The sequence below is a fragment of the Hemicordylus capensis genome, chromosome 2 (assembly GCF_027244095.1).
Source record: "Hemicordylus capensis ecotype Gifberg chromosome 2, rHemCap1.1.pri, whole genome shotgun sequence".
Lineage (NCBI taxonomy): Eukaryota > Metazoa > Chordata > Lepidosauria > Squamata > Cordylidae > Hemicordylus > Hemicordylus capensis.
This window is the reverse complement of record NC_069658.1, coordinates 230,335,529-230,399,007: the sequence shown is the minus strand read 5'-3', so window position 1 is coordinate 230,399,007 and position 63,479 is coordinate 230,335,529. Positions and strand designations below refer to the sequence as shown.

The 63,479-nt window shown below is 48.4% G+C and overlaps 1 protein-coding gene and 1 pseudogene across 1 annotated transcript; one reads left to right on the top strand and one right to left on the bottom strand.

Annotated features, from left to right (window-relative positions):
- Window positions 1-33,512: 33,512 nt before the first annotated feature.
- LOC128348395 (uncharacterized) lies at window positions 33,513-33,630 on the top strand (annotated as a pseudogene).
- A 13,727-nt stretch (window positions 33,631-47,357) lies between these two features.
- LOC128342324 (class I histocompatibility antigen, F10 alpha chain-like) lies at window positions 47,358-55,836 on the bottom strand. The gene is made up of 5 exons (XM_053289534.1): window positions 55,599-55,836; window positions 52,268-52,540; window positions 51,592-51,876; window positions 49,459-49,542; window positions 47,358-47,700 (listed from the first exon to the last, which is right to left on the bottom strand). Exons 1-5 carry the CDS (start codon window positions 55,801-55,803, stop codon window positions 47,645-47,647), a joined length of 903 nt encoding a protein of 300 aa, XP_053145509.1. The 5' UTR covers window positions 55,804-55,836; the 3' UTR covers window positions 47,358-47,644.
- Window positions 55,837-63,479: the final 7,643 nt, after the last annotated feature.

Genomic DNA, 63,479 nt, shown 5'->3' with positions numbered 1-63,479 from the left:
TGCTCTTCAGCGTGCTGGTGCACACTCACACAATCCGCACTGCTCCTGCCAGTGCGGATCACTGGAGTCCAGAAAAACGAGTCCTGGCCTCCAGAAATCCCATAATGCCCTGCACAGTGAGTGCAATCCATTGGCGGATTCTTCCATGAGTTGGGTGCTCTAGGCGCTCAACTCTTTGAGCTGCAATCCCGAACCTGGTGTTGAGGGCACACTTGTGCTCTCTAATTCTGGTTAAGGGGTGGAGTTAAAAGTCGGGCTAGCAGGTGTGGAAATGCTGGGTCAAGAGTGATCCCGGTGCTCCACATGCCCAGGTTGCCCTATCCTGGCTTGGGCTGCTTGTGTGAATAGCCCCAGTGTCTGTTTCATCTTGGGAGCTCCCACGGGCTAAACATGGGAACAAGGGTATGCTAGAAATTCCCCCTGATCGTCCAATTTTTGGACAAAAACAATTCAGGGGGCTTTTCCCAAACCTCTTCCTTTTGACTGCACCAGCCTTCCAAATTTGAGTAACAGAATCACTTATAGTATTGTAATATATTATAAATAACGATACAAATAATAAATAATATAATTGATATATTAAATCTATCTTTATGATATATGCTCTATAATAAAATGGTTAGGTGTAATCCCGTGTCTGCCCGTGTCTTTCTTGGCCGTTCTGGGCATGCGCAGAGCGCATGCCTAGAACGTCCGAGAAAGATACGGCCGCAGAGACACGGCAGCCACGTTGGCTCCCGTAAAGGGGGAAGGAGAAGCAGGAAGCAGGGACCGGGGAGGGCAGAGGCGGCAGCTGCGGGAACGGCCCTGCCGATGAACTGAGAAGGAGAAGCGGGGACATGGAGGGGGGAGGAGGCGGCGGGGGAAGCCCGCGCTGGTGCCTCGCCGCTCCTGCCTTTCCGGGACGCCGCCGCCTGCCCTCGGCCAGCGGCTCGCACCGGCGTGGCTGAGCCCGGCCGGCCATGGGGTTGCCCGCCGACCAGCCCCCGCCGCCACCGGTGGACCTTTATCGGGACACGTGGGTGCGCTACCTGGGTGAGTTGGCGGAGCGCGCCAGGCTGGGCAGGGCGCACGACCCCGGGCACGCTGGCGGCCGAGTGGGGCAGCTGGGAGCCATGGGGCTTCCTGCGGAGTAGGCACGTGGAGGCTGAACCCCCGGCTGGGAAACCCCACAGACTCGCGAGTCAGTGGCCTGCTGCTGGGCTCCGGGAATCCTGCTTGAGAGTACAACACGCGCGCACCCACGGGCACCTGCGCGCTCCTAAGCCGCTCCTTCGTGAGCAGCTCCGATTGCCCTCGGCGAGGCTTCTGGGACCAAATCCGCTTTAAGGTGGGCCCGCAGGGGTTGCCAACTGTTCCCTTGCTGCAGGGCTCCTGTGCCTCTAGCAGGAGCTGCCTGGCAGGCAGGAATTCAGCTTTCCTCTGGGTGATGCTTGCTGTTATGCCACTTTTAAACTGGTTGGGGAGGAGCGCCTCGGAGGAAGCCGGGCGAGGGGGAGAGGGCGGGCCGAGCGCGGGGATTGGAAAGACGGCGACAGAGGCCGCCCTACTAGCGCCCGTTATTTTAACGGGCTTGAAAATACTAGTTGAAATATATATATCTTAACTCATGAGATGGAATAGATCTGCCTGTTCTGGATGTGGTTATTCTCCCCCAGAAGGAATCGGTGGTACGCAGTTTGGCAGTACTTCGGGACCCAAACCTCTTCTCTGATACCTCAGGTTGAGACAGTGGCCAGAAGTGCTCTCTATCAGCTTTGGCCGATACTCCCAACTGCATCCTTCCCTGAGAGAGAGCTCACTTAAAGCAGTGGTGCAGATACTGGTACCCTCCAAGCTTAACTATTGCAATGCACTCCACACTGGGCTGCCTTGGTATGTAGTTTGGCAACTACACTTGGTGCAAAGCATGGCAGCCAGGTTGGACTCTGGAATATCCTGAAGGCATCACATTACTCCTGTTTGGAAAGAACCACACTGGCTGCCGATATATTGCAGGGCAAAATAAAAACTGCTGATTTTATTACCTATGAAGCCCTTACCGACTTGGGCCCACGGTATCAAAGATAATGCCTTCTTCATTGTGGACCCTGCTGCCTAATAAGATCATGCATGGAGATTCATCTGAGACTACTGGCTTTGTCTGGTGGTGACTCAGAGGTGCACCTTCTCCCAGGGTTATGGAATGTACTCCCTATCAGAATAAAAGCTGTACCATCTCTGATAGCCTTTAGAAAGGTATTGAAGACACAATTGTTCAGCCAGGCTTTTAGCTGAAGGTTTTTTGTTGTTTTTTTGTAATTTTATCATTTTTATTTGTTTTAAATTGAATCTGTTACTCGTTTTTAATTCACAAATTATTTTAATTTGACTGTGAACCACCTCGAGGTGCCAGTTACAGGCGGCTCATAAATTTGTCAAATAAATAAACCACCCCACCTTTTGATTAAGAATCCAGGGAGCAGCTAACAAAATGTGTTAAATTGGCTATAAAATTAGTAGAAATCAATTGAGACAAATAACAGCAGAGCAGCCACAGCTAATTGATGGGTGTGATGCACTGATCAGGAACAGGTAACTGAGTCTCAAGACCTACCACAAGCAGCCAGAAGTGTAAACTTTGTTTCTCCCCAAAGCTCTCTTGCATAAAGCTTCTTGAAATCTACCAGAGATGGAGCAGAGGGGACCTTCCTGGGATTGGAGTTGACCAACTCAGAGCCACTGCTGCAAAGACTCTGCCCCCAGGTATCTTAGACAGTAAGAGAAGATGGAGCAGCGTCCCCAAAGGATACCTTGGGTGGATTCATAAGGGAGAAAGCACACCTGGAAGTACACCGTTTTCTAATCCCTCTCTCCATTCCCGCTCTGGTCTTTTAGAGGCATGGACCAACAACAGGGGATACTGATTTGTTTGATGCAGAGAGTGCTCCATCAGACTCTAGACGTAGTCCGCTCTTCAGGTGGATTGTGGAAGAGGGTGATGGAGGGGCCACCTCATTGGGTAAGGAGCAAGGGTGTTTATTTAATCTTGGTCTCATTCATTCATTCATTCTTCATTTGTGTGTAGCTGAAATCTGTAGGCTGCTTTTTCATTTCCATTAAGACTGGGTGGGGTGGGGTGGGGTGGGAGTTGCTGTTCTGTAGCCTCTTCCTCTAATTTATGTTTATATTTTATTTGAAATGTCAGAAATATCTAATTCACAGATCATAGTATCAAAAAGAGTTCACACGGGTGTACAGAATTTTGCACTTTCTCATTCTGATATTGGACAAACAATATTCAGCTAGGCACAAATTTATCTATTGCATCCTCTTCCCTGGAATGTTTATAATATGTGAGGAAGATAATACACTTCCTCCAATTTAAAAATAAGCTGCAGCTTCAACACTTCAGGACTTTTCATATCCAATCCAGCCCTTTGAAGTGTGTTCAGTAATTGTTCTCTTCTTATTCAAGTGTGAGAAGCGATTGTTTTCACTGGAGTAAATGGAGGAAAGCAATGTGCATACTTTATTTTATTCTCCAGCTTGAATTTTTTTCCAACAAAACTCTCCAAAGAGAAACATGGAAGGGTGAAATTAGAGGTGGAGTCAGGAGTTAAAACAGGAAAAGCACACGTCTTAGCAAACCCAAAGATTTTCATTTGGGGACAGAAGCTGTCTAGGGAGGGAGCCATTCCCATTTTCCTGGGGAGGGCACTGCAAATAGGATCTGTAGGATAAAACCCTCCTCCAAACCCACTTAGGTCTAAGTGGGATCAATGGGGGATATGAAGCAAGTCCTCTCAAAGGGGACCTTTGTGAGGACGAATGAGGTACTAGTATACCTGACAACTTGTCCCTATTTTCCCATTCACCTGAATGGGAAAATAGGGACATGGCTGGCAACAGTGTTCCTTGTAACAGGGATTCTAAGCTGTTGTTGACTACAACTCCCATAATCCCCAGCCAGAGGCCTTTGCAGCTGGGGATGCTAGGAGTTGTCAGTATCTGGAAATCCCTGTTGTAGGGAACACTGATTGGCAGGTATGTACTAGTGGGCATAAGCCTCCTCTGAAGTATGCAGGTACCAGGCCATTCAAAGCTTTAAAGGATGTCAGTTCCAAGTAGTGATTTGTGCCTTTAAAACCCTAAAAGGAGTCTCCAACCTTTTTTAACAGATGTACCCCTTCTGTCGCAAACCTTCAACTCTGGTACCCCAAAGAAAAAGAGAGAGAGAGTGTGTGTGTGTATACATGCACAAATTTAAATGTTGCAGTTATGGGAAGGGCTATTCCAGTCACTGGTTTACTGTATGTCCAGATTAGGTTACTCGTGAGTGTCAAGTCAATTTCAACTCCTGGCGCCCACAGAGCCCTGTGGTTTTCTTTGGTAGAATACAGGAGGGAGTTACCATTGCCTCCTCCCGTGCAGTATGAGATGATGGCTTTTCAGCATGTTCCTATATCGATGCTGTCTGATATAGTACCAGTGGGGATTCGAACCTGCAACCTTCTGCTTGTTAGTCAAGCATTTCCCCGCTGCGCCACTTAAGGTGACCTTACTCATTAGTGATTTGATTGATTAAGTGCTGTCAACTCTTAGTGATCACATAGGTAGATTCTCTTCAGGATTATCTGTCTTCAACTTGGCCTTTAAGGTCTCTCAGTGGTGCATTCATTGCTGCTGTAATCGAGTCCATCCATCTTGCTGCTGGTCATCCTCTTCTCTTTCCTTCAACTTTTCCCAGCTTATCGACTTCTCAAGAGAGCTGGATCTTCACATAATGTGTCTGAAGTACGATAGTTTGAGCCTGGTCATTTGTGCCTCGAGTGAAAATTCTAGATTGCTTTGTTCTATGATCCATTTGTTTTCCTGGCTATCCATGGTATCCTCAAAAGTCTTCTCCAGCACCAAAGTTCAAAACTAAAGCATTAATGCTTTTTCTGTCATGCTTCTTCAAAGTCATGAGTATACCCATTGTCATGACTACACTCATGAATATACCCGTTGAAATTAATAGGACAAGTAACTTGTCCAATTAATTTTATTTAATGTAATTTAATATAATATAATTTAATCTAATTGCACTTCTATACTGCCACATACCAATGCCTCGTGGTGGTTTACAAAGTAAACAATAAAACCAGAATTAAAACCAAATTAAAATAGTTATTAAAAATTTAAAACAATGTAAAACAAAAACTTAAAAATTCCTTATGAGTAACTTTATCTAGATGTAAGCCAGCCAGTGACTGGAGTAGCCAATCTTTTAATTATAACATTTAAGTGTGTGTGTGTGTATATATATATATATATATAAAAACACAAATTCAAGTGCTACAGTTAGAGAGGAAGGCTGCTATAGCCACTGACTTGACATCTGCATAAAGTTACTCAGAAGCATTCTTTTTGAAATTATTAGGACAAGTTCACTTGTCCCATTAATTTCAGTGGGAGCATTCAGAGCCAATTTTCTGAAACCTGTCAGTCAGGCTGAGGCGAGGGTAGCCAGCCAATCAGGAGCAGAGGAGGAGGGTCTTTACCTGCTGCAGCAGACACATTGCAGAGAATGCATCCGCTTCAAACCAGTGATCCTCAGATAGGGAGCAAATAGTGCAGCTGCGGCATGGGTAAGCAGGAGGGCTCTGCAGACCTCCTGCGGACCCTTCTGGTACCCCTAGGTATGTTAGTACCTCCTGTTGGGAACCTCTGCCTTAAATGATCTGGGCCCAGGGTAACTGAAGGACCATCTGCCCCTGCGTGTCCCTGCCTGACCCTCTTCTTTGGAGGGTCTCCTCAAGTCCCCCACCCCCTTCTCAGCAGAGCCTTCTCATCTGTAGTATCCTATATTTGGAATTCATCGCACCTGCCCATTCCATCAAGAACCGATCCTGAATGTATTTCTGCCAAAGCTGAACATGTTTTTATTTTTGCTGGATTTTAATACCAGATTTTAATATTTGCACTGTGGGTCATTGAGTCTGTGCTTCATATCTGCTGCATTTTTATGCGATTCTAATCCATTTTAAAAATGTGTTGTTAGCAGAGGCGTAACTAGGGAAAACGGCGCCTAGGGCAAGCACTGAAATTGCGCCCACCCCCCGCCGCCGCCCCCTGCTGTCTGCTGCACAACCCCCATTCTGATGCTCAGATAATTCATCTAATATAATTCTAATGCATTATATCTAATAACATATGTTACAGTTAATAAACTCTTACATAGTTCAACCCTAAAACTCTAACTGCAGACTAGGTACTTTGGCGTTACCTGGCTTTCTGTTGTTTACATGGCTTATCTGGTGTACACACACACACACACACACGGCTTAGGAAGGAGCAGCAGCCCTCATCCATCCATCCAACAGTAAATAATAATGAAATAAAGAAGGAAGGCAACGGGGAAGCAGCGTGGAGGAAGGGGTGCGGGGAACCAACACACACACGACACGGCTCAGGAAGGAGCGCAGCCCTCTTCCACCCAACAGTAAATAATAGTAAAATAAAGAAGGAAGGCGACGGGGAAGCAGCGTAGAGGAAGGGGGGGACACCAACAAACATACACACGGCTCAGCAGCTCTCTAAGGAAGGCGCCCGGGGAAGCAGCGTGGGGGAAGCAGAGGAACGAACACACACACGTCTAAGGAAGGAGCACATCTTCAAGGAAGGTGCCTGGCCTGGAAAGCAGCGTGGGGGTAGCCGGGGGGGGGGGACAAACAAACTCACAGGGCTCAGGAACACAGAACTCCCAGCAGGCAGCTGCTTAGTCTCCCCGGCCACGTGGTTGTGTGCAGGGAGGCATGCGTTCGATTCAACAGTTCGGGGTCATGCTTTGCCGGCCAATGGGAGTGCCCGCCCACCGCTTGGAGATCTTGCAAGTGTGCTGTTCAGCTGCTGGGGGTGGCGTGGCGCTGGGACCGGGGGAGGGGGAGGGGAGAGCTCTTGGAAGTTGGCGGACTGCTGCAGTGCAAAAAAAAAAAAATCACACACAAAATTTTTTTCTGCAAAGGCAGGGGATTGGCGGGGGTACTTTTTGGCGCCCCCTAGCAAGTGGTGCCCAGGGCACGTGCCCTGCATGCCCCCCCTATCGTTACGCCCCTGGTTGTTAGCCATCTCAGGAGTATTTGTCTAAAAATCAGGGCAGAAAAATGTTAGTAGATACAATAAACAAACAAAAGTAAGGACAAGCACCTTGAATGGGGCCAGGCATCAAAAAAGATCTCCCTTGTCCTTTTCTGGTCTCCTTCCCAGGTGGCGAACTCACACTGGTTGTCCGTTCCAGGCCTTCTCCTCTTTCTGGTGATGGGGAAGCAGTCTTTCTGCAGCTGGACCAGGTAGGGGAAGGATCGCGCGGGAAAAGTGTCTGGCATAATCTGGGAGTTTCTGTCCTCCATGCATCTCTCTGCACCTAAAAGCCTTTGAAGGCCACTGGGGGAGGTTTAGATCCTGCAGGAGAACTTCCACCCTCCTCACCTTTACTCCTTTCCAGGATTGCTGCATTATCCCTAAGAAGAAAATGTTTCCTCCTTCTGTTAGGGTTTGGTGAAATTGGAGGAGGTGTCTGTTAATTTCTCGGAGGAGGAGTGGGCCCTGCTGGATCCAGGCCAAAGGGCTCTGCACAGAGAAGTCACGGAGGAAATCTGCGGGCATCTGGCCTCTCTGGGTAAGGCTCCCCCTTCCCTTCACGGCTATGGCTGGTCTGCTGCAGGGAACTGGAGAACTGCCATTGAGGATGTTGGTGGCTCTTCCGTGTTTTTGGACGCACAAGGCCACATATGCAGAATGCTAAAGGAAATGGGAAACAGTTCTGTGACCTGGGCCTGAAAGGTTGTGAAATTGTGAGGGTTCTCCCTTTTGTGTCACCTTTGGGACTAGTGTTGGCATATAAATGGCAGTTCTGGCCATTGAATGATTTCTGCAGCATCTATTTTCTCACTTTCATCTTTGCACTTTGTCTAAATAAGAAAGTCCCTAGCCCATTTCATGGTGGGAGGTGAATCCTCAGAAGTTTTAAAGACTGCAGATGTCTTTGCTAGAGTAATTACTAATACTAGCTGGCCCGGGTGCAGAGCATCTGTGCCTCTAGTTCTTCCCCGTCCTTCCCCTGCCCCTTGTTCTCGGCCCTCCCCCATCCCTCTTGGCTCTCCCCTCCTTCTCAGCCCCCCCCCCCTCATTCTCATCTCTCCCTTTCCCTCCCCTTCAGCTCTTCCCCTGTTTTCGGCCCATTGTGGCCACCACTTTCCCACCTCCCTTCTGCTTTCCCTCCGCCGCTTCCCCCACCATTACCTCCCCTGCCGCTTTCCCGCTCTTCCCACCTGCTGCCACTTTCCCACCTCCTCAGCCACCACTTTCCCCTGCACCACTTTCTCTCGGCTGGCCGGCCATTAGCCTGCCCATTCACTTTTTCTCTGGCAGCTCGTTCGCGAACTCTCATGAGAGCTGCCACACATGGAATTAGCAACGGGTACGTTTAAGAGAATTATATATATACTAGCTGAACCAGGTGCAGACCATCTGCGCCTCTAGTCCCCCTCACCGGCTTTCTCCCCCACCCCCAGCCCACCCGCCAGTCGCCGCTCTCTCCCCCTGCCAGCCGCCACTTTCTCCCACCCACCCTGGCTAATTTCTCCTGTCCACCTACCTGCCGCCGCTGCTTTTCTCTCTCCTCGTCTGCCTGCTGCCGCTTTTCTCTCCCCTCCATCCGCCCGCTGCTGCTTTTCTCCCCCCATCCGCCCGCCGCCACTTTTCTTCCCCCCCATCCGTGTGCCACCGCCGCCGCTTTTCTCTCCACCCATCTGCCCGCCTCTGCTGCTTTTCTCTCTGCCCCATCCATCCATCCACCCGCCGCCACTTTCTTCCCTCTCTCCTCCTCCCTCCTCACTCAGCCAGGCCTCTCTCCAGAACTCTCGCAGCGTGTCGCAAGAGTTCCGCCGCCAAATCCTGGGCACGCATGCCAGCTAAGGGAAATAAATATATAGGTTTCCATTCCGCCCCCCCACCACCATCACCCTTGCTGAAATGGAAGCAGCACTCCTCTGGTCAAATCTAATACAGGATGACTTTCTTTCATGCACAGGAATCCCAATATTCTCCTTTCTTCCCCTAGGATAACACAACCAATATGAACAGGCCAAATATTTACTTACCGCTTTTCAACAAAAGTTCCCAAAGCAGTTTACGTAGACATACATAAATAAATAAAACGGCTTTCCCTTTCTTTGAAGGGCTGGATTCCTCTTCTAATAGAAATCACTGCTACCAGAGGAGCCTTTTGGTTGTTCCTCTCAAATCCTTAATCTTAAAATTTCTCCCTTTCTGTTACATTTCTTAGTCCACCCTCCATTTATTAGATTCAGTAGTAGTTCTAGTATTCCCAGATCTGCCATTTCATTTGGTCATCCTGTTGTAAGCTGCTCAGAGAACAATTTAAGAACATAAGAACAGCCCTGCTGGATCAGGCCCAAGGCCCATCTAGTCCAGCATCCTGTTTTGCACAGTGGCCCACCAGATGCCGCTGGAAGCCTTCAGCAGGAATTGAGGGCATGCCCTCTCTCCTGCTGTTACTCCCCTGCAACTGGTACTCAGAGGCATCCTTGTTGTGGGGCAGCAACTTAATAAAATCACCATCATCATTATTGTTGTTATTATTAGTATTAGTATTGGTGCTATTTCTAGGAGTGACTTAAAATGACCTCACTTGTTTCAGGTCCCAACTGAGTTGTGCGAGCGTGGGCATGAACTCCCCTATGGATTTCCCATTCCGCTATGTTCCCATTGATATGTGAGGGAGATGTCCAGAAAAACAGCTAGGGAATATCTGATGGGAACTCTGTTAACAATTAGAGCGGGAGGATATAGTGATGGATCACTTGGATTCAGAGTATGGGAGGAAAATGTATGTAATAGCTGTTGGGGATACAGTCTGGCCTCCCATGGGGTGAGCCCAAGAAGAAGCCGCGTGGATGCGGATCTGCAAACGCAGCAACCATGGGGCAAGCCAGAGGAATGGAGTGGCTCTTGTTCTGTCTGCCACCAATTGGCTTGGGGATGGTGGTGGGGAGGGGCCAGGCACTGCTTGTGGGGGGTTGGGAGCAACAGGGCAAGTCCCTGGTGAAGTTGGAAGGAAGAGGAAGAGCGGGGAACAACTCTTGCAAAAGGAGGGAGGGAACCAAAAGGGTGCATTTATTTATTTATCTAAAATATTTATGCCCTGCCCCTCCAGTACAGTACCGCTCGGGGAGGGGCATAAATGGCTCACAACATTAATAAATCAGATACAATTTAGAATAAAAGACTAATAAAGTTAATCAAGTGAAAGACCAGGCTAAAACCACAATTAAAAATAACAGGTGTTTTTTTAAAAGTTTCAAATTAAACTTTATTTGAAATGGAGAATGATAAAAACTAAAGACCCTACCAGATATAATCAGCAGATTACACATTAAAAAGCCTCTTTTAAAAGATGTGATTTTAATGGGGTTTTTTAAACACTGAGCGAGGGAGCATGGCGAAGCTCTTTGGGGAGGGCTTATTTAGGTGGCAGGGTGCCAGGGATGTGTTGGTCAGTGAAGTGCAAGCAGTAGGGATGTGCACAAAACTCTTTTGCCTGATTCAATTCGAGTCCGAACCAGGCTCGAACCAAACCGGGCATGTTCGGTTTTGGCACCCCAAATGAGGGTGAATGAATTCAAGGCAGTTTGGCCCAGTTAGAGGGTGCCAAGGATGTTATTTTTTGGCGGGGGAGGCGGACTGACCACCTCCAGCGTCTTGTGGTCTCGTTCCCCCTCCCCCCATCAGCCTTCCCCCTGGTCTCCCATGAGCTGTTTTCGGGCCTTTTTGGCCCTCTCTGAGCTCATGACAGCCTCCAAAACAGAGGCTGCTGTGAGCTCAGAGAGGACCAAAATGGCCCATGAGAGACTGGGGGGAGATCTGGTGGGGGGAGGGGGAACAACCAGAGACCCTCTCCCCCGTGGCCACAGCAGCACCCCCCCCCAAGGCCTTGGAGTTGGTGAGTCTGCCCTTTTTAAAAAAAAAACCCTAACCGGTCCGGAGCTTCAGCTCGTCCTCGAGCCGAACAGGGCCCGCTCAGTGGCGAACCAGCTTGAGGTTGAGCCAGTTTTCACATCCCTTGCACATCCCTAGCAAGCAGAACTTACACACTTCCCATCTGCAGGAGAAGAAACTGGGTGACTTAGCCCCCACCCCACCAGCCTGCAGCACCAGGAGCCAAACAGAGGAGGGTGCAAGACATTAGGAAGTGACGTACCACCTCAGTTTCACAGAACTGAATAACAGATGAAGGTGCCATCAGTCCATTTTGCTCAGTTTTGTCTACTCTGACTAGCAACCCCCCTCCCAGCTGTAATGCAGTGGGGTCTTCCGTGCTTGTAGCGCATCCATAGATGTATAAACACAACAGTACCCAGGTTGCAACCTAGAGCCAATGAATAGAGGCCTTTTAGTACGTGGTGGAATTTGCCTCCCCACAAAGAAAGTTGTATTTGCACGATGGTTGATTGGGTGTCTTCCTTGATCTGAAGTGCCATTCCTCCCTCACTGAGAGGCTCTCTTTATTCCTGCAGGTGATGGAGGGGAGAGGGAAGAAGAGGGTGAGCCACTTCTTGAAACAGAAGATCAACGGGTGAAGAAAACTGCCACTTCTGAACACTCTGACGTCCATGAAATCCCAGTCCAGAAAAAGGATTGCAAAGGAAACCCAAGGCTTAGCATACATGAAGGAATTAATATATGTAAGAAAAAGTATCAGTGCTCAGAATGTGGAAAGAGCTATAGCACCCGCTCACACCTTACTTTACATCAAAGAACCCACACAGGTGAGAAGCCACATCAGTGCTCAGTGTGTGGAAAGACCTTCAGCCAGAAATCAGAGCTTACTTCCCATCAAAGAATCCACACAGGAGAGAAACCATATCAGTGTTCAGTGTGTGGAAAAAGCTTCGCTCAGGCATCACAGCTTACTGTCCATCAAAGAATCCACACAGGGGAGAAACCATATCAGTGCTTAATGTGTGGAAAGAGCTTCAGCCGTAGCTCAGACCGTACTCACCATCAAAGAATTCACACAGGAGAGAAACCGTATCAGTGTGCAGAATGTGGAAAGAGCTTCAGTCGCAGACAACTTCTTAATTCTCATAGAAGAATCCACACAGGGGAGAAACCATATGTATGCTCAGTTTGTGGAAAGAACTTTGCTTGGAGGCCACAACTTACTTGCCATGAAAGAATCCACACAGGAGAGAAACCATATCAATGCTCTGTGTGTGGAAAGAGCTTTAGTAGGAGTTCAGACCTTAATTCCCATCAAAGAGTTCACACAGGGGAGAAACCATATCAATGTTTTCTGTGTGAAAAGAGCTTCAACCGGCAGTCAAGCCTCAATGAACATCAAAGAATCCACACAGGAGAGAAACCATATGTATGTTCGGTATGTGGAAAGAGCTTCAACATGAGCTCACATCTCACTTCCCACCAAAGAATCCACACAGGAGAGAAACCGTATCAATGCTCGGTATGTGGAAAAAATTTCACTCAGACCTCACAGCTTACAGCCCATCAAAAAATCCACTCAGGGGAGAAACCATATCAGTGTTCAGTGTGTGGAAAGAGCTTCATCAAAAGCTCAGACCTTACTTCCCATCAAAGAATCCACACAAAGGAGAAACCGTATCAATGCTCAGAATGTGGAAAGAGCTTCAAACGTAGACAATTTCTTACTTACCACCAAAGAATCCACACAGGGGAGAAACCATGTATATGCTCAACGTGTGGGAAAAAATTCAGCCGGAGGGCAAGTCTTTATGAACATCAAAAAATCCATACAGGGGAGAAACAGCATCAGTGCTCAGAATGCGGAAAGAGCTTCAGGCAACGCTCAACTCTTATTTCTCATCAAAAAATCCACACCGGGGAGAAACCTTATCTGTGCCCAGAATGTGGAAAAAGCTTTAGCCGAAAGTCCCAACTTACTTCCCATCAAAAAATCCACACAGGGGAAAAGACTTATCAGTGTTCAGAATGTGGAAAGAGTTTCTATCACAGGCAAGTCCTTATTTCTCATCAAAAGATCCACTCTGGGGAGAAACCGTATACATGTTTGGTGTGTGAGAAGAGCTTCTGCCGGAGCTCAGATCTCACTTCCCATCAAAGAGTCCACACAGGAGAGAAACCATATCATTGTTTGCTGTGTGGAAAGAGTTTCAACCGGAGATCAAGACTTGATGAACATCAAAGAACCCACACAGGAGAGAAACCATATCAGTGCACGATATGTGGGAAGAGATTCAACCTGAAAGCACATCTCACTTCCCATCAAAGAATCCACACAGGAGAGAAACCATATCAGTGCTCAGTGTGTGGAAAGAGCTTTGCTCGGAACTCACAGCTTACTGTCCATCAAAGAATCCACTCAGGGGAGAAACCATATCAGTGCTCAGTGTGTGGAAAGGGCTTCAGCCGGAGCTCAGACCTTACTGTCCATCAAAGAATTCACACAAAGGAGAAACCATACCATTGTCTGCTGTGTGGAAAGAGTTTCAACTGGAGGTCAAGGCTTTATGAACATGAAAAAACCCACACAGAAGAGAAATAATTCTAACTAGCTGAACACGTGCAGAGCATCTGCGCACTAGTACTTTATTGCTGTTCTTGTCCCCCACCACAATCTCTGTGTGTTTTCTCAGTGTCATATATTTCTTCATAAACGCAGTAATAATTCTAATAGTCAATGTGCGGAAAGACCTTCAAGGTCTTCCAGTGCAAACCTAAATGAATATCAAGGAATCAACATATTTCTTTATTATTCCTCTGTGTAAACCACCCTGAGCCATTTTTGGTTAATTAAGAGAGTGCCTTCTTCTACATGATCCCCACCACACGTTAAGGTCATCTGAGGAGGTCCATCTCCAGTTACCACCAGTATGTCTGGGGGCAACTCAGAGGCGGCCTTCTCTGTAGCTGCTCCTGGGCTGTGGAATGCACTCGTTGCAGAAATCTGTAATCTGGATTTATTATAGGCCTTCAGGAGAGCCCTTAAGACCTATCTGTTCGGCCTGGTTTTCCAGGGTTTTAAAACTGTTTTAAATGTTTTAATTGTTTCTACTCAACATTGGGCTGAAGTGGGATGCATCCAGGTGGAAGGGAGCCAGCATAACGTAGTGGTTAGAGTGTTGTGCTAAGACCAGGAAGACACAAGTTCGAATTCTCATTCAACCATGAAACTCACTTGGCGACTCTGGGCCAGTCAGGGGGACTCAGGGCCAGGAGAGGAGAGCTTGTCTTGTGGTAGAAGCATGACTTTTCCCCTTAGCTAAGCAAGGTCCACCCTGGTTGTTTGTGACTGCTTGGTGGTGGATGAGGGATAACAAACTGAGACTGAATCCAGATAAGATGGAGGTACTCATTGTGCAGGGTCGAAACTCAGGAGATGAGTTTGATCTGCCTGTTCTGGACGGGGTCACACTTCCCCGGAAGGAACAGGTACGCAGCCTGGGAGTGCTTCTGGATCCGAGCCTCTCCCTGGTCTCCCAGGTTGAGGCAGTGGCCAGAAGTGCCTTCTGTCATCTTTGGCTGATATGCCAGCTGCATCCGTTTCTTGAGATAAATGACCTCAGAACAGTGGTACATATGCTGGTCACCTCCAGACTGGATTACTGCAATGCGCTCTATGTGGGGCTGCCCCTGTGTATAGCCCGGAAACTACAGCTGGTTCAGAATGCAGCAGCCAGGTTGGTCTCTGGGTCATCTTGGAGAGACCATATTACTCCCATATTGAAAGATCTACACTGGCTGCTGATAGGTTTCCAGGCATCTGCCCCTGCCCATCCTGCTGGACCATCTTTGAAGGGTCTCCTTGACTTCCCCTCTTTGCAGTGGGGCTGTCTTGGCTTGGCCATTTCAACTTAAGAATTTTAACAGTTGCATCAAGCACACATCCCGATCGCCCTTCCACAGGAACTGATTTGATTTCATTTTTATTCTTGCTGGCTTTTAATAGTGTCTGGTTTCATTTTTTGCACTGTGGCTGGTCGAATCTGTTCATTATTTTTCGGTACTTCTTATTTCTATTGGGGACGGGGGGGGCATTTTATTTATTTATATCTGTGTAAACCGCTTTGAAAACTTTTGTTGAAAAATGGTATATAAATATTTGTCATACTCATTGTCATATTCATCAGTAGCGCTGTTCCCAAGTGGAGGCTATATTGCTAGCTGGTTCACTATATCTACCAGGACTAATTCAACATATTCACCAGATCATATTATTCAGCGATAGATCCCATAATAGGAGAGAGAATCTCATGTTGCTAACTCAGAGGGAGCAGCTCTATGACTAAACACATCTTTAGTCATGTTTAGGAGAGGAGAGCTCTTTCTTGTGGTAGCAAGCATGGCTTGTCCCCCTAGCTAAGCAGGGTCTGCCCTGGTTGCATTTGAATGGGAGATCACATGTGAACCCTGTAAGATATTCCCCTCAGGGGATGGAGCCGCTCTGGGAAGAGCAGAAGGTTTCAAGTTCCCTCCCTGGCTTCTCCAAGATAGGGCTGAGAGAGATTCCTGCCTGCAACCTTGGAGAAGCCGCTGCCAGTCTGTGAAGACAATACTGAGCTAGATAGACCAATGGTCTGACTCAGTATATGGCAGTTTCCTATGTTTCCTATGTTACCCTTGCAGGAGCTGTGTTACATCGGGGATTCAAACTGGCAACCTCTGGCTTGCTAGTCTAGTCATTTCCCTGCTGCACCATTAGGTACCTTGCTTTAAATTTCCTTTGTTCTGTTGCAGGGGTTCCCAAGCTTGTAGTAGCAAGCATGACTTGTCCTCTTAGCTAAGCAGGGTCTGTCCTGGTGTCATATGAATGGGAAACTAGAAGTGTGAGCACTGTAAGATATTCCCCTCAGGGGATGGAGCCGCTCTGGGAAGAGCAGAAGGTTTCAAGTTCCCTCCCTGGCTTCTCCAAGATAGGGCTGAGAGAGATTCCTGCCTGCAACCTTGGAGAAGCTGCTGCCAGTCTGTGTAGAGTACTGAGCTAGATAGACTAAGGGTCTGACTTAGTATACAGCAGCTTCCTATGTCTCAGTCTCCAGCTAAGCCCACCCTGGTAGACATGCTGGCTCTAAGGTGAGTCCAGCCCCCTTTGCCAGGGCCAAGCAAGCAGCTTGTGGGTCTAGAGGGGCACAACCACTCCTGCCTGACCTCGAAGAGGGAGCAGTTCAGAGCAGCTGTGAAGCAGTTCCCTTTGGCCCATGGAGGACATAATGAAAGTGCCAGTGGAACTGAAGAGGCTGATTCTGCTTGCCCAGAGGTTTGCCAAATTTTACAGGCCTCTTCTCCTGTGTCTGTAACAGCTCAATGTGCAAACACGAGCAGGCAGTAATACTCCATGCTACAAAAAGATTGATTTGGGGACCCCTGCAATCCAAACTGCAGCGAAAGGCAAGGGACCAGATCAGGCAGCATTTATTCTGATCACTTGGCAACCCTGCTTACCCTGGGGAGAGTACTAGAGATCCTTGCTTGTAAATAATTTTGACCACCTTCACCACAGAGTATGCATTCGTTTCAATGCCAAATGTGGTTTTCTTTTATTAGAAATCAGTGGTGTTTACACCCAAGCAGATGTGCTTAGGAGGAGTCTTTTAAGGGCCTGATCCAGATTTATTCTGTTTAAGCTGGAATGTATGGCATGAATTAGGCCAAACACTTTTCCAAGGCAGCTCCGGAGACAGGGCATTGTAGACACATGTCTGCGTGCGGATATGGAGAAAATTATATATTCTATCACAATAAATCTGTTCGCTATTTAAAATGCCATAGGGCTTCTTTTGTTTTGTTTTATGTAATTTATGTAGTGGTGCTGTTAGGAAAGCAGTGCTCTGTTGTGTGGGGGAAGAAAGGCCTTTGCCAACTGTTACTGAACAAAACTGGGAAAACAGAAACAGTTACCCCCCATGCTGTACTACAGTGGTCTTTGGAACTCAGTGCCACCCTCTGTAGTTGTGGCCAAGAACAGAGGTGCGTTCTTCAGTGGAAGAGACAACGCCCATCCACTGATCTAGCAGACAATGGAAGGCGCTGGCGGGCAGCAGCCAGTTCAAAGTGATAAAAGGATTGATGAATCCAGGCCTACAAATAAGTATATCAAAGTGTGTTTCAAAGTATAATTCAAAGTAGTTTGGTTCAGCTCCCTAATAGAATATAAAGCCAGCAGGACTGAACAGAATTGAGAGGCCCCTCAGGTGACGTATGCCAAAGCCAAGAATGTGAGATTGCCCCCCCCCCAAACAGGTACCAGAACCTGTCAAGTACAGGCCATTAGCCAAATTCCTCAGTCAGCAGAAAAGAGGATTTTGCTGGTACCAGGAGATACGATAGGATTAAAGTTGTCAGAAAGGCCAGGCAGTAACTGATCTCTCCAGGCTCTAGGGGGCACCTCTGGAATATGTATAATAACAAATGATGTGTATTGCTTTCTTGATATGCTTGCATGTTGGAAACCTATATAAGCTAGTCAACTGTATGGCTGCGGCGCGCAGTATTAGCCAGATATTCTCTGACTGTACTCGTGCCTTTCATGACATGAAATAAAAGCTTATTTTGAGCACTGCACCCTTGTTGTTTGAATTTCATTCAGTCAGGCAACAAGCAAAATTGTGGGAACTCTGTCTAATCCTCTTTGGTTCTGGCAAGATGCCCCATTCTCTATCCATGTGATAGAAGGATGAACCCAAGGGGCTGAATCAAACAAGAAGGCAGTGTCCCAGAGGAGTTTCCTCCGGCAACAAAAGATTGCAACCCGGTGGCAGAGATGACACTTCAAATGCTAATCTCAGCTCTAGGGGGGTGCGAGGTAATTTCTGGGTGGTTCGGTTCAAATTCACCGGACTGGTTCTAATGATCTGTTTCACAGACTGGCGGTTCAGTTTGTGCAGTCGAAACAGTTTGGCCTAGTTTGAGGGGTTCTGCTTGTAAAGAGGAATCCTGTAGGTAACCGGGCTGAACTAGTTTGAACTCAGAAATGGGGGCTGGTTCGGTTCAAAGTCAAACCGATTGAACCAGGCTGGTTCAGTTCGAACTGGTTCTGCACCCCCCTATTTGGTTGCTCGGGATCCATTTCAGGAACTGTCTCAAAGTCTCATGTCTCTGCTTCTCCTCCTCAATTTCTTCTGTAGCCTTCTTCCACTCTTGTTCCTAGCGTCGCTTGTTCCTAGCGTCTCTCTCTCTCACCATCAACCAGTGCCAGATTTAGGCACAAGCCAAGTCTTAGGGCCTCACATTATGAGTGGCCTCTGATTTATTTATTTTTTAATGACTAAATGTCAAGTTTTATGTAATGCATTTTCATTTCAAGCTTTATTTTTACTTAGCAAAGAAGCAACGAAAATAATAATCTAACCAAAACTGTTATCTTGCAGTAAGCCTTTTTAAATTAAAGTACATTATTTTTACTTGGCAAAAATGCAACAAAAAACGTATGAAGCTTTATTTCCATTTCTGTTGTCCTTTTTAGATTTTATTTTAATTTTTGGTAATGCTGTGTGGGGACTTTTAAGCTTGATATAGCTGAGTGCTTCAAGGTGTCATAATCCGACCTGCCAACCGCCCCAGCAACAATCCAGCTGCTCCTCTTGGTTACCTAGGTGACCTGCCTCCTCGCCCCCTACTGCCTTCTCCTAGGCATTGCATGCTAGGCTACAGTGCAGTCTGTTGACACAGGCTCTTGGCCTCTTTGCCCTGCCCCTGCCAAAGCAAGAGTGCAGGGCAGACTCCTAAACTGCTGCTGGAGGAGGGGAAAAGAGGGCCCTGGGCAGAGCCCTCAGGGCTTCACAGGTCCTCCTTAGGAGGCCCACTGTCCTTTCTCCTGAGGGGATGTCTCTCTTTCCACCTCCCCCAGCACACACTGCTAAAGGTGGTGGTAATATGAGAACAATGTTGCAGAAAAACAAATCAAGGGATTGCCTAGTTTTCCGTTTCTGATCATATGCCAAATCTAACAGTGCTGTGTTTAGAAAACCAAAGAAACTCCATGTTTGCCCAGAATACCTCATTCTAACTTAAAGTAACCCCAGCCCAGCTCAGGGACATCACTGCCTCTCATGATCAACATCATTTATCTCTCTCCACTAAATTGTATCTATGAAACTTGGTTCTCACAAGGTTCTCACTGTTCTTCGCTGACAGTTAAGAAAACAGGATATAACCAAATAAGGAGTAATCACCAGATGAACAATGAATCATTCGCATGCATACTAGATACTTAGACCACCATTTTATTGCCACGTATACTATGTCTAGGGGGTCAGCATCATTCAGATTGTTTGTATAAATGTAAGATGCACCTATAACCAAACTGTAATCAGTTTGAGAGCATAAGCCCAGTGATTACCTATTGCTAAAATGCAGTAGCAATAAAAGCCTCTAAATGATTCCCACTGAGTCTGTTTGATTGACTAAAAGGCGGACCCAGGGACGAACCGAATACACATCAATAGTACAAATCGTGTACCAGTGTCCTTCAGTATCTTGCAAGGATCTGCAGACCCCTTCACCATCCACTGCTGGCAATGAGCAAAAGATGGAAGTGGAATAGCAGTGGTGAGGTGGATGCCTTATCCTGAACATCCAAAGGTCTAGTAGTGTAAAATTATCTTTGGATGTCACCTCCAGTGAGTGATTTTGAGCCAGTCACATATCCCTCAGCCTGGCCTACCTCACAGGGTTGTTGTGAGGATAAAAACACCTATGTTCGCTATCGCTACCCTGTGCTCCTTGGGGGAAGAGTGTGAAAGAAATGCAAATTATTAAAAGGGGCAGGATGGGATGGGGTAGCAACGGTCCATATTCCAAGGTGCAATTCTTCTGAATTTTGGGGTGGAAGTGCTCCAAGTTTTTATGGTCCCACCTTGTGTTTCTGCAACTAATGCTGCTGCTTATCATGACCTGAATAAAAAGGGATTGGAGGCTATCATAGAATAAAACTTTCCAGCTGGTAGGGACATGGAAGGTCTTATAATGCAGGAATTGCTATGGGAACCCTGAGAGATGGCTGCCCAGAGTTTGTTTGGAAACCTTTAGAACAGGCTCACACAATTTCAGCCCTCCAGGTGTTTTTGGACTCCAACTCCCATAATCCGCAGCCTTAGTGACCGCTAATCAAGGATTAACAGCTCTTACAGCTACAGTTGGGAAATCCCTCTTAATGTCTAACTCAAATCTACTTTCTAATTTCTACCCCTCAGAGAAAAAGTCTGCAACAGAGAACAAGTCTGCTCCAATGCCTGGCCGGGTGCTTCATGGAGTGGAACAGGGTCCAAATACAGGGAGGTCTCCTTGGAGGAGAGCTGGTCTTATGGTAAAGGGCACCATTGAGTCAGTGTTGACTCCCGGCAGCCACAGAGCCTTGTGGATCTTGTGGTGTATGTGTGTGCCATCAAGTTGATTTTGACTCCTGGCACCCAGATAAATGTCTCCTTTGCTAAGTAGGGTACACCCTGGTTTGCATTTGAATGGGAGACTACACATTTGAGCACTGTAAAACATTCCCCTTAGGGGATGGGGCCGCTCTGGGAAGAGCACCTGCATGCTTGCATTTAGAACAGACCAAGTTTCCACCCTGGCTTCTCCAAGATAGGGTTGAGAGCGACTCCTGCCTGCAACCTTGGCCAAGCAGCTGCCAGTCTGTGTAGACAATACTGAGCTAGATGGTCTGATGGTCTGACTCAGTATATGGCAGCTTCATATGTTCCTGAACCCTCTGTGTTTGGAGTTTACATGCCTCACGCTGCACCAGAGCCTGGTAGAGCATGTAAACCCCAAACACAGAGGACTTAAGCTCCCTGTGTCTGGAGCCAGCTCCATTCTCCGATGCCCTTGGCCAGGCCAGCCATGCAGCTCATTAGCTAGCATTCTGTGGCCCACCGGTTGCAGGACGTGTATGGGATATTAATGGGAAAAATAAACGAATAGGCCATGATGCAAGTAAAGAAAAGGGTGGGATAGGGCGGGGAGAGGAGCTACAGCCTGCCTTCCAAAGTGGCAGACTCAGACTGAATCGCATATTAGTGAGTCAGTAAGTTGGTTCCTTAGATCGGTCTTCCTTCCAGTCCAAGCCCTCTGCTCAGTGCAGGGATCTCTTTCAGCGTTTTTTACAGGCGGACATCCCCGGAGGAGAAGCAGCGAAGCCCTGGCGGCGGAGGCATTCTCCCCCGCTCGCCTCCGCCTCCTGTCCTTCTTCACCTCCTCCTGCAGAAGCCTCGAAGTCTGCGCGCTGCCCTCCCGCTTTGGAGGGAAGAGGCAGGCTGAGGGTTAAAGAGAGCGAGTGCAGATTCCTAGAGAGGCCCTGGAGGCCCTGTGCTCAGGGAGTCTCCCCTCCACCCTCTTCATTCGTCCGCCGGAAAGGAGCTGCGGATGACCCCACCTGCGGCTTTGGCGCGGTCCAGGGATCTGGTGCGTGTAAAGGGCAAATGAGGTGTAACGGGGAGCGGAAGGCAGCGCCGTGCCAGGAAGAAGGGGGGCTGGGAAGCACCCTGTGTGGGGGGCAGGGCCGGCGGGAGTGGGGGGCATCTCCCCTTCCCCCTGCTCGGCCCTTGCATTGGGGGAGCTGCTTCTTTTATTCCCCCTCTCTGCCCCCTGGAACTCTCTGGGGAGAGGCAGGCAAATGCAGGGTGTGATCAGGATGGTCCCCACGTGCAACGCGAGGTTCTGGGCCCAGAGGGGCCCGGCTGCGGGTCGGGGGTCTGCTTCTTCCCTTGGGCAGATTCAATCTAAGGCACCCCTGCCGTCGGCTCCCCAGCTGTTGTTGAACTACAACTCCCGTCATCTCCCCAGCCACCATGGGGATGAGGATGACAGAAGTCGGAGTTCATCCAGAGCTGGAGAGCCAAGGCTACCTACCCCTGGTCTAAGAGGTATACAGGAAAGATTGTGCCATCGAGTCAGTGTTGACTCCTGGTGACCACAGAGCCCTGTGGTTGTCTCTGGTAGAATACAGGAGTGGTTTACCATTGCCTCCTCCCACGCAGTATGAGATGATGCCTTTAAGCACCTTCCCATATTGCTGTGGCCTGATGTAGGAGTTTCCTATATTCTGGGAAACATACCAGCGGGGATTTGAACCAACAGCATCATGCTCTCTAGGCAGGTTGCTTCCCCGCTGCGCCATTAGGTGGCTCTAATAGGTATAGCTGGAGGGAAATAAAGAGAGAAGAGAGTCCAGCAACAGAGAGGAGCACTTGCAAGAGGAAAGGACTGTGCCCTGGGGTGGCCCCTTCTTGCTCACCCTTGGATTTTCCCGTCCATCTCAGATCTGTGGAGAGCAAAGGGCTCTCCCTGGATCCCTGTATTGATAGGATTTTCCTACCTGGGGTAGCCAACATGAGAAGGTTCAAGAAGGAGGATTTATAATTGGATTAGGAGGCAGTCCACTGTTCAGATGGTGCACTGAACCAGAGGGGTGTTCTTGTGCCACATCAAGCCTGCCTTAATTGCATTTCACAATGCTGTTCCCAGTCTCTCAGGACCCTGTTCACTCCAAAATGGAAATTCAGCTTTATTCTGAATTTACCTTCCAAGCTGCTTTGCCTTTCCAGGTTGCTTATGCCAGTTCAGATTGTATGAACTGGATTGTGGAAAGCTGGTCTTGCCGCTTGCCTTGGTATGCATTTGGATGGGTGACTACGTGTGAGCACTGTCTTGTTGGACTACAACTCCCGTCATCCCCAGCCACCATGTGGATGGCTGTCAGACATTCCCCATAGGAGATGGGGCTATAGCTCAGTGGTCGAGTGTCTCTAGGCTGCAAAGTCCTGCCTGCAGTCTTGGAGAGCCACTGCCAGTCAGCATAGAAAACTGTCTGTGTAGATTGTCATCTATCTCTATATAAGGTAGCTTCCTATGTTTGTGACTCCTATTATATAAATCCAAATGGAAACTTCCTTCTCTCATAGCATCACAAGCTCATATCTGCACCAATCTTGCTTAGGGGGTCTAAGCTAAATTCCAAGAAGGTGAGGGCGGCTGTATTGTAACAAATTGTGCAAAGTGGGCAGAGTGGGGCTGGGAAGAGAAAGCAAGAGATCTGAATATGAATATGACGGATATTTTATATGTTCAATAGATTTATTTATATATTCAACAAAAGTTCCCAAAGCGTTTTACCTAGCTACATAGATAGATAGATTAAATAAATAAAATGGCCCTCTGTCTCCAAAGGGCTCACAATCTAAAAGACAGACACCAGCAACAGACCCTGGAAGGATGCTGTGCTGGGGATGGGTATGGCCAGTTGCTCTTCCCCTCTTAAATAAAGAGAACTACCATTTCAAAAAGGCACCTCTTTGCTCAGCAGGGATCTGTACACACCCACACACACTTCATCCTTGGTCATCCACAGCAGGAGGTCCTGACAGCAGATTCTGGTGGAAAGAAATCCAAACAGAGCTCTGTGAATGCCCTGAAAGTTGTTCCAAATTTATGCTTATAGAATAGTAGAGAGGAGGTGTGGCTGAGGAACATTGCGGGAGGAGAGCTGGTCTTGTGGGAGCAAGCATGACTTGTCCCCTTAGCTAAGCAGGGTCCACCCTGGTTGCATATGCATGGGAAACTTGATGTGTGAGCACTGTAAGATATTCCCCTCAGGGGATGGAGCCACTCTGGGAAGAGCATCTAGGTTCCAAGTTCCCTCCCTAGCATCTCCAAGAGAGGGTTGGGAGGGTCTCCTGCCTGCAACCTTGGAGAAGCTGCTGCCAGTCTGTGAAGACAATACAATGGTCTGACTCAGTATATGGCAGCTTCCTATCTTCCTATGAAAAGGTGAATCAGACTGAGAGGGGAGCTCCAGGTAGGCAGGGAGTGTTAAAGGGGGAGCTCTTAGTTACATAACAGCCCACTGGCCAGAGTGCTGTGTGGAGTTTTGGCCAGTACTCATCAAGTGAAAGATCCTTCACGTGTCAACAAGCATGTGGATAAAGGTGATCTGGTTGACATAGTATACTTGGACTTCCAAAAAGCTTTTGACAAAGTCCCCCACCAAAGGCTCTTTACTCAAAGGCTCTTGAGTAAACATAGCAATCATGGGATAAGGGGACAGGTTCATGTGTGAATCGGTAACTGGTTAAAGGACAGGAAACAAAGGGTAAGAATAAATGGACAGCTTTCACAATAGAGTGATGTGGAGTCCCCCAGGGGGACCAGCACTGGGACCAGTGCTCTTTAACTTGTGCATAAATGATCTAGAAGTTGGGGTAAGCAGTGAAAATTTGCAGATGACACTAAAACTATTTAGGGTAGTGAAATCCAAAACAGATTGGGAGGAGCTGCAAAAAGATTTTTCCAAACTGGGGGAGTGAGCAACAAAATGGCAAATGCAGTTCAATGTAAGCAAGTGTAAAGTGATGCATATTGGGGCAAAGAACCCCAACTTCTCATATACCCTGATGGGATCTGACCTGTCGGTGACTGACCATGAAAAAGATCTTGGGGTCGTGGTGGACAGCTTATGGAAAGTATTGATTCAGTGCACCGCACCTGTGAAAAAGGTTAATTTCATGTTAGGAGTCATTGGGCAGGGGGTTGAAAATAAAAATGCTAATATTATAATGCCGTTATACAAATCTATGGTGCGGCCGCATCTGGAGTACTGCATACAGCTTTGGTCACCGTATCTTAAAATGGATATTGTAGAACTAGAAAAGGTGCAGAAGAGGGCAACCAAGATGATCAGGGGCCTGGAGCACCTTCCTTATGGGCTAGGCTACAGCATCTGGGGCTCTTTAACTTGGTAAAGAGGCAACTAAGGGGAGATATGATTGAGGTGTATAAAATTATGGAGTGGAGAGGGTGGACAGAGAGAAACGTTTCTCTCTCACACACAACACTAGAACCATGAAACTGAAAGTCAGGAAATTTAGGACCTACAAAAGAAAGTACTTTTTCAAGCAGCAAATAATCTGTGGAATTCTTTGCCATGGGATATGGTGATGGCCACCAGCTTGGATGGCTTTAAAAGGGGCTTAGACAAATTCATGGAGGACAGGTCTATCAATGGCTACTACTCTGATGACTGTGGGCCACCTCCAGCTTAATGGCTACTAGTCTTGATGGCTATAGGCTACCTTCAGGCCCACAGGAAAGATGCCTCTAAATACCAGTTGCAGGGGAGCAACAGCGGGAGCGAGGGCATGCCCTCACCTCTTGCCTGTGGGCTCCCCAGAGGCATCTGGTGGGCCAATGTGTGAAACAGGGTGCTGGACTAGATAGGCCTTGGGCTTGATCCAGCAGGGCTGTTCTTATGTTATCCTTCACCTGTCTTGTCTCTGGATTCTTTGTGCGTCTTGCTGGTTGTCTGATTTGTCTTTTCTTTTCAGGGAGAAGCCAGGAGTCTTCATTCCTACCTATAATCACTTGGTTGTGCTTGTAAAATTCCTTCCAGCTGTGAGAATGTAATATTGCAGACTGAGTGAGGTGTTGGCTTCACAAGACGCAATAGCCTCATTTTTCTAGCCAGTCCTTGCTTTAAGAGAGAAACATACAGAAGAGTGGGGGGACCTTTCAGAATCCCTGGAAGCTGTCTTGGAGTATAGAGCAAAGATGGAAGAGGAACACTCAGCTAGCCCTGAAGCAGCAAGAGGCCCTCTTGCCATCCAGACTGGCAGCAGTGAGGAATTCTGGGAGAGAACTGTGCAGAAGATGCTGGATGAGGACACCACCAGCTCAGCAGCAAAGCGCCAGAGGCTCAGGCAGTTCTGCTACCAGGAGGCCGAGGGCCCCCGAGAGATTTGTAGCCGAATCCACAGCCTTTGCCGTCAGTGGTTGAAGCCAGAAAAGCACACAAAAGCTCAGATCCTGGACCTGGTGATCCTGGAGCAGTTCCTGACGGTCCTTCCCCCAGAGATGGAGAGCTGGGTCAGAGAATGTGGAGCAGAGACCAGTTCCCAGGCGGTGGCTCTGGCTGAAGGTTTCCTGCTGAGCCAGGCAGAGAAGAAGAAGCAGGAAGAGCAGCAGGTGAGAGTTTTTGTGGCATTCTGGTAGCTTGCAGGGGCTGAGAATGTGAAAGAGTCTTCTGATGTAGAAATCCCAACTGGTAGCCCAATTTTGGAGGGGGAAACATTTCAGGAAGGGCTATCCCAAGCTCCTTTTGTTAGTGTGAGCCTTATCTTCTTGGTGAATATTTGAGATGCTTATATCTCATCTTTTCATAAAAAATCCCGAGGGAAACTACAAAAAACATGTTAAATCAGCCGTAGGATTAGTTAGAAATCAATCAAGACAAATAAAAACCCAGCAGCCATAGCTAATTCAGCCACAAAAACTACCAACACAATTAGCCAGAAATTTATGGCCTCCCAGGCCTCTATTAAATAAAGTCGCCTTTGCCTTTTGCTGGGAAGCCAAGAGAGATGGAGCAGAGGGGACCTCCCTGGGACTGGAGTTGCCCCAGAGCCACTGCTAAGAAGGCCCTGTTCTGGGCACCTTATCCAATAAGAGTAGGTGGAGCAGCACCCCCAAAGAAGGTTTTATTGCATGGGGAGGTTGATATGGGAGAAAGCCAAGCTGTAAGCCACTTCTTAATCCCCCTCCCCGTTCCTCTCTGGTCCTTCAGGTGCAGAGGCTGTCCAAAGTGGAAACTGATTTCTCTGAGTCAGGGAAGACTTCATCGGACCCAAGAGATGGACCACTGTTCAGGTGGATCGTGCAAGCGGGTGATGAAGGTGCCACTTTGATGGGTAAGGAGCAATAGGGCATGTTTCATCTTGGGCCCTTTTCCTTGCATGTGGCTGAAATAGATGCACAAGGACAGTCCTGCTGGTTCAGGTCCAAGGCCTGTTTAGTCCACCATTCTGGCCCGCCAGATGCCTCTCAGAAGCTCACAGGCAAGAGGTGAGGGCATGCCCTCTCTCCCGCTGTTTCTCCCCTGCAACTGGTATTTAGAAGCATCTTGCCTGTGAGCCTGAAGGTAGCCTATAGCCATCAAGACTAGTAGCCATGGATAGACTTGTTCTCCATTAATTTGTCGAAGCCCCTTTTAAAATCATCCAAGCTGGTGGCCATCACCATGTCCCATGGCAGAGAATTCCATAGATTAATTATGCACTGTGTGGAAAAGTAGTTCATATTGTCAATCTTAAATTTCCCAAAGCCCCCTTAAGTGGCGCAATGGGGAAATGCTTGACTAATAAGCAGAAGGTTGCCGGTTCGAATCCCTGCTGGTGTGTTTCCCAAACTATGGGAAACACCTATATCGGGCAGCAGCGATAAAGGGAGATGCTGAAAGGCATCATCTCATACTGCACAGGAAGAGGTAAAGGTAAACCCATTCTGTATTCTACCAAAGACAACCACGGGGTTCTTTGGGCGCCAGGAGTCAAAATCGACTTGACAGCACACTTTACCTTTACATTTAAATTTCCTAGCCTTCAGTTTCATGGGATGACCTCTGGTTCTAGAACTGTGAGAGAGGGAGAACTTCTCTCTGTCTGCTCTCTCTACACCATGCATAGTTCTTTACATTTCTCTCAAGTCTCCCCTTAGGTGCCCTTAAAAGCCCCAAATGATGTAGCCTTCCCTCATATGGAAAGTGCTCTAGTCCCTTGATCATTTTGGTTGCCCTCTTCTGCACCTTTTCCAGTTCTGTAATATCCTTTTTGAGGTATGGTGACCAGAATTGTGCATAGTACTTCAAATGTGGCCACACCATAGATTTGTATAAAGGCATTATAATATTAGCAGTCTTATTTTCAGGCCTCTTCTTAATGATCCCTAGCATGGAACTTGCCTCTTTCACAGCTGCTGCGCATTGAGTTGACACTTCCAATGAGCTGTCCAACTCAACCGCAAGATTCCCTTCCTGGTCAGTCACCAACAAACAGCTCAGGCTTCATCAGCGTATTATGCAGTTGGGGGTGTTTTTTGCCCCAGTGTGCATCACTTTACACTTACTTACATTGAACCTCACCTGCCATTTTGTTTCCCACCCCACCAGTTTGGAGACATCCTTCTGGAGCTTCTCACAATCTGTTTTGGATTTCACTACCCTAAATAGTTTGATGTTATCTGCAGATTTGGCTACCTCACTGTTTACCTCAATTTGTAGAGTTCTTTTTCATTTCTCTTGAGGTTTTGTGGGGGTAGAAACTTATCTCCACCCCCTTCCTCTAGTGAAAAAATGAGTTTTAGCTTCAGGATTTCAGTACTTTTGAGATCCTATCCAGCACTTTGAATTGTGCACAAGATCCCATGTGGCGAGAGATTTTCACATAAGGAGATGAAATAAGCCCTCAGTGTAACACACCCAGATGTAATAATTAAGAGTAAAACTAGATATGGAGCCAGCAGGATATAAGGAAAGCAGTGAATACCTTAGTTGATACAAAGACTTTCACTTGGAAACCTGCAACAAAATGTTGCAGTATATCTCTGAGGTGAGAACAAAAATGGTGGATGTTGTGAGTTCGTGTGACTCTGTGTATGCATGTGTCCACACACACAGTGATTAGCAGATAAACAGATTCAGTGTTCAACTTCCCCCTCCTTTCCTCAGGAAAGTTCACATGCATATAGCTGTTGTTGTTGTTGTTGTTTTGGGGGGAACTTAAATGTGTTGAACCCCTTCCCCCACAGAAACGCAAAGGTGTGAAATAGCTGGTGAGAAAACTAAAGCTGTTTAGACACCTTTCCGCTCAGAAGCAGAAAGGGTTGTGACTGTCTTGAGGGAGTAATCTTTAAGCTGAGAAATTTCCTGCTCTTTTTCTTCAAGCCCTCCTTCCCCGGACACCAGTGAATAGATAAAAGATAATAATTAATAATAAAATATAAGGATAGGCTCCTTGAGTGGACCGAGGCAACAACAAGGTGTACTTTGTCCTTTCTTATTTTGGTCTCTTTCACAGGCAGGGAAATGGCACTGGAACCTCAGTCCAGGCCTTCTCTTTCTGACGGAGTGGAGACAGCCTCTGTGCAACTGGACCAGGTAAGGGAGGGATCGTGCAGGAAAAGAGTGGGGTCCAACCTGGAAGCTTCTGTCCCCCATTCATCTCCTGGGAGTCTCCTGGGAGACTCTGCCTTCCTCCCTTAGGCTGTGAATGCTGCTCACTTGGAGGGCTTCAAAGGCCTCCGGGCAGCTTTGGATCCACCTTTACGGTCTTCTTGGATTGCTCTAAGGAGAGAATGTTTCCTCCTCCTTTCTTCAGGGCCTGATAACCTTTGAGGAGGTGGCTGTGAATTTCTCAGATGAAGAGTGGGCTCTGTTGGATCCAGACCAAAGAGCTCTGCACCGAGAAGTCACGGAGGAAAATTGTGAGCATCTGGCTTCTCTAGGTAAGACTCAAGACTCCCTCCTTGCTTTTCTGGCTGCTGCTGGTTTGCGTCAGTGAACTGGAGGGCTTTGGTGGTTCTTCCAAGTTTTGAGGATGTACAAGAAACTAGGGGGTGATGGGAGTTGTAGTCTCATGGCATCTGGGGACCCAAAGTTTAAAAAACCTGCCTTAGGGGATGGGGGGCCACTCTGGGAAGAGCACCTGCCTCCTTGCATGCAGAAGGTTCCAAGTTATCTTCCTGGCACCTCCAAGATAGGGCTGAGACAGTCTCCTGCCTGCAACTTTGGAGCAGCCGCTGCCAGTCTGTGTACAATACTGAGCTAGTTGGTCTGACTTGATATAAGGCAGCTTCCTGTGTTCCTAAAACACTAAAGATCTCCTCAATCATTGATCTCCTGATCTCGGAACTGAACTAACTGAAGTAAAGAGACCCCTTTTAAAGTGGCGATTCTCTTATATTTAGCAGAGGGAGAGCAACTAGCCCTATCCAACCCCAGTACAGCATCCCTCTAGTGGCTGCTGGTGGTATCTGTCATGTTTCTTTTTAGATTGTAAACCTTTTGGGGACAGGGGGCCATCTTATTTATGTATTTATTTTTCTATATAAACTGCTTTGAGAACTTTGGTTGAAGAGTGGTATATAAATTTCCATAGCAGTAGTAATGGTGTAGTTTGTAATGATGCCATCCACCTCGATCCAAGATGGTGGACACATGAACATTTGAGGTGCAAGAGATCTAACTTGTAGACCTCGATTTGAACCAAATTTAGTCCAGTTGCAGAGACAGTGAAAGGAAAGTAGGCTGATAAGTTCTTACTAGAACAACTTGTTGGTTGTGTGGAAGCAAGGTAGGAGAAAAACCTGGGTAGAAGTGATTGTGTGGAAGCAAGGTAGGAAAAGCTACCCAGGTTTTCCTTTTACCTTCCTTCCACACAATCACTTCTACCCAGGTTTTTCTCCTACCTTGTTCCACGCAGCTGAAAACTGGGAGCACACACAACTCCCAATCCTGGGTAGAATGCAGTTTTTGATTGTGTGAATGATCTCTTGGTCTAGCATGCCTGCATTTGCCATTGCATTGCATCACCCAGGCTCATTGTATTGTAAGGATGCTATTTCTAAGAAATGACTCAGATGCAGGACTCCCCCTCTCCTCCCCTTTCCTGCCCTGATGCATTTGTTTTAGAGCCTGAATTAACTGTGCCAGCGTAGTCATTAGATTCATTCACACAACCACCAGCAGGGTAGGACAAGTGCCCAGACTGGGTAGGAGATGTGGTCTTGGTTTTCGGCTGTGTGCTTGTAAACATTAAGGTAGGAAGCAGGGAGGATGAATACATGCAAAGCAGCAAAGCACACCTTGCCCAGATTCTATCCCCAGCATTTTACCAAGGTGGGAGGAAAAGCTGCCTGACCTAACTGCCACCTCAAGCATGATTATCCCCGCCTTCCACCTTAATGTTTACAAACACATAGCCAAAAATCCAGAGTGCCCCCTGCTCTCCTGCCCAGGCTGGGCACCTCTCCTATCCTGCCAGCCAGTGTTCCCTCTAATGGATTTCCAGCTGTTGTTGACTACAACTCCCAGAATCCCCAGCTGCAATGGCTTTTGCTTGGGAATTTTGGGAATCGTGGTCAACAACATCTGGGAATCCCTCTTAGCGGGAACACTGCTACCAGCAGTAGTGTGAACAAGCCTACTAACTCATGAGTGGATTTCTCATGCCATATGATAGATGAGAAGTGTTTCAGGAGAAACAGTGCAGAATATCTGCTGTGGGCCTTGTTATCTGCGAAAGGGGAAGGTTGTATTGATGAATGATTTGGGCCTAGATAAGGGAGGGAAGTCCTAGGTTTCATAGAACTTCCTAGCCAGTGCCCAGTTTTGCCTATTCTGGATGATAACAGTCCTCTCAGATGTGCTGCAGAGGTCTTCCTCACTTGTGGCACCCACAGATTATATAGCAGCTGCCATCTAGAGTCAACATCAGTGTTCCCTGTAACCGGGACTCCCAGATGTTGACTACAACTCCCACAATCCCCAGCCAAAGGCCATTGCAGCTGGGGATGCTGGGAGTTGTAGTCAACAACATCTGGGAGTCCCTATTACAGGGAACACTGGTCAACATACAGACTTTTTAGAAGGCTTGTCCTCATGACTAGACTGTTGCGCAAGAGGAGCTTCCAGCCATGCTCCAAAACCTGTGTTTTGCTTTTGAGAAATGATTGTGTGTTAGCAAAAATCAAGAGAGGAGGAAGTGATTAGACTCATTCGCACCGCCATAGGAACACAGGAAGCTACCTCATACCATGGGTCCATCTAGCTCAGTCTTGTCTACACAGACTGGCAGTGGCTTCTCCATGGTTGCAGGCAGGAGTCTCCCTCAGCCCTATCTTGGAGATGCCAGGGAGGGAATCTGGGACCTTCTGCATGCAAGCATGTGGATTCTCTTCCCAGGGTGGCCCCATCCCCTAAGAGGAATATCTTACAGTGCTCACACAGGTCTCCCATTCAAATGCAAACCAGAGCAAACCCTGCTTAGCAAAGGGGACAATCTGTGCTTGCTACCAGAAGGCCAGCTCTCTTAGCCTATCTTAATGTTGGCAAGTACACAACCGCCGATCTGGAGTGCGCCTGGCTCTCCTACCCACACTGGCCATTTCTCCTACCCTGCTGGGGATCATGGGAATGAGCCTACTGTTTTCTTGCCGTGATCTGGGTAGGAGGGCAATAGCCAACCCACATAAGGTACCCAGCAATGAACTGAGGATGTAGGAAAAACACATCCCGCCCTGTCCTACCCAGATCTGGGCAAGCGCTGTATGGCTTCCCCCTCCTCCTACCTTGATTTTTGCTGACACCCAGCCGTTTCTCAGGAGTGTGCAGTGGGGACTTGGCGCCTGGCTGGACACTCCTCCTGCCTTGCTGCCAGTCGTGACAACAAGCCCACTGTGTGCAGGATCTGCCTCCCCATGAAGACTTTTGTACTGTTTTGTTCAGATGGCAGTAAATTCAGTTTGTTCTTTGATCTGAAGCCCCATTTCTCCCTCCTCAGGAGACTCTCTTTATTCTTGCAGGCGACGGAGAGGAGAGTGAGAAGGAGGGTGAACTGCAGAGAAGGATAACGGAAGCAGAATCTCAGTGGGTGAAGCAGTTTGCTGCTTCTGAGTGCTCTGACTTCCAAGAAATTCCATTCCATGAAAGTCCAGTCCGAAGGAAAGATTGCAAAGGAAACTCAAGCCTTGCGACCCAACCAAGAATTCATATAGTTGAGAAAAAGTATGAATGCTCAGAGTGTGGGAAGAGCTTCAGCCGCAGCTCACACCTTATACCCCATCAAAGAATCCACACAGGGGAGAAACCATATCAGTGTTCAGTGTGTGGAATGAGCTTCAGCCAGAACTCGCACCTTGCTGACCATCAAAGAATCCACACAGGGGAGAAACCATACCAGTGCTCGGTGTGTGGAAAGAGCTTCAACCGGATTTCAACCCGTACTCGGCATCAAAGAATCCACACAGGGGAGAAACCTTATCAGTGTTCGGAATGTGGAAAGAGCTTCCTTTACCGCAAGTCCCTTACTTCCCATCAAAGAATCCACACAGAGGAGGAACCGTATCAGTGCTCAGTGTGCGAAAAGACCTTCAGGCAGAGCTCAGACCTTGCTTCCCACCGAAGAACCCACATAGTGGAGAAACAATATCCCTGTTCGGTGTGTGGAAGGACCTTCAGGTCCACTGCAAATCTTACCGAACATCAAAAAGTCCACCTATGGGACAGACCATTTCAGTATTCTGAGGTTGTCAGCCTCTCACATGTGTGAGAATAAACATGCGTTCATTTCTAGGTAGGAGAGACATCTGCCTGAGAAACCATTCAAAGTCAAGTGTGGGACTTGCACCTGGTATTCAGTCACGACCACAGAAAAGGGATAGAGGAATCTTTGGCCTCTCAGTGGAAGGCGTCTCTTTATACACATGGCCCTCCCAGTCTGCCATTCCATAACCAGGATGTTGTGATGGTTAAATTTCTCTGCAAAGAGAAGCATGTCCCTGATTTTGCGTGAGAGATTGTGAATTCGTAAGTGGAGGGACTCTTTTTCAAGGCATGGATGCTACAGAGGCCGGGCTGGCCCTTGTGGGGAAGAGGTTGCTGAGTTAGATGGACTTTTAGGGTAGATCCGGCAAGGCCTCTTATGGTCTTGGCCTACAGCCACAGCACCCTGAATACACTCAATCCTGTCTGATCTCAGAAGTTAAGCAGGACTGGGCCTGGTTAGTATTTGGATGGGAGGCCATCGGGGAATTCTGGTGCTGTAGGTTTATGGTCTTGCTGCCACTGGAATTTGCAGACAGGGCAGAATAAAGTTGTGCTGCTGCCAGTTTTGGGCAGGCCTACCTCTTGGCTCGGACCCTGGGCTGCTCTGGCTCCTCCCAGATCCTGATGGCATCAGGATGGAAGTGGGGTATTGCTTGGGCCCCAAATAATAAAGCACATTAGCAGGACCAGGAGGTGGAACTCTGAGAATGGGATGGAAAGCAGAGTGCACTGGGGCAGCGGGGACAGAACCCACCTGCTCCTGGTGTTTTGGGGGCAGAGCCAGGTACAGGGATGTGGGGTGCACAGGAGATGAACCAGCCTTGCCCTGGCAGTCCTCTTTCTCCCAGCATGCCTCAAAAGCAGCACAAAATGGCCAGCCGTGTGTGTGTGTGTGTGTGAGAGAGAGAGATCCACTAACAAACCTAGGTGGAACTGGATTGTGGGAGGCAAGATGGGTCCTTTGCCAAAGCCAGTCAAGTGGCCCGAGGGGACATGGGTGGCACAATAATCTCTTCCTGGCCCTGAGAAAAGGGGGCTGTCCAGAGCAGCAGTGAAGCACCTCCCTTTGAAACATGGAGAACATAGTTGAAGTGGAATTGAAGAACCTCGTTCTTGTTGCCTGGAGGTTTGCCAGGTTTTTTTAACTGACCTGTAACAGCTTGATGGGCAGACATGAGCAGGTGAGAATGCTCCTCTCCATGCTGCAAAAAGCTTCACTTGCTGTCCTCAACATATCGACCATCTGCTAAAGGCAGAGAAGCAGATCGGGGAAGGGGTCTATCTGATCAGTGGACAAGCATTGTGGTGGTTTTCACTGCTTAGCATGTCTTTAATCTGATGGCTTTGATGTCAGATGTGGTTTTCTTGGGCTCAATGGAGCCTACATCCAAATAACTGTGCTTAGGTGGAGGCTGTCAGGGCCCAGTCCAGATCTAGTCTATGTAAACTTGGCTGTATAGCATTTATTGGCCGCCTTAATGTTTCTAAACGCTTCTCAAAAACAGTCCTGCATTGCAGTCATAATACGTCTGTGTATAGATGTAGACAGAGAGAGAGTTTCTGCCACAGTATATCTATGTGGTGTTTAAAATGCCACAGGGACTCCTTGTTTTGTATTTCTTACATATTTAATGCCTAATAAAGTGTAGTGGATTTCCTCAGTGAACAGCATTGTGTGGCAGTGGCGGGGAGCAGGGGAAGCTGGACTGAATGCTGACAAGCACACAGAAGAGAGAAACTGTTTCACACCCAGTATCTTTGGAACTCGCACGGTCTCTCTCTCTCTCTCCCCAGCTGCAGCACGAGGACACATACACACACACACACACCTCGCAAAAGGGCACTGACTTTGGGGTCCATGTGCATTATGGGAGGGGGAATAAAAATTTCCTTTGAGAGTTGGGGAGTCAGCTGTGTTGGGAAGGGATGACTAGTGTCTTGACCCTCTAGCCCTCTGACTCACTAGTCTGTCCTCCTATGTCATTGAGACAAGAGACAGTGCAAAGTCCTTCACTTCCAACAAGCTGTAGAAGTTAGAACCTCTCCCCCACCCCGCACGTGTGCAGGGAACCCAGAAAGTGCCTTTTTCAGAATTATTTAACTTTCTACACCTGTGGCAATTTTTATAAGATTGTTTTGAAATTAGAAACAATTGGTTATTTAATTAACATTAATTAATTAACATCAATTAACTAACATTAATTAACCAATACAAACACAAAATCTAAGCTTCTGACATGATGGCGGTGGATCTTATGGCTGCTGTTTCTGTATTTATCCTGGATGTTTTCTACTAATTTTAAAGCTGTCATAATCCATTTGTGAGCTAATTCCTGGATTTTTAAATGTAAAGGTGGGATATAATTTTTCAAAACCATCATCAAGGTATGGTGCAGTCAAAAGAAATGAACATCCCTCCCCCATACCCCTCACAGAAAAATTGGGCTATCAGGGCGCTTTCCTGATTACCCGCCGTTCAGCGGCAGTTTACTTCGGCTTGGCAGAATAGTTTGAAAATTGTTTTGAAAACATAAATAGAGGTCCTTGTGCAAAGCCACCAGCAGGGGGAGCAGTCTTTTCTAATTTGCCGAACCTCCCAGCAACAGGAAAATACAGCTGTTTTTATACAATGTTTTAGCGTGGTATCACAAAGATAAAACCCGAAAGGCGGCATCAGAAATGTGAACAGCACTTTGCTGACAGTGCAGGGACTGTGATGTAGAAACACAGGCAGTGCGGAAGGACACTTAACGGGCACGTAGTGACACTGTTGTAGTGTCCAATCTGGAAAGCGCCCTGGAGCGATTTCTAGGACAGCCCCATTCCCATTTCCAGCCACTGGAAACTACCATAGCGTTCCAGGATGAAATATATACTCTCACCTGCTGCTCTTCTTGCTTCCTGGCCTGTGCCTGGCTCAGGAGGAGACCTTCTGCCAGGGCCACTGCCTGGGAACTGGTCTCTGCTCCACATTCTCTGACCCAGTTCTCCATCTCTGGGGGCAGGATGGTTCAGGAACTGCTCCAGGATCACCAGGTCCAGCTTTGGTGTGTTTCTCCGGCTTCAGCCATTGACAACCAAGGTTGTGGAGCAGGGTGCAAGCCTTTCGGTGCCCCTTGCCCTTCTGGTAGCAAAATTGCCTAAAGTGCTGGCACTGTGCATCTGAGGAAATCATGGTGTCCTCCCCAAAGATGTGCTGCTCAGACCTTCCCCAGGATCTCCTAGTGGTTCCAGCCTCATTGACCTCATGGCCTCTGCCTGCTTCATGGCCAGCTGAGTCTTCCTCTGTACTCCAAGGCAGCTTCCAGGAACACTTCGGTATGGACTTCGCCTTTGGACTTCTGTAAACTTCTACTCGTGAAGGACTGCCCAGGCAGTCAGAGCTATTAAGTCCCATGAAGCCAACACAGCACTCAGTTTGCCGTATTCCTGTAGCTGGAAGGGTTTTTAGGAGCAAATGCAGGTGATTCCTGCATCGAAATCAGTCTTGCAGTGACTGAAGCTTCTCCCTGTAAGAAAGTCAGGATGGTATGACTCATACTGGGAAACCAAAGATTGACGGCAGGGGAGGATCCTTCATCTAATGGCCACTGGCTAAACCTATTTGCTTCTTATCACACAAGTGGTGGGTGCAGCCCACCCAGATCCATAAGCATCTCCTACATAATGGAAATATGACTTAACAGAGCCCGAAACAGCTCAGGGCCACCTAATAGTGCAGCAGGGAAATGACTTGATTAGCAAGCCAGAGGTTGCTGGTTCGAATCCCCAGTGGTATGTTTCCCAGACTATAGGAAACACCTATATCAGGCAGCAGCGATATAGGAAAGATGCTGAAAGGCAACATAGGAATATAGGAAACTGCCATATACTGAGTCAGACCATTGGTCCATCTAGCTCAGTATTGTCTTCACAGACTGGCAGCGGCTTCTCCAAGGTTGCAGGCAGGAATCTCTCTCAGCCCTATCTTGGAGAAGCCAGGGAGGGAACTTGGAACCTTCTGCTCTTCCCAGAGCGGCTTCATCCCCTGAGGGGAATATCTTGCAGTGCTCACACATCAAGTCTCCCATTCATATGCAACCAGGGCAGACCCTGCTTAGCTATGAGGACAAGTCATGCTTGCTACCACAAGACCAGCTCTCCTCTCCATCATCTCATACTGCACGGGAGATGGCAATGGTAAACTCCTTCTGTAGTCTATCAAAGACAACCACAGGGCTCTGTGGTTGCCAGGAGTTGACACCAACTCGACAGCACACTTTACCCTTAAACAGCTCAGGACCAGTCTCTATAAAGGAGTGATGTTCTTCTCATGATCCATGAGAAGAGCCTCTGTTGAGTCTGCAGCGAGAGCAGGCTTCGCCTGCTCTCCCCGCAGATGATCGAGCTTGTAGTCCTGGGTGGCTGCACAACTGCCGGCTCCATCATGGACCTGGAGGGGGCTGTGGGGATCGGGGGCCACGCGGCCCCCAGAAGTTCCAGAATACCCCGCGCAAGCATGAGGGGCATCCTGGAGAGACCCCCGACACCAGGAGGCTTGTTGCAACCTTCCAGCGGGGGTCTCCTCATGAGGCACGATGTGAAGTCGCGCTGCAGCATCTCACAATCAGGTAGACAGGGTTAGCGGAGCGTGCACTTCGCTAACCTCATTTAAGGGTGGTGGTGGTTATGGAGGTTAGCTGCCAGGAGCTGCGGGGCTGCCGTTGCAGCACACAATCGCCCCAAAGTGGGCTGGGCTCCTTGAGCCTGCTTTTGGGCGACCATGGGAAGAGCTTCACTGTCTTCTCCAATGTGTTCCTGCCTGTTCCTTAAGATCATCTTCGGAGGCTCTTCTCACTTCCCACAAAGTGTGATGGGAAGAGAGCCTTTTTGGTACTGGTTCCCCATCTGTGGAATGCCCTCCATAAGAAGACCTGCCAGATCTCTCTCTCTCTCTCTCACACACACACACACACACCAGAGGAGAGCTGGTCTTGTGGTAGCAAGCATGACTTGTCCCCATAGCCCTGGCTGCATATGAATGGGAGACTTGATGTGTGAGCACTGCAAGATATTCCCCTCAGGGGATGAAGCCGCTCTGGGATGAGCAGAAGGTTTCAAGTTCCCTCCCTGGCTTCTCCAAGGTAGGGCTGAGAGAGATTCCTGCCTGCAACCTTGGAGAAGCCGCTGCCAGTCTGTGAAGACAATACTGAGCTAGATAGACCAATGGTCTGACTCAGTATAAGGCAGTTTCCTATGTTCCTAAAGCTTTCTTGTTCCATTAGGCATTTGGCCTGTAATTCTGTCATATTGGTTCCTGCTGGTTCCTTACTGGTTTTTTATCGGGTTTTATGGTTTCTTAAGGTGTTTGCTTTTCAATTTGTATTATTATTTTAGAGTTCAATTTAATGTAGATTTTTGTTCTTGATTGTAAACCTCCTGAGGGCATTTTCAGTTGGGCAATTTAACAAACAAGTATGGCTCCACAACAAAATGTTGCAATATAACCTTGACATGCAAGAACCTGTTGCTGGGGGCGGCGTGGGAGAAGTTAGCAACAAAGAACTTGGCCTTTCTTCATATGCAGGTTTCCTTTTTTTCTGTTTTTGGGGTGTCTTTGTGGTGGTGGGGCACTGGTGCTCAGTCCCAGTCCCTTCCCCCTTAGAAACACAAAGCTGTGAAAGCTGCTGAGAAAACAAGAGTTTTCCACAACTCCCCCCATCAGAAGCAAAAGAGTTTGTGACTGTCCTGAGGGAGTGTTCTACAAGCTGAGAAATTTTCCCCTCTTTTGGCCCTCCCCCCCCCATCCTCCCAGAGTTCCATTTGCTGCACCCATGTGCTGCACTCTGAGCTCATGAATATTGGCTAACATGGGGGCACTGGGGGCCTTTTGAAGATATTTCCTTCAGGTTTTTGTTTTTTTTAATGTATCTGTGGGTCACCCCAAGTTTGCTGGTATCTCCCACTTGCCCACAGGCACTCCAGTTATCCGTCCATAAAAATCCCAAATTTCAGGACTTTTGGAAATACTGGAAGGAGAGAGAGAGAAAGAGAGAGAGAGACCTTCTTAGGGGAATTAGCCCTATTTTAGAGAGTCTCAAGTTCTTTGTTCTGTGCGGTGGAGGTGGGGGGAATAAATATTTCTCATAGGAACGTAGGAAGCTGCCTTCTACTGAGTCAGACTATTGGTCCATCCAACTCAGTATGGTCTACACAGGCTGGCAATGGCTTCTTTTACAGGTAGGCAGGAGTCTCTCTCAGCCCTATTTGAAGATGCCAGGGAGGGAACTTGGAACCTTCTACATGCAAGCCGGCAGGTGCTCTTCCCAGAGCAGCCCTATATCTTACAGTGTTCACATGTGGTCTCCCATTCAAATTCAAACCAGAGTGGACCCTGCTTAGCAAATTCATGCTTGCTACCACAAGACCAGCTCTCCTCCTAGGCCCTGCCTGTTTATAGTTTCCCAGGTCTCTATATAATTCAACAACTATTAATATAATTCAAAAACACATGTAAAAATATGAGCAATCGGTTTTTAGACTGACTAGTTAAGTTAGATTAAAAGAAAACTAGCAGGGCAATAATAAAGAGAGCGGGTAGTCAAAATAAATGGGGAATAATAAAGATATGTACATCAAAAGTAAAAGCACCCCAGAGTTTGCTATATTGACACTTGGATTATAACACTTGAAGCGTGATAGGATGACGCTTCTCTTGTGGCTGGTCTCAGATGTCCTCAGAGGCAGGAGGAAAGATCCATTTATCCTGCCTCCTCCTTATCTTCCTCTGCTTTCCTTCTCTCTATTCCTCCCTTTAATCTATTCCTCCCCTTCAGAGCGACTGTTGGTCTCCTAACTGCTACCAACTGCCCCCAGCCTGCCTCCAACTGGCTCTTGTCCCTTGGAACACAGCATTCTACACGTTTACTTCATTGGTTGCAGTCTCTTCCCTGTCCTTTTTTGCTCACAAGCCAGACACACTGGCTACAGCACACCCCTGGCTACAGATAAATGTTCACCGTTTGGGCACCTCTATACCCGAGCACTCAGCACACCCCCAGCCCCTCCCCTGCACCCCACATGTTCTTTACTCCCCACAGTTCCCAGGCCACTCTCTTCCCGAGGAACAAGAGACATAATTGTTGATGCCCGCTGGATGATTGAGAAAGCCAAAGAATATCAGAAAGAAGTCAATATGTGCTTTATTGGCTACAGAAAAACCTTCGACTGTGTGGACCATGTCAAGTTGTGGAATATCCTCAGGAAAATGGGCATCCCAGAACACCTCATTGTTCTCTTGAGAAACCCTATACACAGGAAAGGAAGCCACAGTCCAGGCGGAACATAGTGAAACAGACTGGTTCCAGATCGGAAAAGGAGTAAGACAAGGCTGTCTACTTTCTCCTTCTTTATTCAATTTATATGCTGAACATATACTGAGAGAAGCTGGATTGGAAGAAGACGAGCGTGATTTTAAAGGTGGAGGAAGAAACATCAATAACCTACGCTATGCTGATGACACCACTCTGATAGATGAGAATGCGGATGATCTGCAAGCTCTAGTAATGAAAATCAAGGAGCACAGTGAGAAAATGGGACTACAACTAAATGTAAAGAAGACTAAATTAATGGCAACGTGTACAGCAACCAGCCTCATAATTGACAATGAAGACATTAAAGTGGTGGATAGCTTCTGCCTTTTTGTCATGGCTCAGACTTCTGACTCAGAAGAGTCAGAGCAGGAGGATTCGCCTGCTAGTGAGGGCTCAGAGGCACAGCAACAGGATATGGCAGGGAGACCAGACTCTGGAGCTGAGGATTTGCAACAGCTGCCAGACATGATTTCTGATGGGATTTCACCTGTCTTGAGAAGGCGTCTCAAGAGGCAAGCTCAGTGGGAGCCACGCAGGTGCAGGAGATCACAAGAGAGGAAGCCGAATGCTGACTCAGGGAAGCCTGATTGGCTGCTGGTTCTCTTGAGCCATATATATTTAGCAGTCTCTCAGTTGCTCAGATGCTATTTGCAACTTTTGCTGGCTGCAGACAGTCTGCTATTTGAATTCCAAAGTTTTTCCAAGTTCCAGTTTGCCTTGTTTATGCTTTCCTGCTTTGTTCCATTAATTCCTTGTTCTGGTGTCCTTTGCTCATTTCATTCCTTGCTTTGTGTTTTCTTTTCACTTATTACTCAGTTATTGTTAGAGGGGGGTACCTAGTTCAGTTCAGGGGACTTAATTCATTTACTATTTTCTTTGTGAGCCTTTTCTTTTCCTTCTTGCAGTTTCGCTGCTGCTTTCTGTTATCTCACAGGGGGAGTGCTGAAGGGGGTTGTAAATCCTGTTGGGTTAGCCGAGCTAACAGATTTATGACACTTTTAGGATCGACCTTCAACAGTAAAGGATCCAGCAGTCAAGAAATATGCCGCAGACTAGCACTTGGTAGGGTTGCAATGAAGGCTTTGGAAAGGATATTTAGATGCTGTGATGTGTCTACACCTACAAAGATTAGAATCGTTCGGACTATGGTTTTTCCTGTGACACTCTATGGATGCGAATGCTGGACTTTGAAGAAGCAAGATAGAAAAGGCATTGATGCTTTTTTAACTTTGGTGTTGGAAAAGACTTTTGAGGATACCATGGAAAGCCAGGAAAACAAACAAATGGATCCTAGAACAAATCAATCCAGAATTTTCACGCGAGGCACAAATGACCAGGCTCAAACTATCATACTTCGGACACATTATGCAAAGACCCAGCTCCCTTGAAAAGTCCATAATGCTGGGGGAAGTTGAAGGAAAGAGAAGGGGACGAATAGCAGCAAGGTGGATAGACTCGATTACAACAGCAATGAATGAACCACTGCGAGACCTTAAAGGCCAAGTTGAAGACAGATCATCTTGGAAAGAATCTATCTACGTGGTCACTAAGAGTCGACACTGACTTGACGGCACTTAATCAATCACAAAGCCGTGGGCTCCTCCTGCACTGCCTGAAATCTTTCTCCTATGTGCATTCCCACAGTTTGTTTCAATTTTTTCCTCAAACCAATCACATCCCAGGAGGAGGCGCAATACGCTTCCTTTCAGTATTACTTTTTTTTAGTCTGACAGCCAGCCGGATGTCCGCAAAAGTGACAAATCAAAGCAACAGAACTTAACCCCAACCTGCAGTCTCCATTGTTAAGCTTCCAAACATCTGCATATCCAAACATCTGCATACAGTATGTAAGCTGTGTTGCTATAGTGACCGAACTTTGAAGACACACATTTTGCTTGTGCTTGCATTTAACTCAGGTATTCCCCCCTCCACTTCTGGACGGTAGAATTGCATCAATCTTCCATAACCCCTCCACCTGCCCTCAGCGCTTGCAATTGTAAATCACTCAAAGAACACACCAGACTGAACTGTCAAACTCTCCTTTGCTGACACCTGGGTGGATTGATGGAAATCCACCCAGTAGACATTAAAAAAACAAAACAAAACAAAAACCCAGGAAAGTGTGAGTAAGCTAAATTGTTGGCAATGGCCCCTTTGCACATCTAAGGAAAACACGGGGTTTTCTTCAAAAGCTGCTGGAAATACAGGATTTTAAAAAGCTGGACATACTTCGGGCTAAGCCAGAATGCCCAGCCTCGCTTCGGTGGGGGGAAACAGAGTCATGTCTGTCCTGGTTCCTGATATGTCACAACTAATATGTGGACTGGCAACCTCCAATCCAGAGTGGATTTGAATTAAAAGCCATGTGTGTAAAGCCTCCAGGCCACCGTAAGAAAAGCACCATTTTTTGCTTTAAAGAGACAGTGAGACTCCCAGAGAAGAAGAAATGTCTTGAAAGCGTAACCATTACAGCAGAAGGGCTCACGAGATGCACTATCAATTATATTAATTCTCCTGGGTGTGCCTTGGAATGTGCATCCTGATCTCTCTCCTGGTAAGTCACTGACAGCACAGATCCCATCAGCATATATGTGAAATGAGGGTCTTTTGCCCCCATATGCATCACTTTACACTTGCTTACTTTGAACCACATATGGCATTTTGTCGCCCTCTCCCCCAGTGTGGACAAATCGTTTGGAGCTCCTCACAATCAGTTTGGGATTTCATTACCATAAATAGTTTAGTGTCATCTGCAAATTTGGTCACTTTGATGCTCACCCCAAATTCTAATCATTTATGAACAAATCAAAGAGAACTGCTCCCAGGACCGATCCTTGGGGGACCTCACTTCTTACTTCCCTCCATTTAGAGAACTGTCCTTTTATTCCCACCCTCCATTTCCTGTCCTTCCACCAGTTCCCAATCCACACACGAACCTGTCCCATTATCCCATGACTGCTACGTATACTCAAGAGCCTTTTGGTGGGGAACTTAGTCAAAGGCTTTTTGGACGTCCAAGTATACAATGTCAATTGGATCGCTTTTATCCACATGCCTGTTGACATTCTCCAAGAACTCCAAAAGGTTAGTGAGGCAAGACTTGCCCTTGCAGAAGCCATGCTGGTTGTTCGTCAGCAAGGCTTGTTCATCTATGCAGAGGCGCTCTTACCCCCCGACCTTGGGGCCACAGCCCTTGGCCTCCAAGATCTGGGGAGGGACCTCCTGCCACCACCCTGCACCTGCTGCCTGGCCACAAGGCCAAAACACTGATTGCTTCAATAATTCTAGCCGCCGGAGGGTGGGGGTGAGCCGAGCAGGCCTCCCCAGCTGTCCCCCATGGTGGTAGCGGCCACTGGGCCTGACTGTGTGGCCCACTGATGCCTGGTAACTGCGAGGTACTCCAGCGTGCCTCCACAGTTGGAACAGAGTGCCACAACTTCCATTTTCTGAAGGAAGTCTTTGCCCCTTCTACAGCTTCCCTACTTGTTACTTAGCCATGCTGGCATCCTCCTGAACTTGGTGGTACCTTTCCTCCTTCTTGGTACACATGCCAACTGAGCTTCCATGATTGTAGTTTTGAAGAAGTTCCATGTATTGTGGAGTGATTTGGCCCTCATGACTATCCCTTTCAGCTTTCTTTTTACCAGTCCCCTCATTTTTGAGAAGTTTCCTTCTCAACGGCCATCAAGTATAAAAAAACTTTGAGAGCCACCACTTGAAGAGGTTCCTCTGTCCATTTAGCCTGGGTGACTGTCTCATTTGCAGGAGTCTTTGCTCCACTGACGTTTGTCACTTGTAGAAAGAGAAATGAAGAGATCAGTGCCTTTGGATTCCATTCATTTCTTTATTTTCATTTCATTTCATATCTTTATTATCTATCTTGCTATTCTATGAAATGCAAGCACACATTTTAGATATTAGGAATCATAAAGCACAACCAAAAAAATCAGAACATTTTAGCAAAAACAAAACTTAGCCTGAAACTGGTAATAACAAATATTGTTTGTGTGTGTCTGGGGTGGGTGGGTGGGATCAGTTAGCAGTCCTCCACTAACTGAGCAAAGAGGCACCTTTTAAAAGTGGTGATTCTCTTTGTTTAGGAATGGGAGAGCAACTGGCCCTATCCTTCCCCAGCACAGCATCCCTTAGTGGCTGTTGCTGATGTCATAAGAACAGCCCTGCTGGATCAGGCCCAAGGCCCATCTAGTCCAGCATCCTGTTTCACACAGTGGCCCACTAGATGCCGCTGGAAGCCACAGACAGGGGTTGAGGGTGTGCCCTCTCTCCGGCCATTACTCCCCTGCAACTGGTACTCAGAGGCATCCTGCCTATGAGGCTGGAGGTGGCCCACAGCCCTCCAACTAGTAGCCATTGATAGACCTCTCCTCCATGAAGTCATCCAAACCCCTCTTAAAGCCATCCAGGTTGTTGGCTGTCACCACATCCTGTGGCAGAGAGTTCCACAAGTGGATCACGCGTTGTGTGAAAAAGTACTTCCATTTGTTGGTCCTAGACCTCCTGGCAATCAATTTCATGGAGTGACCCCTGGTTCTAGTGTTGTGTGAGAGGGGAAAGAATTTCTCTCTCTCCAAACCGTGCATGATTTTATAGACCTCTATCATGTCTCCCCGCAGTCGTCTTTTTTCTAAACTAAAAAGCCCCAGGTGTTGTAGTCTTGCCTCATAAGAAAGGTGCTAGGCCCCTGATCATCTTGGTTGCCCTCTTCTGTACCTTCTCCAGTTCAACAATGTCCTTTTTAAGATGTGGTGACCAGAATTGTACGCAGTACTCCAAGTGTGGTCGCACCATAGTTTTATATAAGGGCATTATAATGTTAGCCATTTTATTTTCAATCCCCTTTCTAATGATCCCTAGCATGGAATTGGCCTTTTTCACAGCTGCCGCACATTGAGTCGACACCTTCAATGAGCTGTCCACCATGACCCCAAGATCCCTCTCCTGGTCTGTCACTGACAGCTCGGATCCCATCAGCATATACTTGAAGTTAGGGTTTTTCGTCCCAATGTGCATCACTTTACACTTGCTAACACTGAACCGCATTTGCCATTTTGTCGCCCACTCCCCCAGTTTGGAGAGATCCTTTTGGAGCTGCTCACAATCCGTTTTGGATTTACTACCCGGTAGAGTTTGGTATCATCTGCAAATTTGGCCACATCGCTGCTTACCCCTGCTTCTAGATAATTTATGAATAAACTAGTATTTTTTAGCCCGTTATAATAACGGGTGCTAGCTTTCCCTCCCCCCCCCTTTTTTTGGTTTCTTTGTGTCCCTTGTGGGTGGGGGACTCTCTTGGTTTTTTTGGGGGGGGGATGTGCAGGACGCCACTGGCCGCTGCTCCAGTCTGTGTTATTTTTTTGTGTAGTTTTGTCTTCTGGGTGTGTGTGGTGCTTCGTGTTACTTTTTGTGTTTTGGGATTTAGGGTAGTGCTTAGTGTAACTTTTTTGGTGTGTGTCTCTAATCTCTCCATGGCTGGGAAGTGTGCTGAATCTCCTGACGGGGGAAAAGCAAGTGGATGTGTGGAGCACTCAAAAAGAGCTCCTCCCTGAGCTATGCTGCTGCCCATACTGTTTCAATGAACGTGAAGCACGCATTAGGCGTCAGTTTCGTTCATAGCGGCAGTTTGGGCAGTGGCTTAGCACAGGGAGGAGCTCTTTGTGTGTGCTCCTCTCTTCTTTAATGGAGTTTTTTCTTATGACTGACATGGGCTGGTGTGAGTAAGGTGGGTTTGGGCAGCTGGTTGGGCGGGAGGGCGACACGCGGGGGCATGTTTAATTTGGGGTGTGTGGGGGGGGAAGGTGATTATGGACAGCTGGGAGGGCAGGTGAGTGTTTTTGGCTTCGCCGCCAACTCGGCCGGCTTTTCCGTTTTGGTCCTCCTGTCTGCAAAGCATTCCCCGTTCCTTTTTGGTGTTTTTTTTTTCTTTTGTTTTTTCCGCCGCCATTGGCCCCAGCATTTGTGGCTCTGCTGGGGCCGAGTTTCTCCCCTCCGCCGCTGTTCATGCCCGAGGCAGCGGCTCTACCGCCGCCTCGTCCAGTCTCCCCCTCCTCCGCTTCTCCGGCTTCTTCAGGGTGGCCGCTTCTGGCCGCCCAACATGGCTGCCGGGTGCTGGGTGTCCTTGTCTCCCTCTGGCGGTTCTGGGCATGCGCTCTGCGCATGCCCAGAACGTCCAAGCGAGGCACGGACACACGCTTGGTGTCCATCCACGGACGGACACCAAGCCTTTTATTAGATAGGATTATCTATCTTATGTTTCTGTTTTAGATTGTGAGCCCTGTGAAGACAGGGTGCCTTTTTATTTCTCTGTTTATATCTATGTAAACCGCTTTGGGAACTTTTGTTGAAAAGCAGTATACAGTAAAAATATCCGTCATATTCGCAATTACATCCCAACCTCTAGTCTGGATTTAAAAGGGGGCCAAGTCCTCCTCTAAGTGGAAAGAGAGGGATCCTGTCAGATCTCTTTGGGGAGATCATTCCACAGCTGTGGAGCCAGCAAGATTTGTCTTTTATGCCTGCTTGGTGCTGACCCTACTCCACACACTCCTTTTGAAGCTGCTGTTTACCCTAGAGAGGAAAACATATATTCCACGTATGGGAGGAGCAGACTGGCTATCTCTGGCATTCTGTCCCCAAACCTGCTGCAAGGGGAGGGGAAGTGTGAAGATTGCTGGAAGCTGCTCTTTTCCCCCTTCAGGGCCAATCCAACGTCTCTTCACAAAGACACCCATCAGCAGTGATGCAGTCGCGTATTCAGAAGTACAGGTGCTCTCCATGTCAGCCCCCACAGCCACACTCATCCTGACAGTCATGCCCCATGGCCACGCCCATCCCATTGGCCACACCCCTTACATAGATAAATGCAATAATTTGGGGAGTTCTGTTACAAGACGTTGAGGATCAGGTCAATTCCAGGGCATGTACTAGAATGAATGACAGGGAAAGCCCACTGGAATGTACTGGTTCCTTCCCATTGACCATGGTTGAATTCATGGAATAGCAAGAGCAGTCCATTATTTCCATGTAGAAAGCCCAGTGCCCTGCGTCCCTGCTGAGACCCTGCAGGGGAAAATGTACCAGGACTGCGTCCCTGCAGCACTGCACCACCACTGCCCCTCAGCCACATTTCTGGTGCTGAAGGGTCACTTCAGAGGGAGGAGGGTTTCTCAGCTGACGTTGCTTTGTAGCCTCCCTGCTGCTTCTCTGCAAACACAAAATCAGAGCGTCAGAGTGGAAAGTCACCCTAGCAAGACAGACAGACAGACAGACAGACAGACACACACACACACACACACACACCCCGTCCCTCCCTCTGCAGCAGTGAGGCAGGGCTCTTTAACCCCTCCCAGGCTGACACTGCTCCAGTCTCCTCCTAGCAACACCAGTGGAGAAAGGCCCACAGGTTTTCTGCGTAATTCTTAGAACCTTTCCTAGTATTAATTCCTAGTAGTAGGTCTTTCCTAGCATTAAGTCACCACCTGCTTGGATCCAACTTGACCCCATTGGCTTTCCTCCTCCCTACCTGGAAATCACCCAAGGACCACTTAGTAGAGCATCTGAAGGCTTGAATTGGGAGGGCAGAGGTGACTCTGAAGGGACAGGAAAGTATGGGAGGAGAACTGGTCTTGTGGTGGCAATCACTGTAAGATAGGGATGTGCAAATGGATTTGGGTACAAATTGATTTGTACCCAAATCTAGCCGATTCAGGTGATTTGGAGACAAAACAAAACACCCTTATAGTCCATTGGCTAGATTTGGGTACAAATCACATCGTGCCTCATTCAATTCTAATCGATTCAAGATTTGGATCCCTTCTATTAATTCCCCCAGATTCCCAGCTTTCATTAAAAAGCAAAAGCTAAGCTCTATCCCTTGTAGAAGTGGAGTTATGGAGCAAAATGTGTGGTCACTATTTTTCAAGTGTTTGGATTCTTTGGTGTATAATAACTTTCCCTCAATGAATACCTATGAGGATTCCTTAAACACCTCCATTTCTTCTATTCATTCTGACTGTCTTTTTGACAGTGCCAACTGTCAACTACCATGTGCCAACTACACCCCACTCCCAGCAGCAAGGCAGTGGGGTACTACTCAGTTTATGTTCTAGGATTTTTTTCACATGTTTAGTCAATGTACGTCCATTTGGTGTCTGGGGAAAAGTTAGGCCTGAGAGTAGGGATGTGCATGAACTGAGATACATGCACTGGTTCGGCGCCAAACTGGTTTAGACAAAGTCCAAATGGCGTCACAGGGAGGAGAGTGGTGAGTGGGAGTTGGGTTTTTTTAAGAGAAGAGCAGGCCCTATGCAACTACCTGTTGGGGTGGCGCTCATCCAAAAACCCCGCACACCACGCTAGCACACACGGTGTTTGCGCATGCACCGGTGCCATTTGTGTGGTCAGCAACACCATCCTGACCATGCAAATGGCACCCGCACATGCACAAATGCCATGTGCATGCTGGCACCACCTACAGATTCTTGGGACGAGCATCACCCCAACAGAAATCTGCGTTGGGCTGCAGAGAGCAGGTGAGGACATGTTCTCTTTTCTTAAAGCTCGTGCTTACCCTTCCCCTCCCCGAAATGCCGAACTGGTGCATGAAGTTTGGTTCGTGAACATCCTTAAATCCCTCCTTACACTTCCCTCCTTACCTGAGGGCTAGGCTAGATGGCCATGGGTTCTGAGTCAATCATCTGGATGTTGTCAATTCATCACCAGGGGATTACTGACTCTCAACTGGTGTACAGGTCCATTCTAATTTAGGGTGGAGAAGATGATCTTCAAGCCACTTAGTCCAGGGGCAGATGCTTAGAGGCACTATGAGATTTTATGGGTAATTACTGGCTGCCCCCCACCCCCGCCGCCCCAAACAGGAAGTCTGTGCTATGCAGCAGTGAGAAATTCAACCACAGACAAGCATCTCCCCTCCCTCGGCAAATTCACCCACAGTTTCCTTACTCATGTAGAAGATGATCCCAGCCACCAGCAGGACAACAGCAGCCACAGCCATCAGGATGCCCCCCACAATGAGGCCCACTGAAGCTGAAATGGAAAACAAGGATACAATAATTGAAGGGAGTCCCCAAAGAATTGCGGAGAGAGTGATGGGGGGAATAGAAAAATAGAACTAAATAGTTGGAGTCCCTAAACAATCTCCTTTGTGATGAATATTATTCATGTATTTAGTCATTATTAACCATTCTGTCCCACTTTTTATCAAGGTCTGTGAGATGCCACTGCTTTTAGATGTGTGAAACTAGCAAGACCCTCGAGGTTAGCCAGTCAGACAGGAGCAAAAAAAAGCTCCCAAGAGTCTCTGTAGAGCTAGTGTGAGAGGTCACGGGGTCTCTTGGGCTGAGCCATAAAAAGAATCCCAGTTATGATAAGCAGGGCCTGCTCTTCAGTGGCCCCGATATCCTGCAATTCCCTCCCCAAGGAGGCTAGCCAGTAGGGTTGTGCATTGCATCAGCCTGATAATTGGGACTAAGGTATTGCAAGTCCTATCAGAGGGGTGGGTATTTTTGCAGCAAATGACTGTCCTTACTGATAAACCATTTGAAACAATTCCTCATTATACTGGTATTATTAAGAACAAAAGAGCAACCCTGCTTGATCATGCCCAAGGGCTATCTAGTCCAGTATTCTGTTTCCCACAGTGGTCCACCAGATGTCTCTGGGAAGCCCACAGGCAAGAGATGAAGGCATGCCCTCTCTCCTGCTGTTGCTCCCCTATTGATATTGCATCCAATAGTATCAGGGGTGGGGGCTTACTTTTAATGAAGATCTGGCTCCTTTGAAGAACTCAGAGGCTGCAATGACAGCATTTTACATCACCACCTTCCTTCCCTGATCTCACCCCATAATGCACCAGGAAGGGGAACAAGCAGCCTCATGACATGGCATTCTTTTCCTGGTGCATTACTGGGGGGGAAATTACCATGCCCTGTAACTATAGCATGGAGTCACATTTTCCCTAATAAGAAGAACCAGGAAAAGGATGTTTCTTCCTTTCATGGTGTGGCAGAACCAGGGAAGGAGAGGCAGCAATGTTAAAGACTGTTGCTGTAGGCACCCCATTTATTTAATTGTTTATAGACTGGATTTCATTAAAATAATCTCAAGGTGGTTTACAATATAATGAAAACAGTTAAAACAATGCATAATTAAAATCCAAATATTAAATATAAATAGATATTAAAAAACAGTACAGCACATAACACAGAAAGAGCAGCAGCAAAAACTAGCTCTCTCATATAATAGCCTGGGTGAAGAGCCTCCTTTTGACTTGCTTTCTTAGAACTGTGGTGGATACTGAGGAGTGGATGCCAGCCGCGAGAGCATCCCAAAGGCTGGGGGCCATGTCTGAGAAGGCCCTGCCCCACGTGCTCAGCAGCTGGGCCTCCCTCACTGTTGGCAGGCGGAGCAGAGTCCCCTCTGATGATCCTGTCAAGCAGGCAGAAACCCAGGGGAGCAGGCAGCCCTCCTCCACCCCATTGCTTCAAAGCAGCCAGATCTTCAGTCATTTAAGCCCTCGCCACCCCCACTCCAATGCATTAAGATGATACTGAGATAGTCTCTCAGCCTGAAGATTGCCTCCCATCCACACAAGCAGACACTGATAGGCCTGTCCTCCATGAATTTATCTAAGCCCCTTATAAAGCCATCTCCAATCTTCTAAATATTACAGGTTGGGACACTCTTCTTGGAGTTCATCCCATCCACACAGTTCATATCCCCCACTCAGTCTCTCACCAAGTTCCTTCCAGGCACAGAGGGGAGGCTCTGAAAAGCCAGTGTGTTCCATTGGGCAGCAATAGTGGGCCCTGTCTTTGGGGTCAAGATTGATTGATCCAGGTACAGTAGGTGCCATCTGAGTTAGGGACAAGATCCTTATGGTGGGTCTCTGGCTCCAGTGACCCTCCTCCTGGTCAATTAGGACCCACCCACCCGGTGCTGAGGCCTGGACTTCAACCTGGAAGACCGATCCAAAGAGCACCCCTAATGATCATAATCCCTTCCTCATCTCCCAGGATCTGCCCTCCCAACGTATCAAAAAAGCCAGGCTTTTCTTCCCCCTGCTCAGTTGCTCACCAGGTTCCTTCCAGGCGAAGAGGTGAGGCTCTGGAAAACCAACATGTTCCACCTGGCACTGGTAGTGGGCCCTGTCCTTGGAGTCAATATTGATGCCAGTCCAGGTGTGGTAGGTCCCATCTGAGTTGGGGACAACATCCCCACGGAGGGGCTCCTGCTCCAAGAATTCCCCATCTCTTTTCCAGGTTGGATGGATCTCCTTGGGGTAGAAGCCGTAGGCACGGCAGATGAGAGTCTCCAGGCCATTGGAGTCCATCTTTCGCAGCACCTTCACCACTGGGGGCTCTGCAGAAATGCAATCATGGGCAATTTCCATACATTTCATATATTGATGCATTTCAATATATCATTCAGCATTTCTCCAGTAGCCGTCAGAATAGATGCTGGGCTTTGGGAGCAGGAAGGAACCCAAATGGTCAGCCAGTCCTACCCTCAGTCCTGACATGGAGGACCACACACCTGCAGCAATAAAGAGAAATGAAAGCCTCCAGGTTGCAGCAACCTACATAAGCATCTTGCAACACAGAACATCCTCAGATATACCCCACCAACTAGCTCATAATCCTAATCTCTTCCCTTCTTCATTCTGCACCACAGTCTAGATTGCACAGGGCCAACAAGATTTTAAGTCTAGATTGCACAGGGGGCAACAATGTAGAGAAATATCAGTTCTCACCTCTCCTCAGCAGAGATTCCTTGGCATACTTTATGTATTTCTTTAGCCATTCAATGCACACCCCTTCCAGGTATTCCTTGTAATACTGAGGACTGGCTGTGAAAGTGTCCCACTTCCTCTTGAACTCTGGAGCATTGGCTGTTACAGTCCAGGAGAGGGTGTCCTTGTCGAAGCTGATAAAGTCCTTCCCATTGTAGCTAAAACGGATATTCCCCACTTTCTGGCCATCCTCCCTCATCTCACAGACACTTATTCCCTGCCAGGTGAGAAAACCTAAACAGGAAGAGGAGACTGAAGTTGGTTCCTCATCAACAGCCTAAATCAGTAACATGCTGATGCCCCCTAAACTAAGCTTCTGGATACCCCATATCACTCCATCCCCATGACTAGAAAACCCTTCCCTTGGAGATGCACCAGCATTCTCTCTGGAACAAAGTGTTGATTGTGTGCAGAATGCATGGTGCCCTGAACCAACACTTGGGCCCAAGGAATGAGGGGATTTGAAACCCCAATAAGCCTTGCATGTCCCCAAGAGACATCCCCATTACAGGAAAATGTCAAGCTGCAAAAGCAAGGAATTATTATTATTGTTTATTATTTTTGTTTACACAGTCAGACAGGTGTTGTTGGCTAGTTTGTTTTATCCAGACATCGAGTCCTTCCCAAGGACCTGGGATGGCTGAATTTTATTATCAATGTTGTTGCTGTTATTATTATAGATATCGTCGCAGAATATAGGCTGTTCCCAGTAAAGTAGCTTTTTGTAATTGGCTGATGGTGATTTCTGTGGCCCCTATGGTGTTGAGGTGCTCTTCAAGGTCTTTTGGAATTGCACCTAGGGCACCAATTACTACCGGGATTATTTTGGTCTTCTTCTGCCACAGCCTTTCAATTTCAATTTGTAGATCTTTGTATTTTGTGATTTTTTCTATTTCTTTTTCTTCTGTTCTGCTATCCCCTGGTATTGCTATGTCGATTATTCTGACTTGTTTTCCTTTCTTCTCGACTACAGTTATATCTGGTGTATTGTGTGGCAGATGTTTGTCTGTTTGTAGTCGGAAGTCCCATAAGATTTTTGCATCTCCATTTTCTACCACTTTTTCAATTTTATGGTCCCACCAATTTTTGGCTACAGGTAGCTTATATTTTTTGCAGATGTTCCAGTGCATTATCTCTGCTACTTTTTCATGCCTTTGTTTGTAGTCAGTCTGTGCGATCTTTTTACAACAGCTGATTAGGTGGTCCACTGTTTCATCTGCTTCTTTACAAAGGCGGCACTTGCTGTTTGTTGTGGATTTTTCTACTTTTGCTCTTATTGCATTTGTTCTTAGTGCCTGTTCTTGTGCAGCCAGTATTAAACCCTCTGTTTCTTTCTTCAAGTTGACATTCCTAAGCCACTGCCAGGTCTTGGTGATATTTGATTTTCCAGTTATATTGTGCAAATATTGACCATGCAGTGGCTTATTTTTCCATTTTCTGCTCGGTTCTTGACTTGTTCTTTCTTGTAGGCCTGCTTCGTTTCATTGGTGTTTAATAGTTTCCGTTATTGACCATTTTAAGTGCATCTTCTTCACTGTCCTTTATATATTCTTCAAAGCCTCTTTCCTCCTCCTCTACTGTTTGATGGACTTGCAGCATTCCTCTTCCACCTGAGCTGCAAGGGAGGTATAGCCTATCTACATCACTGCAGGGGTGCAAGAGCATGATTGATGGTCATTATTTTCCTGGTCTTACGTTTTAGTGTCTCTCGTTCTGCCTGGGTCCAGTCTATTATTCCTGCAGTATATCTGATAATAAGTATAGCCCAGGTGTTTATGGCTTGTATGGTGTTCCCACCATTGAGTTTGGACTTATTCACTTCCAGTTTTTCTTTTAACATCAGTGTGTGCGATGTTATCAGCCTGGAGAATGCCCAAGTATTTGTAATATTCTTTCTCTTCCAGGTTCTTGATGTTGCTTCCATTGGGCAGTTCTATTCCTTCTGTTTTTGTTATTTTCCCTCTGTTCATTATTAATGCAGCACACTTGTCTAGCCGACTGCCCAATAGAACGTTTTCCCCTTCCTCTCTCTCTCTCTGGAGGGAGAGAAAGACGGAAACATCCTATCAGGAAGCTGATGCTGCCTGAAATGACGAGCTGAGAGCTCGTTCAGGCTCTCAGCAGCCCAGGCCATTCCCCCTTTGCATGTGACATCACGTGCAAAGGGGGCGTGGCCTGGACTGCCGAGAGCCCGATCGAGCATTTCAGGCAGCATTGGCTGCCTGATAGGATGTTTCCCCCTTTCTCTCCCTCCAGAGAGGGAGAGGAAGGGGAAACCGTTCTATCAGGTAGTCGACGCTAGGCTTGAGCCCGAAACATTTCGGCGGCCATTGAAAAGGCCGCCGAAACGTTTCGGGTGGTGGGGGCGATTCGGCGTTTCGGTGCCGGCGGGGGTAGGGCTTTAAGGGCGGGGGAGTGTACTCACACACCCCCCGCCGCATTTCCCCCGCCGGCGCTCTCGGAATTAGAAGCCCCTAGGGATGGCAGCGTTCCTCCCTGCCGTCCCGTTGCCCCCGTCGGCCGGAAGTGGCCGGAAGTCCCATTTGCGCGTGCGCCCGTCATGCGCGCGTGCGTACGGCCGCGCGCGCGCACGACGGGCGCACGCGCGAACGGGACTTCCGGCCACTTCCGACCGACGGGGGCAACGGGACGGCAGGGAGGAACGCTGCCGTCCCGAGGGGCTTCTAATTCCGAGAGCGCCGGCGGGGGAAATGCGGCGGGGGGGGTGAGTACACTCTCCCCCGCCCTTAAAGCCCTACACCCGCCGTGCCGAACAACCTTTCGTGCACATCCCTAGTCGACGCTGCCTGAAATAACTGGCGAAGAGGGGGGAGTTCTCTCTGGGCTCCTCCACAGCCCAAGCCACGCCCCCGGCCACGTGACATCACACACATGGGCGTATTGGAGGGGGCTGCCGAGCAGGGCTGGATGCAGGCTGCCGCTCAGCTGGCTCCGCACCTGATGGAAGCAAGTAATGTTTCAGCTATAAAAATGATTGTGCTTCCACCATGCCCAGAGCTTTGTGTCTAACAGCTGAATGACAGGCAGGAACTCACTAGATGGTGTTTTCCCAAGCATTTGGAGACTGGAGCAACACCCATTGGATTTTTGGCAGTCATGCTGCTGAAGTACAGGTAGCATATCAACAGGTGCTGCTTCCATCCTCATATACATCTATTGAACGTCTGCCTGTCAAGTCCTAGTCCCTCTGGCCTTTACAAGAAACTCAGCAGCCCCTGGGAGGGAGGGAGAAGGGGTGGGGGGATCAGTGGCTCTTCCAACCTCCACTCACTCTCATTCTGGTTGCCATATTTCTGAACCATCGCCGCCTGTTGCCTCAGAGTCTTCTCCAGACCAGTCGTATGCTGAGTGTGCAAGTTCCAGTACTCAGGATCATCCTTCACTAACTTCTTCATCCATGGAACTAAAGGCACAGGCTGCCTTATCTTCTTATCACGGTGTATGAAGATCTGGTCATTCAGGTACCCCAGACCCATGAGTTGGGGTAGCCCTTCACCAGAATCACACACTGCAACATGAAACCTCACAGAGTGTGACGAGGACCCTGAAAAGGGAGAAAGAGAGGTAGGGGGCATTGCTGTCATCGCATTTGCTGTCATACAGTGCTCACACAGGTCTCCCATTCAAATGCAAACCAGGGCAGATCCTGCTTAGCAAAAGAGACATTTCATGCTTGCTACCACAAGCCCAGCTCCCCTCCCATAAACCACCTCTCCTGGCATATAAGATATCTCCATGCCCCAAATCCCAGCACAGCAGCCTGATGCTCATATAGCAAGCCATTAGGAGACATTTCCACCCACGGCTCTGTGTTTGCTCCTGGAATGTTCTGCAGAACATGGAGGAGGAGCAGGAGAAAAATCTCTGGCCATCTGCTCCTGCCAGGGAAGAGAGAGTTCTTCGTCCGCTGGACTGAATTTGGCTCTTTAGTCAAACACAGGGACCCTCCAATTTTAGGCTTAGCTCACAAGCCGGCCAGTATTTCCATTTGCCACCCATCCCCTCTCTTCCCTCAGATCCCTTCCTGCCTCACAGACAGAGGGCTTGGGGGAGAAGCAGGTCTCCTTCCATTTGCACTGGGAGGGAGATGATGGAGAGGGAGGGGACGGTGGGAGCCTTCTCCTACCCCTCAGAGAGGATTCCTCCTGCTCCCTTCTCAGAAAGGGCCGTGGAAATGAGCCTCCCGGGGAGGAGGTCTGCTCCCTTCTCAGAAAGGGCCCTGGAAATGAGCCTTCCGGGGAGGAGGTCTCATTTTGCCAGGGGAAGATCCACATGGAGCAGCTGGGTGTCCTGCTGGCCAGAGGCTGCGGACACTCACCGCTGATGATCTGGCAAGTGGATCTGTAGATGCCTGTTCCAACAGTGTTCAGGTGCAGCAGCCGAAATAAGGCCCTGAACTTCTCACACATCTCTGCCCCATTTCTATCAGCTTTGGATCACCCTCCTCGTTCTGCCTGTCCCCCTCCCCCTCCGGGTCTGGGCATGTTGGGGCAGCCGTCTGCTGTATCCCCCCCTCAACCCCACCCTTGTCTCTGCTGCAATAAATTACTGTAACATGGAAGGAATGGTGAGGATTTTTAAAAGGCCTCCTAAATGTTCAGGGTCTGGGAGTGGTGTACAGAAAACAAAGCGCTTCCCTTGAGCTTGCACAACTCCGCCTGGCCAGGAAGGACACGGGACAGCCTGCTAGTCTGTGCAGAAGCAGAATGGAGGCTGCAGTCTTCGACCACATGACGGCAACCACATCACTTGCAGACTCAGTGCGGGGTTTCAGCTGGCAAAACCGGTTGCGATTCGGAAGGGAGCCAAGAGCCACCTTTTCTGGCTCTGCTGCAGCTCATCTCCAGCCCCATTCCCAGGCCAAGAAGTTCCCAGAGCGGGGCCCCAGCTCAGCCCTGGACACGTGGGGGGAGATTAGCCCGGAACTCCACCGCAAAGCGCAGCCGCCCAGGAATGGAAGCGAAGCAAGAGAGGAGCCAGAGATGGGCCGCCCCACCCACCCCATGCGGAAAGGCAAGTTTGCAGGAACCGGAGTCTCTTTTTCCACAACTGGAAAGTGCAGGGAGGCGTTTCTTGAGCCCGCTCCACCCCTGAGACTCACCCGAGCAGCCCCCCAGCAGCAAGAAGAGGGCAGCTGCCCCCAGGAGCAAGCGATGGGCATCCCGAAGTGGCATCTGGCTGGAGTCCGTTGGTTCTGGGGCGCGATCTTTCAGCTGCTGTCGAGCGGAGGGTAGGACAGGGGCGAGCATGAAGTGCCTCCGGGCTGGGATTGGCTGAGAAGGGAATAACCCACCAATGAGAAAAATGTATGTGGGCAGTTGCTGAGCGTATGGAAACCAAACCTCTCTGAAAATTCTCTCTGCCACCTCGCCCTTCTACCTGGGACGCACTCACGACACAAACACAAAGAACAAACAAAAACACTTTGAGGCGGGGGCGGGCACAGAAGGGGCCAAGAGCTGGTCAATGGGAGGAGAGCTAGTCTTGTGGTAGCAAGCAGGCAAATAGTCCCCTTTGCTAAACAGGGTCCACCCTGGTTTGCATTTGAATGGGAGACTACATGTGAGCACTGTAAGAGATTCTCCCCCACCCCCATTATGGATGGGGCCGTTCTGGGAAGAGCATCTGCATTCTTGCAGGCAGAAGGTTCAAGTCCCATCCCCCCTGGAGCTTTTCCAGACACCAGCTTTACCTCCGGTTGACTGGGAGGCTCCGGTTGACTGGGAGGCTTTATTCAAATGTGTCCAAAAAACTCAATGCAGAAAGTGCATTTTTTAACCCCAGACATAAATCTTTCAAGGTTATCTTTTAACCTTTCTGTTGTAAACCACCCAGAGAAACGAGTTTGGGTAGTATAGAAATATGTTAAATAAATAAAATCAAGTGCTAATGGGCAATGAAAAACCCAGATTGTGTGTGGAGTGTTCCCGGGTAGCTCGCAGGGACTTCAACTTCAATCTGGATGATGTGTGAAAGCACACCCTCCTTTCCGAGCTAAAACTCCCATCTGGAATTGCTCCAGACTAGGCCTGAGAGCGACTCCTGCCTGCAGCCTTGGAGAAGCCGCTGCCAGTCTGGGTAGACAATGCTGAGCTGGATGGACCAAGGGTCTGACTTGGGAGAAGGCACCTTCCTGTGCTCTTCTGTGTTCCGTTTGTGGGTGGGCAAGCTGTGTCCCATGTATTCAGCTTCTGAAACAGAATGGAGGGGCAGATGGGGGCAAGCCACTGTGTGTGTGTGTGTGTGTGCCTGTGCCTGCCTGGGGACACCTGGGGAACAGCCGATTAGTAGTGTGCCCGAACCGGTCCGGCGGCCATTCCAAAGAATGGCCGAACTGCCGGACCGGTCTGGCCCTGCCTGGTTCGGGTCCGGGTGGGGGGTATGCCTTTAAGGGCGGGAGGGCTTGCTTAGCCCTCCCGCCTCCTTGCCCCCGCCAGTGCCCGTATTTTCTAGTATAGGGGCGCTGGAAACCAGCTGCCCCCCCGCGGCGGCGGCGGCGGCGAAAGAACTCCCAATGCCAGCCCTCCCTCCCTCCCAGCTAGCTGCCCGCCCGCCCGCTCACCCGCTCACCGCTCACCCGATAGGAAACGAGAGGAGCTCCGGCACAGAGCTCCTCTCGTTTGGAAGGCCTCCGGCATAATGGTGTTTTGCGCGCGCGCACATGCGCGCGCCGCAAAGCACACCGTTCACCGCCTCCGATCGCTGGGTAGACCGGGCCTCTGGCGATTGGAGGCCCGGTCTACCCAGCGATCGGAGGCCCGGTCTACCCGGCCCTTTCCCGGCGGGTAGACCGGGCCTCCGGTGAACGGTGTGCTTTGCGGCGCGCGCGTGCGCGCGCGTGCGCAAAACACCATTATGCCGGAGGCCTTCCAAACGAGAGGAGCTCTGTGCCGGAGCTCCTCTCGTTTCCTATCGGGTGAGCGGGTGAGCGGGCGGGCGGGCGGGCAGCTAGCTGGGAGGGAGGGAGGGCTGGCATTGGGAGTTCTTTCGCCGCGGCCGCCGCGGCGGGGGGCACAGCTGGTTTCCAGCGCCCCTATACTAGAAAATACGGGCGCTGGCGGGGGCAAGGAGGCGGGAGGGCTAAGAAAGCCCTCCCGCCCTTAAAGGCATACCCCCCACCCGGACCCGGACCAGGCAGGGCCAGACCGGTCCGGCAGTTCGGCCATTCTTTGGAATGGCCGCCGGACCGGTTCGGGCACACTACTAATCGGCTGTTCCCCAGGTGTCATTTTAAAAGCTGCTCTGCAACCTTTTTGATTTTAAGCGCCAGCAGTCTGGTTCCATCTTGGTTCAAGTGCAGCCCGTCCCTTTTGTACAGGCCTTGCTTGCCCCAAAATGTGTCCCAGTGCCTAACAATGGATATCCAGCATCTTCTCCCCCCTTCCTCCCCCTCCCCCCTGCCACATTATCCAGCACAGAAAGGAGTGAGTCTACCCCACTCCATATCCCCACTCCTCCAACTATTAATTTCTATGGATATGTGTGCTAGGGTTAATTAATGACTAGAGGCCCCATCTCTTAAACCCAGATCTTGGTAGCTCAGCTGTAGGGCAAGGGTAGTCAACCTTGGCTCTTCAAGTTGTTGCTGAACTACAACTCCCATCATCCCCAGTGCCAGGGATGATGGGAGTTGTAGTTCAACAACATCTGGAGAGCCAAGCTTGCCTACTCCTGCCGTAGGGGCTGATTACACATTACCCACATAGACAGTTAGGGACTGGGGTGGGGCTGTGGCTGGAGGTGGAGCATCCGCTCTGCATGCAGAAGGGCCCAGATCCAACCCTGGCAGCATCTCCAGTCAGGGCTGGGAAACATTCCTGCCTGAAACCTTGGAGAGCCACTGCCAGTCAGTGTAGACAACACTGAGTTGGTGGCCTAAGGATCTGACTCAGTATACAGCAGCTTCCTAATGCTCCCTACTGAAACCTTGCACTGGCTTAGCAATTCTAAGGGAGCCTAGTGAAAAATGACTGGGGATGGGAGATCAGAGAGCCCCACGGAGTGAGCCGATGCCACCCCCTACAGCTGTTTCCACAGGCGGCCTTGCCACCTGTGCCTGGAAACAGAAGCATTGCAGAATATACATTTCACAGCATGTACCGGCTGCTTCATGATCATAACAGGAAACCACTGCAGGGGCAGTTTGAAATCAAAGAAGGTTCAAGACACACCTGGACAGCCTTTGCTGAGCAACCAAGCAGCAAGGACAGAGGAGACGGAGGTTTTCAGGCTGTTTTCGCACCTCCTCTTTTTGCCTCCCCAGAACTGGGGAATGTGGGATGAGGTGATGGTAGAATTTGTGGGGGCGGGCAGAGAGAAGAAGCTTCATCTCTGAAAAACCAACCCCTACCCCCACCCCAATGAGGTATGTTGGACCAGCAACGCTAATTAGAAGCATGAGATTGTGTGCCTCTAAAGGTACAGTGTGTTATCGTCGAGTTGGTGTCGACTCCTGGCACCCACAGAGCCCTGAGGTTGTCTTTGGTAGAATACAGGAGGGGTTGACCATTGCCATCTCCTTGCAGTATGAGATGATGCCTTTCAGCATCTTCCTATATCGCTGCTGCCTGATAGAGGTATTTCCCATCGGCTGGGAAACATACCAGTGGGGATTCAAACCAGCAACCTCTGGCTTGCTAGTCAAGTCATTTCCCCGCTGAGCCTGCTACTACTACTCAAAGGTAATTTCAGTAAGGCCTGTTCCTAGCCAAGTGTGCCCTGAGAATCCTAGAAGTGCAGCTTTCCTTGGGAAGAACAGCAGAGCAGCAATCCCAAGTGGAAGAACCAAAGTTATACCTCCACGACCTGCGGCTGATCGGACTGGAGAGCTGGTCTTGTGATAAAAGGTAAAGTGCACCGTCAAGTCGATTTCGACTCCTGGCACCCTCAGAGCCCTGTGGTTTTCTTTTGGTAGAATACAGGAGGGATTGACCATTGCCTCCTCCTGCACAGTGTGAGATGATGCCTTTCAGCATCTTCCTATATCGCTGTTGCCCCATATAGTACCAGCGGGGATTTGAACAGGCAACCGTCAGCTTGTTAGTAGCAAGCATGGATTGCCCCCTTTGCTAAGCAGGCTCTGCCCTGGTTTGCCTTTGAATGGGAGACTCCATGTGAGCGCTTTAAGATATTCCCCTTCGGGGATGGGGCATAGGCAGACACCCTCACAGATGTGCATGTAAAAACATGTGCCTTCCTCTTTTTGCCCTGGGAAATAACATCCGACTCAAGTAGGAAAGTCCCGTGAATGTGCCAGCAATGGAGCTGTGATTCCTTCCAAAGTACACCCCCCCCCTTTCTAAAAAAAAAAGGTTTTGCTGTGATTGTAGCCAGGGAGCCCGGACGAAAAGTCGAATAAAAGAGAGGTTGGTGGCATTAGGAGGCTGCTGGTCACTCTGACACAGAGAGAGAGAAATAGAGGAACAGGAAACCAACAGAAGGAAGAAGAAGAATGGAGAAGGAAGGAAAGTCAGAGAGGGAGTCGAAGCAGAGAGCTGCTTCCATTCTTGGCTCTAACAGAGAGTGTCTATTCTCAGCCAAAATGGCTGCGATAGATTCAGACTTGCTTTTATTACACGATGATTGAGAGACAAACTTACATCTGATATTAAGAACAGCTCTCGGGATTTCCAAGTTTGAGCCTGTCGAGAAAGAAAGATCTGAACGATATCCACGCTATTCTTAATGCTACAAGGAATAAGGGTTCTAACAAGATGTGCAGCATCTTAAAAGGCAAAACTAGAAGATCACAGATCCATTGTTATTGAACCGTTTTTAATGGTCTGTAACAAAATATGGAACTTATGCATCTGTATATTTAATGTTCATTTTCTTATGTTTCCTATTCCTGTTTCCTATTTCCTGTTACTCCCCTTTCCCATTGATTGATTGATTGATTAAGTGCGGTCCAGTCAGTGTCAACTCTTCGCAACCACATAGATTCTCTCCAGGATGATCTGTCTTCAACATGGCCTTTTATTTCTCTCAGTGGTGCATTCATTGCTGTCGTAATCGAGTCCATCCACCTTGCTGCTGGCCGTCCTCTTCTTCTCTTTCCTTCCACTTTCCCCAGCATTATGGACTTCTCAAGGGAGCTGGGTCTTTGCATAATGTGTCCAAAGTACGATAGTTTGAGCCTGGTCATTTGTGCCTCGAGTGAAAATTCTGGATTGATTTGTTCTATGATCCATTTGTTTGTTTTTCTGGCTGCCCATGGTATCTGCAAAAGTGTTCTGTTTCCCCATTATTTGTCTGTATTTTCCCCCAATACAATAACTAGTGGTTTTTGTTTTTAAAAAATCCGTTATTATTGTTGTTTCCAAATTGTTTTCTAGGGAGTCATATGCCAGTACTCTGTAGCACATACTTAATACAAAAGGGTGGCCAACATGATGCACAGTTCTAAGGTAGTGATGTAGCCACCATTGGAGCGCAGAAGGCTTCCTTCCAAAACACTTTTGCAGACAGAGGGCAGGGAAGGGGGCGGGTGGGCGGGAGTACATCTCGCTGCCGCGCCGCCCGCCCACTTGTAGAGAGCGCGGTCGGTCCGGGGCGAGATTTAAGGGGGCAAAAGGGGGCGGCAGCAGCAGGGGGCTTCAAGGGGGCGGCAGGGAAGTATCCTGCCGCCCGATTTCTTTAACAGGGAGGCGCCATTGTCTGGAATTGAAGTGGGCGGCGAGGGATCCTGCCACCCGGATTTTTTCAATAATTACGGTCACTAAAGTGAAAAGCGCGGGAGGGGTAAGGAAAGCCCCCACCCACCCTTAATGGAACCCCCCACCCCAGTGCCAAACCGCAGCTCCGTGGTTCCGTGCACACTCCTAATTGTAGCATCATTATTACATAAGTTTTAAAAATAAAAGGAGAATTTGACTTTTCCCAGATGCTCTGAAAATAATTAAAGGATATGCAGAGTAAACTGTGTCACTGCTTGGAATATATTCTGTGATTTCAGAAAGACAGTTAAAATGAGAGAAAGAGAGCAAGAAACTCCCAGTGGGCCTTAATACTAAGGATCTCACACTGATTCAAAGACAAACTCATCATTAATAGCCATGTTATTAAGATATCACATTTAAGTGGAGCCAGCATGGTGTGTGGAGCCAGCATGGTGTAGTGGTTAGAGTGCTGGACTAGGACCGGGGAGACCCGA

What these genes read in the sequence shown, in the direction of transcription:
- LOC128342324 (XM_053289534.1), bottom strand. Translation starts at nt 55,803, where the DNA reads ATGGGTCTGGGGTACCTGAATGACCAGATCTTCATACACCGTGATAAG. An exon ending in ATATGGCAACCAGAATGAGA is followed by an intron (nt 52,541 to 55,598) that starts GTGAGTGGAGGT and finishes CTTCCTGTTTAG; the next exon opens with GTTTTCTCACCTGGCAGGGA. An exon ending in TGGGATCATCTTCTACATGA is followed by an intron (nt 47,701 to 49,458) that starts GTAAGGAAACTG and finishes TTGTGTTTGCAG; the next exon opens with AGAAGCAGCAGGGAGGCTAC.